The 52449-nt window shown below is 34.2% G+C and overlaps 7 protein-coding genes across 9 annotated transcripts; 1 reads left to right on the top strand and 6 right to left on the bottom strand.

The window, feature by feature from the left end:
- Nucleotides 1-702: 702 nt before the first annotated feature.
- LOC113781058 (cadmium-induced protein AS8) lies at nucleotides 703-4613 on the top strand. Of its 2 annotated transcripts, XM_027326896.1 has the most exons (5): nucleotides 703-834; nucleotides 1310-1556; nucleotides 2202-2477; nucleotides 3391-3424; nucleotides 4458-4613. In XM_027326896.1, the coding sequence occupies exons 2-4, from the start codon at nucleotides 1316-1318 to the stop codon at nucleotides 3402-3404; spliced, it is 531 nt and encodes a 176-aa protein (XP_027182697.1). In that variant the 5' UTR covers nucleotides 703-834; nucleotides 1310-1315; the 3' UTR covers nucleotides 3405-3424; nucleotides 4458-4613. The 2 variants fall into 2 exon arrangements, with proteins under 2 accessions (XP_027182697.1, XP_027182696.1); XM_027326895.1 differs by lacking the exon at nucleotides 4458-4613 and having other exon boundaries at nucleotides 705-834; nucleotides 3391-3693.
- On the bottom strand, nucleotides 4351-8225 carry LOC113781056 (growth-regulating factor 4-like). 2 transcript variants are annotated; one of them, XM_027326894.1, is made up of 4 exons: nucleotides 7967-8225; nucleotides 6688-7066; nucleotides 4724-5193; nucleotides 4351-4604 (listed from the first exon to the last, which is right to left on the bottom strand). In XM_027326894.1, exons 1-4 carry the CDS (start codon nucleotides 8223-8225, stop codon nucleotides 4597-4599), a joined length of 1116 nt encoding a protein of 371 aa, XP_027182695.1. In that variant the 3' UTR covers nucleotides 4351-4596. The 2 variants fall into 2 exon arrangements, with proteins under 2 accessions (XP_027182695.1, XP_027182694.1); XM_027326893.1 differs by having other exon boundaries at nucleotides 4351-5193.
- A 2975-nt stretch (nucleotides 8226-11200) lies between these two features.
- LOC113781382 (MOB kinase activator-like 1A) lies at nucleotides 11201-23041 on the bottom strand. The gene is made up of 7 exons (XM_027327300.1): nucleotides 22849-23041; nucleotides 15735-15783; nucleotides 15080-15188; nucleotides 14387-14480; nucleotides 12682-12815; nucleotides 12381-12544; nucleotides 11201-11396 (listed from the first exon to the last, which is right to left on the bottom strand). The coding sequence occupies exons 1-7, from the start codon at nucleotides 22869-22871 to the stop codon at nucleotides 11322-11324; spliced, it is 648 nt and encodes a 215-aa protein (XP_027183101.1). The 5' UTR covers nucleotides 22872-23041; the 3' UTR covers nucleotides 11201-11321.
- A 1990-nt stretch (nucleotides 23042-25031) lies between these two features.
- On the bottom strand, nucleotides 25032-25609 carry LOC113780089 (UDP-glycosyltransferase 13-like; the record flags this gene model as incomplete). The annotated part of the gene is made up of 1 exon (XM_027325908.1): nucleotides 25032-25609. A coding segment is annotated over one exon (555 nt), but the record flags the coding sequence as incomplete, so codon positions are not given.
- Nucleotides 25610-27434: 1825 nt separating this feature from the next.
- Nucleotides 27435-30173, bottom strand: LOC113781472 (cell division cycle 20.2, cofactor of APC complex-like). Its single transcript, XM_027327414.1, has 5 exons — nucleotides 30017-30173; nucleotides 29580-29858; nucleotides 29200-29469; nucleotides 27900-28493; nucleotides 27435-27742 (listed from the first exon to the last, which is right to left on the bottom strand). The coding sequence occupies exons 1-5, from the start codon at nucleotides 30104-30106 to the stop codon at nucleotides 27602-27604; spliced, it is 1374 nt and encodes a 457-aa protein (XP_027183215.1). The 5' UTR covers nucleotides 30107-30173; the 3' UTR covers nucleotides 27435-27601.
- A 1132-nt stretch (nucleotides 30174-31305) lies between these two features.
- On the bottom strand, nucleotides 31306-34461 carry LOC113781196 (transmembrane protein 45A-like). Its single transcript, XM_027327074.1, has 2 exons — nucleotides 33609-34461; nucleotides 31306-32050 (listed from the first exon to the last, which is right to left on the bottom strand). Exons 1-2 carry the CDS (start codon nucleotides 33953-33955, stop codon nucleotides 31573-31575), a joined length of 825 nt encoding a protein of 274 aa, XP_027182875.1. The 5' UTR covers nucleotides 33956-34461; the 3' UTR covers nucleotides 31306-31572.
- A 1786-nt stretch (nucleotides 34462-36247) lies between these two features.
- Nucleotides 36248-37410, bottom strand: LOC113781028 (cytosolic sulfotransferase 5-like). Its single transcript, XM_027326855.1, has one exon. The coding sequence runs from the start codon at nucleotides 37387-37389 to the stop codon at nucleotides 36436-36438; it is 954 nt and encodes a 317-aa protein (XP_027182656.1). The 5' UTR covers nucleotides 37390-37410; the 3' UTR covers nucleotides 36248-36435.
- Nucleotides 37411-52449: the final 15039 nt, after the last annotated feature.

The following is a 52449-nucleotide window of genomic DNA, read 5'->3' as shown; positions in this document are numbered from 1 at the left end:
CTCGAACAACTATGGAATTCAAAAGGATCTCCATCCCCTCTAAAATTGATGCATCATAGGCAAAAAATCAAAATATGTCAACTTTTACAACTTTCTTTTTTAATTTTTCCTTTTCTAGAAAATGATTTAGATAAAAAAAAAGTCGAAATGAGTAGACGTGAAGATAAAAATAATTAATCTTATATACTATTGCATTAGATGCATGTCACATAATTTCAATGTAAATTTAAATTTTATTTTTTATATATACAATATGCATGTAAGGGTGCTAATGTATACAATATTAGTATATAAATCAAATAAAATCATAAAAATTCACACTCGAAAGAGACTATGATGAATGGTATAAATGACGCATGTTCAGAAGTAATATTGATTCACTAAATAAAAAGATTTTATTATTAGCAAATACAACTATAATCTAATTACGAATGCATAGTATAGAATCATTCTATTTATAAAAAAATCAACAACAGTACCGTATTTCTAATTCCTCCCCCCTTTTCGCTTCTTAAATCCTACCCTTCATCTACTTAAAAAAAAAATTAGAAAAAAAACACATTTATTTCTCTCCCTCGTCCATTTTTTTTTTACTTTTCTTTTTTTCATTTATCTTCCAATTTTTCGATTAAAGTATTTTGTTGGAATTTTGAAGTGGGTCCAACACTATCCATCACAGATGAAGCTAAAGGCCGCCTCAAGCTGCGCCCCGGTTCCTCTCCTAATTTATCCCAGATTATTTTATCAATTTCAAAACTTCTCCCCAAGTCCCAACTTCCAACAGCTACTGGCTCCTGGCGCTTCTCCAACTTCTTCGGTCCCCACTCTTTAGCGGTAAATTTCAATTTATGCAAATATTTTCCATTCTTTGTTCAATTTTTGTTTTCTCAGTTCCACTAATGCTGTAAATTTCCTGCATTTTATGCTTCTTTAATTCAAGTTGAGCTAAAAGCAAATACTTGAACACTATTTGATTGAATTTGGAGATTCTGCAATGTCAAAATTTTTTCCTTAATCTGCAAAATGTGATGCAAACCCACATCTTTAAATAAGGTGAAAAGAAGGAGAAAGTGAAAAAGAAAAGATTTTAATTGTGGGTTCAGTGAAAAAGCAGTTAAAATCCCAATTCAAAAATTTGTTTTTTTTTTTAACTAGTCTATATTTTCTCGTCTTTTTGCATTGGGTTGTTGTTTAAGGTAATGTGATATTGCACTTATTTCTGAGAGTTTTCTGTTTTTTCTTGAAGAAAAAAAAGAATCTTTTTTACAGTATTTTTTCTTGGTGGTTCTTGATAAAGTTGTGATTGCAGGCGGAAATGATCATCAAGGGGTTGTTTAGAAGATATCAGCGGTGGAATCCAGTGCATCCAACATTAGGAGCCTTTTGGGGCATGGGATTAGGTATTGGTTGTGGTGTTGGATGGGGGCCTGGTTTTGGTCCTGAGGTGATCGGTTATGTTGGCGCTGGTTGTGGTGCTGGATTTTGTGTTGGGATTACTCTTGCCGGTATCGGCATTGGTCTTCCGGCTAATTATGTCTACACACTTCCTTACAACGGTACCTTAATCGATTTTTTTGATGAAAGTCATTTATATGTATCACTGGTGCAGTGCACTACTGTCCCTTGTGGGAATGCATTAGGTTTATGTTCTGCTAAAGTCTTTGCGGATATGCTTGGAACAATTGATTGATGCTTTTTGGATAGTTAGAAGCTGTTTAACGTGTTTTCTTTTGCAACTCAGCGCTGCATTTAGCTTAATTTACGGTGGAAAAACAAATTCTGTAAAGCTGCTAGAAAGTTGTTTCCCAAATCATCTTTCGTGCTCTTGAATACTATGAAAATTGAAAGAGCGTCTTCAATTTTATGAATGGCAGTTACAACAGTATGTTTGGAAAGAGCTGAAGCAGATGAAAATAGATCCTCGATACTATGAGTATGAGAGAGCACTTGTAACCCTATAATGGTTCCTGATGCTTCTCCATGGTAAATTGTATCAGCACTCTATATATATTTTATGTATTTGTATTACTATTTAAATTGATTGGTATAATACAACTGGACATTTCTAAGCTGATGCTCTATGGTTAGATGTCATTCTTCTCTGTTGGGTTGTGAGAAAATGATGCTTAATTGTTGTTTATGATAACGGACTTCAGACTTGTTGAATGCCATAGTTACCATCTGATTATTTGTTTCTGTAGCTTTGGTGGCCGCTAGAACTGGTGCTTTGGGGATTGCTGAATCAAATAGTGTACGTAGCATGAAAAATGTTGCAGGGGATGGTTGGTCTAACTTAAGAGGAACTATCCCTGGATTGCAACAGAAAGGAAGTCAAATGTTGCCAGGGTTTGGAATCAGAAATCCTTTAGAGAACATGTTGGACATTTCTAACGTGAAAAACGCAATTTTTTCCAGCTCAACACCTATGATGAACGAGCTACAAAGAATCAGGAGTCACTTCTTTCCTCCGCACAAAGGTGTGTTGTTCTTGTCAACTTGAGTTTTTGTATAACCTGTGATGACTGTGTATGTTACAGTTATATTCACTAACTAGAAAATCAACTTTTCACTTGAACCTTAGTAAATTGGTTTTATAACATGCACTTCTATTTTGACTAAAGGGATCATTATCTGTTGCTTCTGGTTTTAACTAAATTTCTACAATCCTCTTTCTTTTCATTTTTATTCAAGATTTTCTACGATTATACATGTTGTATCTCTTCCCCCTGTCCCCTTTTTTGGCATGGCATATAAGCTTAAGAATGAATGATATGCTGAATAACTCTAGTCAAGCAACTTTTGCTAGTAATGTGATGACTATTAAACCACCGACTTCTATAATTTTGAAACACTACTAAAACCCACAAACTTTTTTTTTCCTAAAATTTCCAATAAAAAGGCAATACTTGAGTAAATGACCCTCCCTTCCATAACGTGTTTATACCATGAGACAAAAGAAGATCATGGTTCACTGGGACGTGAGTAGACTTCTTTGGTTCCGAATGATCCTTCCTCCCACTGATATACTTGAAAGTCTCTGTAGCCTGACTGGATGAGTAGGCAGCGGGGACAATTAGACATAAACCTTCAGAAAATTTTATATATGTTACCATATTAAGATACTCCAATGGGGTCAGTGGGGCAATCGCCCCAACTGTAGCTCCACCCTGCACTCACCAGACACGAGACAAAGGCGCTCAAGCTATAGGTATTCGAAGGCCATTCTATTTTCCAGCATGTGGTAAACTACTAAAATGCTAATTCTGGACATGCTCCAGCAATGTCATGCAAATACTCTTACATGGCAAACTGCTCATTCACTACAGCTATTCAGATGTTTATTTTCTGTTAACAGATTCAGAATATTGAAAATCAATCCTAAACTTGCAGGTTCAAAAGAATGACAGAGACCCCAAAGAGTGTGGTATGTTTTGTATCATTGTCATTGCAGATTAGACGTTTTCATCCAAGCACACTTCTTGGCAGTTTTCATTTTTGATCTTTCATAACACTTTCAGTACTTATTTCACGACAAGTCTAAAAGTGCACTTGTGAACTTATGACACAGAGACACGAGGGCTCCATTTCTTGTCCCATGAGTCTCTAATTTACAAGAAGGGCTCAATGCAGGATCGATGAAATTTATCTATTATTTATTAGTACATTCTTCACAGTTACGGTTCTATCACAAAACATCATACTAGTTGTATAATTTGAGTGACTATTGTCTCCTGAATATCAAAAAGAACTCTATCAGTCTGCTGCACTAGTTATCTACTACTGCTCGTTAGGTTCATGAAAAAGACAGGAATTTTTTAAAGAAGTAGAGGGTATTGTTGGGAGGCAACTATATAAACGAAACACCTTGGTACATCAGGAGAAAAATAAAAAAAAATTGGGATATGCAACTTTCCTTCTAGTCGCATGATGAATAGTTCATGCTTGTTTTTTAAGTGACTATTTACTTGTAATGTTTATCTTTTTTTCGTTTTTTCCTCTCTCTCCCCGGCTTCTTCCATCTCCATCCATATCCCCCTTCTTTTCTTGGTACCGTAGCCTTGTGTACTCCACCCTTATGTTGGAAGACCATTGGTTTGGTAATCTTCAGTATCTTTGAAGAAGATAAAGAAGTGAAAAAATGCAAGTACTGAATGCTAGTAGCTGGGAAAGAATTTCACTGAAACTAGAAAAAATAAAATGAACGGTACATCAAGAAACACTGTACTAATCAAATTTAGCAGTTGCATGTTATGATTTGCTGCTCAAGACTGGACCTGACATTTCAAGATCAGTGCCAACACGTTTGGCTTTTTGCTAATAATTTTGGCAAATAACCAGCAAAACAGAAACTGAAGGAATGAAACACATTCTGGGAAAAAACTGCCATAAAATGCTTTTATTCTGGATCGAAAATTTGCATGTATTTCATTTTACAACAAACCTACTTTCCTTTTCAGAGAATGTCGGTAGCCAACCAAAAGGATGACATGAAGTCAACGCAAGACAAAGGTGTTGAACCTTAAACCAAGTAAATAGTACACAAAAAACATCATCATCATCATCAGTTGACTGGAGTTATTCTGAGAGACAGCTTCCTCAAGCATCTGCGAGCAACACAAATAAAGGGAGTTCTAAGAATTTGCATGATCAGAACGATACAAGACTTTAGTAAGGAATCATAGACGTGGCAGGTCATGTTTTGTCCAAGAAGAGAATTCCTCACCATCTGGGGAACGAGAATTCTTTGAAGAAAATTCAGCGTGAGCCATTGGAATGGATATAGATAGTTGGGTTGTAGAAAATGTATTCTTGTTTGATCCAGCATCATCGAGATTGGACCACGATTCTTTAGTCGTAGGCCACTCATCGAAGAAAGGACGCATAGAATGCGGCTCCTGCTTTCCTGGCCCAGGGGAACCAATCTCACTGCCAAAGAAGCAATGTTGCTGCCGCTGTTTCGACAGTCTAGCATCCATCATGGGATCAAAAGCATGAGCAATATGCAGATCGGAGGAGTGACCCAGTGTATGTGCATCACTTTTAGATTTCAGCATGGGGCTCGATGGAACTTGGGATGGAAGTAGACGCCAAGTATTACCTACATCAGATCCTACTCCAAGACTTCCCACACTTCCGGAAGCTTCTGGAGAGAAATTATGCTGATCTGCATCAGGAGTCAGTCCATGGATATACCTGCAACGGAACATCTCTCTAGTCATTCATCCTACTTCAGACAAAAGTTTGCTCAACTCAATTCAGTTGCAAGAGACAGGACCAACAAAAAGAATTAAACAGTTTTAAGTCAATTCTGCATAAAGACCCGAGATAAATTTACCAAAAGTACCCATCCATCCTTCCAAAGCATTCAAGGGAACTGTCCCCAAATCAATTCCTCTCAAATCTATCACTAGTAAACCTTTCTAGCATAGGCGTGCTATTGGGAGTATTTATTATCATATTCAAGTACCTCCCTTGCTGTACTTCTAACTGATTCCTGCGTCCCTTGTTGTACTCCTAACTGATACAAGGAACAAAAACATCTCTGTAAAAGTAGCACTTTGATCAAGCAACCTAATGAGACATCAATCCCACCGAATTATTTTTTCCACCAAATGTTGTTGCATGGACTATAAAGTTCAAGCGCATGATGTACAGCCAAAATCGGGAGCTTCACTTTTTACCAAAATCGTCTATATATCGAATTTGAACCATAAAAAAATTATAATAATAATAATAAAATAATAATAAAAAAAATTAAAACGTAGCCCTAGCAAAGGAAAAATGTAATCCACTCAAGTCATTCAAGGATCAGTGCACCTAGCAGGCTTTTTTAATCAAGTTTACCAATCACAAGCATAACTAAAAGATGCATGCAAATGTCTAAATGAGATGTTGCCCAACAATACAAAACTGTCTCCTTTGTTCTTTCAGTTAAATACCAGAAAACAATATGCTCCGCCAAAAGAGTAGCAAAATTTCTTTTGGTGATGGAGCCAAATGCATTGAATGCATCAATATAAGCCACTCTTCTCCTTTCCATTTCCTTATTCTTCTCCTTTCCTGCATTTTAAGTTATACATATCTTACAATAATTAGACCAAACTAACGAAAAACAACACTTAAAATTTTTTCCTGTTAAGACGATAAGTTGATATCCAATTACAGATTTTGATATACTTGGATCTTGCAGCTCAGTCATACGATGAAATGCGGTACTCTGCTGAAGTTTAGGATCTTGCAGCTTAGTGACAGGATGAAATGTAATACTGTGGTGAAGTTATGCAGTTAGGTTAAGGATATGTATCTTGAAATAAAATTTATCATCTTTCTCAGCCCATCTCAAAGGCTAGCTTCAATAGTTCTAAGAGAAAACTATCTAAGCAACATGTGAGATGGGACAACAAAACAATCCAGAGCAATTAAAGAGATTACCAAGTTCAATTATCCTGCGTCTCCTCTCCATCTCAACCCAGAAGAATCACCCCATATTGACGTATACATTTGTATATTATTTATATTGACAGCAAAACACAGCACAATAATAAGTTGCATTTCAGCAAACAAAGATCCTCATAGGTTCAGAAAGCAATGATTACTGCCATTTCCAGAGATTAACATACCAAAAGAATGGAGTAACCTATATAATAAAGACTATCATGAGTACAAAGCAATGCATCACCAAGTTACCTATATTCTTTATTATCACCCCCATATGACACAGGCTCAAGCTGAAACTTTGTTACATTGCTTCCGGAATACAGACCCTCCGAGTTAGCAACAGAATACAAGGGCATATTGTGGAAGCTTCCAGTTCCACTATTTTGGAAGATTCCACTGCTGCTGCTGCTGCCAGCAGCCATGTGTGGCATCGCAGTTGACAAGGACTGCGAAGCAGAATGAGATTCCACAGGCTTTCTTGAACGGTTGCGGCCTCGATGCATGTGCCGCTCACAATACTTGGAGTCCGGATAAGCATCTTTAGAACACCTCCATTTCTTCCCATCTGTCCTCCTGCACCTACCTGGCTCTGGGTCAAATTTCTTCCCATAGTAGGAGCAATAGCCCACTGCACATAACAATCTAAGATTAAGATTTGAAAGCAAATAGCAGAAAGGAATTGAAATTCTAACCTATAAGCAAGACCACATTAAAGTAGGCCAAGCGCCACTATCAAAAGCAATTCTGGGGAAGAAAGGGCATGCTTAGTTTAACAATTTTGCAGAATACACAAACATACAACCTGAACCCTGCATACCTGAAATCATCCCACTATATTAAAAAGATAAGAAAGAAAACATAAAACGAAGTGTGTGCTACCAAATTGCACCGCAATCAAAAAGATAATCTAGATGTTCATTCCAATAAGCCTAACCCAAAAAAAATCTCCACGATGGCAAACAAAATCAAAATAATCCCTGATTATGCACCCTACTCGTTTCAGATTATCCACAAACAAAATTCACGTCCAGTACAAATGAACTCATTCCTGATACCCAAACTCACAAAACTAAAGAAACAGAGGCATGTAAAGATTCGCAAAGATCTCATACTGTTCCCTCTCTCATACCATTCCTTCAAGAGAAAGAAGTGATATACAGCACATTGTTCAGGTTATGTCAAAACTTAAGCTTTTCACCCAACTAAAAGTTATAGGATACTTCATTCCACAAAGAAAAAAAAATTCATAAATTCAGTCACTACTACAAGAAAACCTTAAACATATTCAGTAAGTATACGAGAAGGAACAAAACTCCAACACCCAAAAACACATAAAAATAAAAAAGACCCCATTTCATTAATCCGCCTACAAATCAAGTTCAAACCCTTAGCATTAGATGCTGCAGCCACCGCCACCTCATCGCCGGAGCTAACTAGCTAGCTAGCTAGCTGCAAATATATACACACACTACCTCATGTACACGCACAAAAATATAGAGAAGTTGATGAACATGCAGTGTAAACATACAACTAGGATGATGGAAGAAGCGAGAAGAAAGGGCTTCAAAGCTGCGGCGGATAGGGACAACAAGCTCTGGAGGAACAGGTAAGCCAGCATTTAAATACTTGTATATCATAGCTTGATGCTCCAGCTCCTGCCACTGCACCGCCGTGAACGGTGGCCGATAATAACACCCTCCACCCGCACCAACCCCCAACCCCTCCCCCACCCCTCCCCCTCCTGCAGAAGCCACCGTCACCACCGACGTCGATGACGTCCCACTCATCCCCCCACCTCCCCCTACCCCCAAAAAACAAAAAAAGGCGAAAAAATGAAGACCCTTTTCTTCTTTTTGCTTTATTTAACTTCCCAAGTAAGAAAAAAAGCTACCTGCAATAAGAAAGATTAAAAAAAATAGTGAATAATTTACATATAAAGAGAGAGAAGGAGAAAGCAGCAGTGTGTGTCGATGAAGGTGTGGAAGTGTGTGTTGTGTGTGGCTGGGGGGTTACCTAGAAGGGGGACAGATCTAGGGTTTGGGCAAACATGGTGGGTACAGTAGATAGAGATTGAGAGAGAGGGGAAAACTGAAAAGCTGAGGGAAAACCCCAAAAAGTAAAGGAGAGGATTTTGCAAGACAGCAAGTGTCTCTCTCTCTCTCTCTCTCACAGCAGCAGAGCAGTGTGTTTGAGTGTTTGCAGTGTGTGCAGTATGTGTAGTGTGGGAAATGTGTGTGTGCGAGTACTGAGTAGGAGTGAGGGGAAAGGATTGTTGCTGGCTTTTGTTGTTTGTTAAGTACAATTTGAGCTGACATATTTGTTTAAGTTCTGTGGCAAGATTTCTCTTTTCTGTTGTAGTAACAGTGGTTTATTCTTTGTCTTTTGGCTTAATGATAAGTTTTGATTGTGTTTAGAGTCTCTACAGTTGTCTTTTTAACTCATAAGGAAGATGATACTGTTCAAAAGAAACTCTCACTCTCACTGGTTTTTTCTTCTGTTTTTTTTTTCTCTTTTAAGATATAACTTCATAATGAGGGGTTGAGTTTATTAAAAATGTTTAGAGGCACCTATTTCTTCCCCTTTAGTCTTAAAGCAATGAATAAAATTGTGGAGATTTTTTATTGTTAAAATTCAGACAAGAATTCACTTGTTTGAAAAACTAGTACAAGTACATTGAATAACAAGGTCAAAATAGTCCATTATCACAAACATAAATGCTAATTGACAAAGTAACCTAGAAAATTAAAAATAATTTGGTGATTCATTACTAGTTATTAAAAAATGAGGAAGCTTTTGCTTGTAATTCAACAGCAAAAGCATACGTACGACAGAGTTGAATAATAACTTAAAAAAAAAAAAAAAAAAGGACATATATATAGGAGGAGGGAAAGGGTAAGGTGTTGTCCATATGATCTTTTTCTCCTCCTTTTTTTTGTCAAATTGCTGAGTTTTGAAAAATGAATAAAATTATATAGTAGAAGAAAAGAGCAATTTTTGGAAGGAAAAAACAGGGAAAAGAAAAGGAATGGAAAGAGATTGAGGATGTTAATGAAAAAGGTTTAGGTATGCTAAGGATGTTGAGATTAGAGGGAGCAGTGGGTGATGTAAGAAAGTGGTCAGAGGTGGGGCAAAGGGGGTTGGCTTTGAGTGGTCAGAGGAGGCAGTACATTATGTCTTGTTGTGACCAAAGGCAAATGATGTTAGATACCTCATGTGACTGTATTATGGCAGCAGTGCAATGGCAAACTTTGGCATGAAGTTTATCCCTACAAATCTCCTTTTTCTTTTTAGCTATATATACCTCTGTCTTTTGCATGGTAAATTTTGAAGTGATACTTCTGTTTTTCTTTGATAAGGTAAAAGGGTGAAAAGGACAGATGATGCAGCAAAATTCCATCTACCCATCAGCTCATGAGTCATGACAATGAAAGTTCTCAATTCTCACATGTTGTCGAATTATTTTATCAGAAGAATGGCGGGGAAAATTCCATTCAGGAAAGATAAATCAAGATTCTTTAATGAACAAATGATGAGGGTCCTTTTTTTTTTTTCTCTTTTATGAAAGTTAATGAAAGGTATTAGAATTTATTACTCCTTTAGATCGAACATGAAAAAGACAACCAAATTGAAGGAATATAAAAGAGGAATTGTGACAGTAGGAGAAAATTGAGCTTAGATGCTAGACAGGCCCAAAACTCTTGCTTTTGCACTCATGCCTGCCTGCAATTTGAGTGGGATGGGCTTACTTGGTTGTTATTAATGTGCAATTTGGGCTAAGATCCAAGGTGAGAGTGTTACTCGTGCAGGTTTTATACACTTTACGCCTTACTGATTTGTTTTTATAGACTATAAACCTTGTGAATAAAAGAGAGAGACGGGGACTTGAAAATCGAATCACTAACCTTGTAAGTGAAAGAAAAAAGAGAGGACTTGAGAATCGAATCACTATGATAACCTCACGATCAACTGGCTAATATACCTACCAACGAAGTTAGATTTTGGGAACTGTTGTTGGTACACTTTTATCCTAGTTGGAAAGTTGATGGTATTTTCTTTACAGACTGTAAAGATAAGGCAGGGTAATAGTAGGATAGAACCTTGCATAGAAATGGTAAGGTTTGAGAATGTACAATTTAGACAAGATGGAAGAAGGTAACCAGTGTTGAGTGAAGCAAGAAAGGAACATGACAGATGGTATTTTGATGTTTAGCCAGCAAGGTATGACTCACTTCAAAGAGGAAAGTATAAATGGAAAATCCTCCAATTCTCTCAAAAAAAAACCCCATTTGGAGAGGATCCTAGTCACGATGTCATGAGTTTTCCTAATCGACCATGTAATAAACCATCAACTACTCATCTTTATACATCAATTCAGTTGTTATACATCTTGCTCAAACTGATTCAGGGAGAGTATCAAAGCAAGAACCATTCATTACCACATCCTTCATGAAAATGATTTCTAGATCAGAAAATGGAGTGTAAACTCACATGAGAAATGTGCAGGCAGCTGAGGTTTTGGATGTACAGGACAGACAATTGCAGAGATAAAATCTACTGCCCAACAGCCCCAATGACTTCTTCTAATTGCCCCTCTTCTAACAAATTTTAGGATAGAACTATTACACAACCATCCATTTTCTAGGGAAATTCATGAGACATTTGTGTATATTAATTAAGATAAAAGGACATCTAGTAGCTCTAAATCCCTCTTCACAATCCGAAAGAAAGAATTTGCATGGAAATAATCCGACAGAAATTAAAATGATACAGCAGATACCCAATTCTCATTATGTATTAAGACAACACTATTTCACATTCTCAACATAGAAGTATCACTGTTTCCATAAGCAAAGTCAGTTTAACAGACAAAATGTAAAAAATGTTCAGTAAGGGACAATAATGGACTCTATAAGCTCATGAAGAGGAGCCAGCTCCTTCTTGTCAATCAGCTGAAATTCCTGCATACCAGAGAAGACCTCATCAACAAAACCTTCTATTATAAATGTGCGACAATAGGATTAAGTGAATTGATGCAGGGAAAAACAAAACTTCGCTATTTGACAATCACTTAAATTAGAACAAACACTAAGATTCAGCCAAAAATGTAGAAAAAGGATATCTCAGAAAAAGTACGGATGCAATGGCATAGCTAGGTAACTACAACGTTTCAAGAATCTAAAACAATAATCAAGGAAATCCTGTTTCCACCATCTTTATCCCATAATAGGACTCTGTACGTTACTCCGAATCAAATGCCAATACGCTGCCTAAGTATTTATATCCAACTTCACCACTTGTTTGAAGCAAGAACTATACATATTGTACGCCCCAAGAGCTTGGAGACTTTTTTTCAGTAAGTTGCAACGAATTAAGCAGTTAAAAAGAAAAAGGACACAGAAGGAAGAAAATATCATCAGTAAAATAAATTTGATTATATAAAAAGTGACAATTAAAACAACCATCTGAACATAGTTTCTTAAGGATAGAGTCATAGACTGTCTCCAAGATTAACTTCAATCATAGATAGTCTCCCAGAGTAAACTCTTTGACAGCCAAAGGAAGTTCCATCTTCGTGCCCAGTTCAATTATTTCATCACAATAACTTAACCAGAGCTGACAGTTGTCTCATAACAGATATATAGATGCACGGATAGAGGCTTCATTATCAAAGTTCACTATATAGTTTGGGCAATGCATATGAAATCAAGGAGTGACAGCAAAATTTGAAACAATTTCATTAATCCGGATAGCAAAAGTAAAAATAAGATAGTGAAAAGCAAATAAACTCAAAGCCAAAGGAAAAAAGAAAGCAAGATGGCTAAAAAAGTACAAAATCGCGCAATGATGGACTAATGACACAATTTCTTAGGAGCTTTAAGAGAGGCACATTTTCCTCAATATCCATGGATTTGACTAAGATTCCAAGAGCAATATGTACTTACATGAGTAAAAAGAATGAAATGTTTGAAGCAAGTATTTAGATGCGCCTCCTCCTTAAGACTCACAATCTTCTGAAAATGAGAGTGATAAATATGTGCATATACACGGAACAGGCGTTTGAATATTGTCTTCACCACATCCTTGAAGTTGGCAGGAAATGGTGCACCTATAACATTAAAAAATAAAAAGTAATAAACCGAGGTCAGACAGATAATTATTGCACCTGACAAATAAAGAGTGGATACCTTCCCTATCTCAATTTTGAATTAGCATGAAGCTTTAAAACTAATGAGAAGTTACTACCAAGCTTTTGAGGAAATAGGGACTCATCATCCAACTGAGATTCAATCCAGTCCATGAGGTACTCAACATACTTTGGCGCTGAAACTTCAATAGGTTTCTTGATCTGTACACCATCAGCCCATCTATACTCATACCTGAAGGATTTTATCTGCTGGTCAGAAAGATAGTCATATGTCTAAAACATAGTACTCCTAAGAATTGGAAGAAATTCTGTTGCCACTAATGCAAAGAAGATCTATATACAGATAATGTCTTATTTACTTGTTTTCTAATCAACATCTCCTGAAAGAAGAATAGCAACTTTGCAATGTTTGTACATGATTGAAAGTACTTTTCAAGATAATGGAACTGTTAACCAAAAGATCTATTGTAAAAGTTATTTTTTCAACCATTAGCATCTTTGTTCCATACATAAAAAAATTGGAGATGTACTACCATCATACAACAATTACTAAACACATCAGAAACATCTGGAAATGTATCTGAACCTCCTTCAAGAGAATTATCGCAAGAAGTTCAGTAATTGACAAATCTTGCATCTTACATTATTAAAATGCTGCCAAGCTCTTAGTTCATTCAGCAAAGTGATAAGCGGATAAAGGATCTGCCAACGAGGTCAGACACTTGAACAAATGTCAGACAATATATGCTTGAAGAATCAAACCAGGATGACTCAGTTACACAACAAAATCTAGACAAAATACTAACTCAACGAGAAACCCCACTCCAAAGGTATGAAACTGAATCTCTTTTGTTCATACAATACATGAGACTTTTTGTGTGACAGCTGGTTAGAATTTCCAAAAGTGCATCACGATAATGGCATGCAAAGCCACCAATAAAATACAAACAAGTGAAGATGGACCACTGAGGCACCTCATACCAGAAAATCCGTCCATAAGTCTATGCTGATATGTACAGACACTCCATCAGAATGTAAACTTTAACCATGTTATATGTACTTCTCAATTCCCCCCATCATGAGAATTGAACTTGTGTACCAAGGTTATGAGAAATAGAGCATCTCCCAAGTCTTTTATTCAAATAACTAGGCAGGGCGGCTCTTAGAAGCTTAGATGATGGAATAAAAACAGTGTGAAAGCAGGCCAGCCACTTTATCTATCAGATAGATCTATTTTGTCTTGTAAAAGAAAACTAGGAACTCTGAAAAGATCTAAAAACCTGTTTCAACGATAACACGTGAAATAGACCTAATCCAAGAATTAGACCGCTTCAAGCAGATTATCAACACCCATCTCACAAAGTTTAATAGACCGCTTCAAGCAGATTATCACCACCCATCTCACAAAGTTTTCCAAGTTGAGTAGAGTATATTGTTCTCTGATGAGTAATGTAAAGTTCCAAAAGCTATAAATATCAAAATCTATATCAACCCTGAACACATGACCCCCAGGTAGGAACTTTGTACAACAGTGATAAGGCGTAAGAAGGAAAAGGTCAGGAAATTCATTATAAGTTCGGCCAAGAGTCATCAGATTGAAAATGAAAAGACATACTGATTAATTGATAAAGTCAAACTAGGCCAGATACTTTTAATGCATATATCTGCACAATGCAGTCTATAATAAATATTTCTGTAATTTGAAAGAGCCATAGTTTTTTTGGCACAGAGCACATGGCATCATACCTTGTAGACAATTATTTAGAGAAGCAACATCAACACAATTTGATAAGAAGAACGTACTTAGGGCCAGCGGTCATTGTTTGGCAATTCTCTGGCGTACAGAATTCTGTAAGAGTGCCATAAAGCAGATTCACCTGGTTGAAGAAATCTACAGCTGGAGATTAAGAAACCAAGTAACACCCACTCAGTTTCATTCCTAAAAAGAAAGTGATTGCAGGATAAATGTTATGCAAGAAACTTTCCACCAATGAAGTGGCAAAATGGAAAGTTTCAAAGAGTAGATTGATTAATAAATAGTAAACTGTTTCTGCAATATATACGGGAGAACACATCTTTTCACATTGTTTTGATGTGTAACTCATTCACATACTCGAAATCTTTAGCTTTATTTATAATTTTTATGTATATTGCAATAAGATCGTGCACTTGCACCAAATAAACAGTGATGGAAGAAACATTCCAAGTGAAAGTACTGAAGCCTATACGAAAGTAACAGAAATTTGTAGAGTGAGTTAATATTGTCTGGCTTCTTAAAGAAAAAGGTGAAATGAAGGAAGGCAAGGTATCTTGATGGCATTCAATGAAAAACAGCAACAACTGAAAAGTTAATTCTGCTTCTCAGCCAACTTCTTTCTCTAGAATTTATCATGTGATGCAGACAATTTTGACAATTATGTAAATGTGACATCTTCGCTAAATAATAGCAAGAACAAGTAGTGAAAGGGGAAAAAATATAAGAAAGTAAGAGAGTACTGTTAACAGCAAGCCATTCGTTAATATCTTCTCCTGGTGGCAACCTTACAGCTTCTCTCAGGTTTCCACTACCTAAAGTAGCATCAATGTGCTTTCTCAGCTGTGCCCCCTGCAACAGAAAATATAAGAAAAGAAGATGCATGAGAACTCATTTTGTGTATTGGCATGCAGCATAATTGAAATCACTATCAGACACCGAAAGTTGTCAATGATAACTTTGCTGTTCTGAACTTTATGTTCGTCACACAATTAAACCCTATATTTATGATCAAATTCAATACATCTATTGCATTTTAATACTTGCAACTCATCAAATTTACTTTGCATTACCCCACTGGAGTTACTGAGAAGCTATAAAAACTTAAGCATACAGGCATCATTTCATCATCTGCCATGACCATTTAAAAGTCCTCACAAGAATGGCAGGCTGAAACGAAAAGGTGGACAAAAGATTGATAAAAGTAGAAGGCAAAGCAAAGTCCACTAAAAAAGGGAAGAAAAAAAATACAAAGGATGCATGCCTGATCAAACTAACGATATTAAACAAGTGAGATAAGCTATATCCTGGACAAATGAAGTAATAACGGACAGGACCACTAGCACAATAACAAAGATCAAATAAGAAATATAGTGACAATACAAGAAAGAAAAGCACCTTACTTCCCGAGGGTGCACTTTTTTTGGGGCGGAACGTCCTCTGGTTCCTGCTCATCAAAATTAAGTTAGGCATCATGAAATTTATGCATCCAATGAGCAACCAGACATGTTAAATGGAGAAATATTAAGAATATGTTCAACTCTAAGGCCAATTATAGGTTTCAGAATCAAAGTGCCGCTGCCCTTCAATTCCAGCCTTGATATACAAGCAATCCTCTAGATTTTAAGCACACTTTATCAGGAAATGAAGAAGAACATAGTTTCAAGCCCAATTCTTTCAAAATTGTCAAACAGTTATTCTAAGGTTTTAAATCTTTACGTCTAAAATGATAGGATGAAATTTTATAAATTCCAAAATCCTCTCCTCTCACATCCTTTAGTGCTCAACATTCTCCTTTTTAACACATTAATCAAGTGAGCACCTTGTCAAAATTCATGAAATGGGCATCAAAGGGCTAAACCATCAACCCTGTCCACAATTACAAACACTTAAATTACCTTTTCCTTTGCATAGAATAGTTGCTGTCCAGAAAGTAATTTTATGACCTCTTGAAATTAATAATGATTGCTTACATCTTCCTTTAACTTATGAAACTACGCTAACCTCCCCTGTCAACATTTACAACATAAATGATACTTCCAAAATTGACCCTTTATAACAGCTATTCCTATCTACATAAACCACAACAGCAAAACAGACTGAACATGTCCGAGCTTCTGGAACCAATAATCATGTTCTCCGTATTTTCTCCTTCTAGAAGCACAAACCACCATGTTACAATAGTTAAGGAAATTGCTAGATAGGCTAAATTGGAATAGCCTTTAAAACTGTATGTGACATCAACAGGCATATCCCCAAAAGCGCCAACGTTTTAGATATTGTAAATGAAAAACGACAAATCTTCACTTTCCATACTAAAGAAATATTATTTTTAGGTTAAAATCTTTGACACAATTTATATAAATCTACACAAAGATACATTTTCTTCATTTATTGTTGGAGTCCAAATAAAGATTGAATAGCTCTCTTAAAATCCCTTGTTCTCCACTAAAAACCACTGCCCTTATTCTCACGTAAAGCAAAACATTTTTATACTTTAATATCTAATGCCTATGCCAAATCTGGCATATGATTAGCAGATTGAAAGTTTCCTTAGAGGTAAAAGCTTCTTATTAGAAAAGAAACAAATTTCTCCATCTAGAAGCTTGTAAACTTTCAATTGGACTAAAAATCACTACTAGAACTATTTGATTTTCTGTCAAATTGTTGATAAGAAATGGCAGTGTTCAACAACCTTTTAAGACCTGCATATGTAAGTGGGCCATATAGGAATCAGGGTGGAATAACCTGAATGCAAATGTGCTCAATTTGCCATATTTGGAGCCCTTTGTAAAGAGAGCACATTCGCATCCATGTTGTTCCAACTTGACTTTTATATAGCCCACTTACATGAATGCCAATGGTTGTTTCATCATGTTGTAAAGAGAGCAGCAATACGACACAAATTCGACCTACTTCCAAAACTTAAATATCATGTACCAATCTGCTTTAGTGAAAAGACAACATGTCCATCAGCCAACCCCATTTGCACACATGTATGGTCATGAACAGTGTTTTTTGTATAGAACCTGAATGGATGCCAGCACTAGCAACAGATACACTTAAAACAAGCTACTTAAATATATCAAGCACCAACAACCTAGTACCAACAGTGACAAATAATCAACTTCAACCCAGTATCCTCTTTTTTGGAATATTGGAAATGAGTAACGACAAATCTTCACTTTTCATACTAAAGAAAAATTATTGTTAGTTTAGGATCCTTGACACAATTTATGTAAAACTACATAAAGATACATTTTCTTCATTTATTGTTGAAGTCCAAATAAAGATTAAATGGCACTCTTAAAATCCCTTGTTCTTCACTAAAACCACTACTCTTCACTCTCTTAAAGCAAAACATTTTTATACTTTAATATCTAATCCCTATACCAAATTTGTGATATGATTAGCAGATTGAAAGTTTCCTTAAGAGGTAAAAGCTTCTTGTTATAATTAGGAAAAAAAACAAATTTCTCCATTACAAGCTTGTAAACTTTCATTTGTACTAAAAACCACAGCTTCTTAAACTATTTGATTTTCTGTCAAATGGTTGATAAGACATGGCTGTGACGAATAAGACCTTCTACATATGTAAGTAAGCCATATAAGAGTCGGAATGGAACAACCTGAAATCAAATGTACCCAATTTGCCCTATTTGGAACAGAGCGCATTTGAATTCATGCGGTTCCATCCTGACTCCTATATAACCCACTTACATTAATGCCAATGGTTGTTATATCATGTTGTAAATAGAGCAATAGTACAGCACAAATTCAACCTACTTCCAAAAATTAAATATTAAGAACCAATTCATTTTAGACAAAAGATAACATGTCCATTAGCCAATCCCATTTGCACACATGTATGATCATGAATAGTGCTTTTTGTATAGAACCTAAATGGATGCCAGCACTAGCAACAGATGTACTTAAATCAAGCTGCTTACATATACCAAGCACCAACAACCTAGCACCTACAATGACAAATAATCAACTTCACTCTAGCTCCCTCCATTTCATCGCTCTAGTACCTTCCGTTTTAGGATATTACAAATGAGAAACAATGAATCTTCATTTTGCATAAAAGAAAATTTATTTTTAGGTTAGGATCTTTGACACAATTTATGTAAATCTAGATAAAGATACATTTTCTTCATTTATTGTTAGAGTCCAAATAAAGACTAAATAGCTCTCTCAAAAACCCTTGTTCTTCACTAAAAATCGCTACTCTTCATTCTCTCTTGAAGCAAAACATTTTTATACTTTAATATCTAATGGCTAATGAAAAAAATGATTAGCAAATTGAAAGTTTCCTTAGAGGTAAAAGCTTCTTGTTAAAATTAGGAAAGAAACAAATTTCTCCATTTGGAAGCTTGTAAACTTTCAATTGTACTAGAAATCACAGCTTCTCAAACTATTTGATTTTCTATCAAATTGTTGACAAGACATGGCTGTGTTGGGACAACCTTTAAGAGCTTCTGCATATGTCAGTGGACCATATAGGTATCAGGGTAGCATAACCTAAATACCAATGCGCTTAATTTGCATATTTGGAGCAATTTGTAAAGAGAGCACATTGGCATTCATGTTGTTCTAACCTGACTCCTATATAGCCAACTTACATGAATGCCAATGGTTGTTCCATCATGTTGTAAAGAAAGCAACAGTACGACACAAATTCTATCTACTTCCAAAACTTAAATATTATCAACCTATTTGGTTTAGCGAAAAGATAGCATGTCCATTAGCCAAACCCCATTTGCACACATGTATGGTCATGAACAGTGTGTTTTGTATAGAACCTGAATGGATGCCAACACTAGTAATAGATACACTAAAAACAAGCAGCTTACATATATCAAGCACCAACATCCTAGTACCTATAGTGACAAATAATCAACTTGACTCTATCCTCCATTTTAGGATATTGCAAATGAGAAACGACAAATCTTCACTTTTCATACTAAAGAAAAATTATTTTTAGGTTAGGATCCTTGACAAATTTATGTGAATCTACATAAAGATACATTTTCTTCATTTATTGTTGGAGTCCAAATAAAGATTAAATAACTCTCTTAAAATCCATTGTTCTTCACTAAAAACTGCTGCTCTTCATTCTCTCGTAAAGCAAAACATTTGTATACTTTAATATCTAATGCCATCCCAAATCTGTGATACGATTAGCAAATTGAAAGTTTCCTTGGAGGTAAAAGCTTCTTGTTAAAATCAGGAAAGAAACTAATTTCTCTATCTAGAAGCTTGTAAACTTTCAATTGTACTAAAAATCATAACTTCTTAAACTATTTGATTTTCTATCAAATTGTTGATAAGATATGGCTGTGTTGGAACAACCTTTTAACACCTTCTGCATATGTAAGTGGACCCGTATAGGTATCAGGGTGAAATAATCTGAATACCAATGTGCTTGCCATATGTGGAGTAGTTTGTCAAGAGAGTGCATTGGCATTCATGTTGTTCCAACCTGACTTCTGTATAGCACACTTACAAGAATGCCAATGGTTGTTCCATCATGTTGCAATCCAAAACTTAAACACTATGAACCAAACTAGTTTAGGAAAAAGATAATATGTCTATCAGCCAGCCCCATTTGCACACATGTACGGTCAAGAATGGAGTTTTTTGTATACAACCTGCATGAATGCCAACAATAGCAACAGATGCACTTAAAACATGTTGCTTAGATATATCAAGCACCAACAACCAAGTACCTATAGTGACAAACAATCAACTTCACTCTGGTATCCTCCGCTTTGGGATATTGTAAATGAGAAACAATAAATCTTCACTTTTCATACTAAAGAAAAATTATTTTTGGGTTCGGATCTCTGACACAATTTATGTAAATCTACATAAAGAAATATTTTCTTCATATATTGTTGGAGTCCAAAAAAAGATTAAATAGCTCTCTTAAATCCCTTGTTCTTCACTCAAACTGCTACTTTTCATTCTCTCTTAAAGCAAAACATTTTTATACTTTAATATCTAATGCCTATACCAAATTGTGATATGATTAGCAAATTGAAAGTTTCCTTAAGAGGTAAAAGCTTCTTGTTATAATTAGGAAAAAAAAAATTTCTCCATGTAGAAGCTTGTAAACTTTCATTTGTACTAAAAACCACAACTTCTTAAACTATTTGATTTTCTGTCAAATGGCTGATAAGACATGGCTGTGACGAACAACCTTTTAAGACCTTCTGCATATGTAAGTAAGCCATATAAGAGTCGGAATGGAACAGCCTGAAATCAAATGTACTCAATTTGCCATATTTGGAACAGAGCGCATTTGAATTCATGTTGTTCCATCCTGAATCCTATATAACCCACTTACACTAATGCCAATGATTGTTCCAAAAGAGCAATTGTACGACACAAATTCAACCTACTTCCAAAACTTAAATATTATGAACCAATCCGTTTTAGGGAAAAGATAACATGCCCCTTAGCCAACCCCAATAGCACACATGTATTTTCATGAACAGTGTTTTTTGTATAGAACCTGAACGGATGCCAGCACTAGCAACAGATGTACTTAAATCAAGTCGCATACGTATACAAAGCACCAACAACCTAGTACCTCCAGTGACAAATAATCAACTTCACTCTAGTACCCTCCATTTCTTCACTCTAGTACCCTTCGTTTTAGGATCTTATAAATGAGAAATATGACATATCTTCACTTTTCATACTAAAGAAAAATTATTTTTACGTTAGGATCTTTGACACAATTTATGTAAATCTACATAAAGATACATTTTCTTCATTTATTGTTGGAGTCCAAATAAAGATTAAATAGTTCTTTTAAAATCCCTTGTTCTTCACTAAAAACCACTGCTCTTCATTCTCTCTTAAAGCAATACATTTTTATACTTTAATATCTAATGCCTATCCTAAATCTGTGATATGATCAGCAGATTGAAAGTTTCCTTAGAGGTAAAAGCTTTCAATCAATACACAGACTTGTTAAAATCAGGAAAAAAACAAATTTCTCCATCTAGGAGCTTGTAAACTTTCAATTGTGAGTGAATAGAATTTATTAGCATGTTTAGCTTTTCTATATAAGGATTTCTCACCATCAAATTTTGTGACTGCTTTTGTTTCTCACCATAACGATTTTTTCTTTATCCAACAAAATAAGAAGTGACAATCATATGTTGACAGGAAAGCATGTCTGCCATTGTGCAGTATCTAACAGTTGTCAACTAACAACACTATGACACAAATTCAACCTACTTCCCAAAACTTAAATATTACGAACCAATCTGGTTTAGGGAAAAGATAACATGTCCATTAACCAACCCAATTTGCACAGGTGTATGGTCATGAATGGTGTTTTTCGTATAGAAACTGAATGGATGCCAGCATTAGCAACAGATGCACTCCTTACATACATTAAGCACCGACAACCTAGTACCTACAATGACAAATAATCAACTTCACTCTAGTACCCCTCCATTTCTTGAGAGCAACAAACTCATTGCTGCTTCTTCTAAACCCGACGCTTCAACTTCCAAAGCAGTCACCAGAAGAACCACTAAATTTTCCACTTTCCTTTTTCTTTTTCCCTCAGAGGTTGGGAATGGGGGGTAAGAAGGCAGATGGAGCGACCCCAGCATCCAAGTTCAAGACTTTAAAGTAGTCCTACCATCAACTGAAATTGGTTCCTTGTACAAAATTGATAAGCATACTTCATATCTTCTTTTTTATGCAGAATTGCACTACTTGGGTACACCTGTTTCCATGGTTAGTTCAGCATTCCAGTTACAAGGAATCATAGGGACTTATCATCTTCATCACACTACAGTCAAATGCTTCAACATTACTCTATAGCCGATTTTAAGCCACCAGTTTTGGAGTATAAAATTGTAAACTTAATTCTAGTTAAGAAATTTTTTCACTGTAGTCAATCAAAAATTTACATTAAGAATGCTATCAGAAGCACCCCCTATAGGATCTTTTTGAAATCCTGGCACAACCACTACTCCACTTATGCAAATGTACATGCATGTGTTATTTATGCAAAAACATTTTGTGTATTTTCCATAACTTATAGACATGCTTTAGAAATACAGTTCCTCTCAAATAGCATTTTCAACTCATCTTTAACATTCACAGCTGAAACAGTCAAATTTAGATATAATTATTTATGCAAAAGCATTTTATATCGAAATACAGTTCCTCTTAATTAGTTTGTTCGGCTCTTCTTCAACATTCAGAGCTGAGACAGCCAAATTAAGAAACTTTGTCATCATCCTGATATTACAATGCAAAACCACAATCATCAATCAAAATGCATAAAACCCAGATAACATAGCTCAAAACCCATCTCAACAAATTTAACAAATCCCAAATCAATAGATCTGATCATCAAGAATCATATACCAAAAACACACACAAAAGAAAACACATAATGATCAATTTCGAAACAAAAACAATTCGACAGAATTGAAAATAACAAACAAATATTTATACACTTCTTTTTCATGCTTACCTGCCAAGCCCAAAGAGACTCATAGCTGGGAAATAAAGGGAAAAAGAAAGAGAGAAAGAAGAAAGATTTTCTGGTTTGATCGTTCAAGGAAGTGTGAAGGAAGGGGGCGGGCAGAAAGAAAGAACTGACCGGGAATGGAGGGGAAATTGGGTATTTATAGTGTTGAAAGGGAAATAATAGCGGGCAGGGGTGGGCAGCGGTACACGGGGCCTGTGATGATGGCAGAAATGATGTGTACTGTACATGTGTTGGACTACAATCATAAAAGAGTCAGAAAAAGCTGGCATGCACTCACTTTAGCATCCAACAACACCACTGTTAACCGTAGTATCAGAGAAAATCGGATGTTGTTTAATTATGCTTCCTGGAAAATACAAGGCATTTTTTAAAAACAAGTATTTTAAATACGATGTTACAATAATACATCAATAAAAATAATTTTAAAAATATTTTATTTATATAATATCAAATATTTTAAAAAATATTTATAATAAAAATTTTTCATATACACTACTATAATAAAAATTTTTAAAAATATTCCCAAAAACAGAGATTTGTTTGGATAGAGTATTATTTAAAATATTATTTGAAATAATTACTGTAACATTTTTTATGATGTGATATATGTGAGATAAAAAAATAATTAAAAATATAAAAAGTTGAGTTAGAAAATATGTTTATAATGCAAGCGAAATATTATTTGAAATAATATGGTATCCAAACAAATGTTTTTTTTTTGTTTTTTAGTTTGCTCCTTATATTGTTCAATTAGATCAATTTTCCCACCAGCTTTTTTATTTTTTATTTTTTATTTTTAACAAATATATCGACGGTAAACTAACTGAATCGAGTTGAATTTGGCTTAATTGAGTTGAGCTGAACAAATTTACTTGAGCCAGAATTAGGGGTGGTTATCAATCGGTAATCGAGAATTCAATTTAAAAAATTCAATTTTTTTTATTTTTTTTCCTCCAAAGCCAACATGCGATCATTGTCCAAACTTCTATTTGAAAGTTTGAATTTCGGTAATTAAATTTTGGCCGGAAAACAATTAATTCGATAAAATATCTGAATTTTTCAATCAAACACATCCTGTACGTAAGAATTCTTGGAAATATTATGTAACTATATTAGTCATCCTTGTACATCCTAATTCATCAGTCATCACGGTCAATAAGTACAAAAAATGATCAAACTGATGCTAAAAACAGACCAACCAATACAATGACTAAAACTTCTGCATTATTGCCTTGAATCTTATTTATTAGACAACTCAACAAATATTAAGTACTAAGTCTGTAATTATAAATAAAAGGGCAAATTATCCAATTGGCCCTTAAACTCTTTGTCTAAGTAAAAATAAGCCCCTCATCTATTTTTTGCTGACTTTAAACCCTCGAACTTGTAAAATTGGACACCCGTGACCCTTTTTGCCAGTTTCTCCGGTTTTGCAACCGGAAAGTGAATTCACACGAATGCCAGTATGCTTTTAAGAAGGGCATTTTTGTCAAGCAAAAAAGGAACAACTCCTCTCTCCTCTCTCCTCATTGACTTCTCCACCGATGCCGTCTCCCTCTCCTCTCCTCTCTCCCGCAACCTCTCCCTCTCCCTCCCATTCGTCTCCTCCCCCATGGACACCATCAATGCCGACGTTTCCCAGAAGCCCTCCAATCCTTCCAAAATACCTATTCGACCTCAAAAAATCCGAAAGCTGTCATCTAACCCTACTTCAACCATTGCCACCACCCCCGTTGTTCTCACCGCCGTTAACTCCTCCTTCATGCCCACCTTGCAGACTTCCGAGGCCAAAGCCCAACAAATTACTGATTCTTCCTCCTCCCCTTCTGCCATACCTATTCCGACCACTGCTTCCTCCTCCTCTACCACCACCACTACCATCACCTCCACCTTCGCATTGACTAGCACTGCTGTTACTTCCACCACAGTTTCCACACCCACGGCATCTATGCCTAAGAATCGGAGGCGTAGTGCTGTCCAATCAGCTAGGGTTCTGCCCTAGATCATCAAACCCCTGTCGGCCGAGGGTGAAATCAATGCCGCTCTCCACCACCTCCGCGTTGTTGACCCTTTACTTGCTACCCTGATCGATACCCACCAGCCTCCGGCATTTGAGTCTTACCACTCCCCATTCCTTGCCCTCACCAAGAGCATTCTCTATCAGCAACTCGCCTACAAAGCAGACACCTCAATCTACAATCGCTTTGTAGCGCTCTGCGGTGGCGAGACTGCCAAAAATGCCGATGGCTTGCTTTGCTTCCTCCTTCTTTGCCTGGGCTGTTTCCCTGATCACCTTTCCTTCCTCCGAATCCATCAACCCCCTAACTCGCTTCTCGATTTTAGCCGCTTTCACGAACCCACCTTCCGTACTTTCATCCATTGGTAAGGCCAACTTCATCTCCTCAACTAAGAACAGCCTATTCAGCCTCTGCTCAGCATAAAGCGGCCACCCCACCATAGGCACACCCGCACAGACTGCTTCCAACACTGAGTTCCACCCACAGTGGGTCACAAACCCACCCACCGACCCATGATTCAACACATCCACCTGCGGTGCCCAAGAACTCACCACGAAACCCCTACCCTTTGTCCGGTCCAAAAACCCGTGAGGAAGCAACAAATCCAGATCTGGGGCGGGTGGAGTTTGAAAGCGGCTGGTTTTGTCCTCAGAAGGCGGACTGCGCACCACCCACAGGAACTTTTGCTCGCTCCTCTCCAACCCGATGGCTATCTCTTTCAGTTTTTACGCGAGTTTTGAATCTTTTGACAAAAATGCCCTTCTTAAAAGCGTACTGGCATTCGTGTGAATTCACTTTCCGGTTGCAAAACCGGAGAAACTGGCAAAAAGGGTCACGGGTGTCCAATTTTACAAGTTCGAGGGCTTAAAGTCAACAAAAAATAGATGAGGGGCTTTATTTTACTTAAACAAAAAGTTTAAGGGCCAATTGGATAATTTGCCCTAAATAAAATATTATTATTAGTAGTTTGGGAATTCGACCGGTAATCGAGAGGAATTCAATTTTAGAGTCCATTCCCAAACTGTTTTACTGAATATAAAGTTTGGATATCAATTGGTTTTCCTGAAATCCAAATTATTGAATTCTGAAATCTAATTTAGATTGGTTCGGCTGTTTTTTTTTTTTCCAAAGTATAAACACTCTTACTTAGAGGCCCTGTTTGATAATCCAATTTAGCACTTAAATTTAATGGATTCAAATCTTAACATGTTCAGATGCGTTTGATAACAAAAAATTGAACATCTAAATTAATTAAATGACACTGAATCTCCTAGACAAAACTTGCTCCCAAAAAAAATTGATAAGTTATTTACTTATCACTGAATGTGATATACTCAAATGTATTAGATTTAATATTTAACAATTCAATAACTTAATGGATTCATACTTCATATTTCAAATTTAAGATTTCAGTTTTCAGACTTCATTTTTATCAAACGCATTCTTAAATTTAATGGAATATCTGAATTAATTAAATAGCACTAAATCTCCTAGGCAAAACTTGTTTTGAAAAATAAGTGATAAACTATTCACGTATCACTAAATGTGATATACTCAAATGCATTAGATTTGCAACTTAACAATTCAATAATTTAATGAATTCAAGACTTCAGATTTCAGATTTCAGATTTTAGTTTCATCAAACGCACCCTCAATCTATCTACAAGCTGAAGTTTGACTTTAGCCAATCTCGAATTTTAAGCCTAATCGAGCTCAAATAAAAATTTTTAATGATAAAATAGACTTTTACTTTAATGAATAATATAAAAAATAAATTACATAAATATATATTACTAGGCTTAGCTAATCTATAAGTCGAGTATCTTTTAATTCACATGACTATAAAAGTTAACCAGAGATATTTATGTCTGACTAGGTGTTGACCGAGTCTAAACCAAACATTCAATGAGCAATTTCTTTACACCCCTCAATCTCATAAAATTACCTCAATAATGCCAAGTTGAATCCGGTTGGAAATGTGAGATGCATAATGTTCTAATAAATGAATAACAAATGTGCCTAAAATGAATCAAAAAAGGGTGGATTAGATTTACCCTAAATTGCATTTTTTTTTTCTTTATTAGAGGTGGTCAACATATGCTATTTGGACGAATCATTGTTTTCATTAACAGTATATGAGTGCATTCAATACAATAACTTTCATCCCAAATCTTGTTATTAAATTTAATTTGGAATGTTTGGGTCTTTGATCTAATTTAACAATGAGGGGGAGATTTGAGATATGTATATGTTTAGTTTCTTTAAAAGAAAACTTTTCACCTAAAAAATAAAAGAGAGGCAAACAAAAATTTGCTTCTTTAATCAGATATACTACAGTTAAAAAGAGTGTTGATAAAATATGAATCTTGCAAAAGATACAGGGGTGAGAAAAATAAATATGGTAACAAAATCATTTGAACTGATAATGGCTAATAGTAGTAGAATATACATACATATGTATCTGTGTGTGTGTGTGTGTGTTAGCCAAATGGTTTCTCCAAAGTAAACCATCCACAGCAAGTTTGAGTAAGAAAGAACCCATAACTTGAATAGAATTGGAGACAATTCTCCTTGTTGCTTCAATGGAACTTTCCCTACCCATTCAAAATCCAATATTACAACGTTTAGCAGGTCTTTTATCTTATGCAGGCAAGGTGACAGGAAATTGCCTATACAAAATTGTTCTATACAAATTCCACCGTATATAGCAACTAGAACTATCTGATGCGCGGAATGTCAGGAAATGGCTCTGTCGTTGCCTCACGTTTAGGCTTAGCCACTTCAGGAGATCCAAATACATTCCAGAATCGTAGTGTTTCGTCTGCAGCTGCACTTGCAACAGTGTATCCGTCTGGACTCTGAATCATGTGAAACAAACAATGATCAGTAAGATGCATAGACGAAAAAAGGACAATGAAATTTAATTTTGTGTGGAAAACATTATAAAGTACAGATGATAATCAATCGCTTGTATAAGAAACAAACTTTAGATTGATTCTGCAAAACCATGAATACCTGAGCCATAGAGAGCACTCTAGATGTATGACCCTGAAGCTCAGCAATCCTAGTCATGGAAGGATACTTCCACAGAGTGAGTTGGTTATCATTCATCCCATGAGAGCTCAAAATCTCGCGTTCATGTCTGTTCCAAAGCAAACAAGTGACCTGTGAACCTGCATTCACTGAGTTCAAGCATGCTCCAGTGTTGAAATTCCAGAACTTTATGGAGTGATCGCCCATGCCGCCACCAGATGCTAGCAGGTTACTTTGAAACGGACACCAGGCAAGGGCCTTTACTGCAGCTGTATGGTCTTCAAAGCGGTGGATCCATGGATTTCGAGAACCAGAAGATGAAGAAGGAGAAGCCATTGATATGCTCCATATATGGAGCAAATTATCATTCCCCCCACTTGCTAATTGCTGTCCTGAAGAAGACCATTTCAACCCACAAACCTCTTGAGTATGCCCCCTGTAAGTCCCAATAATATGGGATCTAATTCTGACATCATTGTTTATGATCATACTGTCCATGCCTCCTGTTGTCAAAACATAATTATTCCAATCGAGTGAACAAACCCTTGCTCTGTGTCCTTCTCGCAATATCCTCACCTGTACCCAAGAGGAAACACAGAAGAATACACATGAGGAACCAAATATGAAGAAAGATTGAGCCTAACAATTCAACAAAGGATGCTTAATGCAAAAAAATTTGACACAAGGACCGAAAAAGAACTTCGCATTCTGATGATTTTGCTTTCCATATTTAGAAGCATGACTACCTAGTTCAGCGGTAAAATTAACTAGCACTGCCACAAAATGCTTCCATAGAATCGTATAGATGATGTTACTTCTTTGTTTTCCTTTTTTCTCTATCATAGGGAATGCAAAGTAAATCTAGGACAAAGAAACTAAAGCAAAATCCGTCCACACAAAGCACACACAAAAACTCGAATCTATAAAGCTGCATGCACATCATATATGACCCTCATATAGTACTATGTGAAGTTTACACACTAATGGTTGAATCAAGAAAAAGGAAAAAAGTATGGAAATTGTACAAAACCATAGTATTGGGCTTCTGACTCGTACAGCTTTTATGTGACAGGAATACAACTGCTTAGTCCAGGTCAAACCATCAATCAAAAGATTAAACCTTGAAACAAAGGGTTAAAATTTTATATTCAGTCTAAAATCTAATCACGTACATACTTGTGCAAAAAGAAAAAACAACTTAAGTTTAACATTTTGCCAAGCAGTTCACCCAAAAACAGAAACTTTAAGATTGCAGTAAAATTGCCGCAAAAAAGACACTTACCAAGCGGGAAGACTCAGAGTCCCATATTTGAATCTGTGAATTGTTCAAGCCAACAGCAAGATGCTTCCCATCTGGTGCCCAGCTAACACTGGTCACTGGTCCCAAGTCTTCCTCATTCTCCACAAGATGAATAGCAGATCCAGTATCTACATCCCATAAATAGATAGAATTCCCAAGACCGACAGCAATCACGTTGCTGGTGCTCCAATCCAACAAATTCAGATAATAATCATCAGTAATATCAGGAGCATCCAAGGTCCTTTCTGCTACCTGCATCATAATCAAACACAAAAAACAAAAACAGCCCATTACAAATTAGACAAAGTTTTCAATAACCAACATACCAAATCCACCATTAAAAAAAAAAAAAAAAAACTCACCTGAGGGATCCTCCTCCTCTTGACTGGTTTTTTGGATAAAAAAGCTGGTTCTTCAAAGCTTTTCTCCACAGAAGATGGGGGCTTATTGCTGAAAGCAAGAATCCTTGTCCTGTTCATGTTAAAGATATCTGCAAGGTGCTTCCGATAAGCTTCTTTTGATGGAGAACAACATGGCGAATTTGTACTACTATCAGTTTCCCTCGTAACCTTTCCTCCATTCAGCATATAATGCGCAAAATCAAAGTCCATAGCAGAGCGATTAGGAATGAATCTATCCAACTGCAATTTCAAGAAAACAAAAAAATCAAAGCCCTCCTGAATCCTACTGATTAAAACCATAAACAGAAAAAAACCCAAAAGTCCAAATCTCCAAGAATTACTTGTAATTCAGTAATAAGGCACTCAAGGGTCAAAGAATTAAGAGTCAATTGGCTTACGTTTTCATCACAACGGCTTCTTTTGCGCTGAAATGCTTCATTCTTTGTAGTACGAAATCTTAAATGATCGTCCTTTTTCTCTGCATCCATATTTGAAATTCTCACATCGAGGGACAACAGATGCTAACGATCAAAATTAACGTATGAAAATTTTCCAATTCTTGATTCACTCGAATGAGAATGAGAAAGACTGAAAGAGAGAAAAGGAAAGAGCGTTGTTAGTAGAGTAGGTTATGGAAAGTGAGTGTAACGGCTACATTTATAGCTTTGGTTTCGGTTTGCGGTGGAACGAGAAAGTCATGTGAAATTACCATATTGACCCTTTGGGGATGAACAGCCAAGGGATTTTTTGTTTTTTCAAAAAAAGTTTTTTTTTCACACACTATACAATATAAATACCAAAGTTTACACGTATTAACAATTTTTTGTTAGCATTCTCGATTTAATTAAAGAATGCCATAGTGAAGGATGTTTTTGAAATACAAGTTGAATCTTTTTCAATTTCCCATACAATTCTACTTGAGCTCATTTAACAATGAATAAGATTAAAATGCATGTTATCACGGATTTTGGGACGTGGAAAAGGGTTTCTGCTTCTCATTTTCCATTTTTATTACATATTTGTTGACAAATAATTATTAACAACTTCAATTCTTTTGCTTTTAAAGAGAGAATGGAATGTTATAGACTCTTCTAAGAGTACCAATATTAATAATATCTACCTATTGGGTAGAAATATATATTTTTTAAAAATCTCAAACATGTTTTTTCCTATTGCCTTTTTATCTTAGAACGCATACATTAATCAAGTTTCTACATTAAATTTTTAAAAAAGAATCTAAAAATACTCTTGTTTCTATAAAAGACTATCAAAAAATACTCAAACACTTTTGGTTTTCTCTTTTCATGCTAAAATATGAGTTTTGAGTTTTTTTTTCCCCTTTTTACAGTTTCAATGGGGTTTTGTTTTCGTCTTCTTATTTGCTTGTCATCCTAAAACACAGAAAACGCTTACACATGCTTTCAAAAATTGAGGTCCTAAATGCAAATACCTTCACAGGGTTTTGTTTTTCATGTACCTATTTGTTTTTCATCCTAACAAAACAGAAAAAGGCTTTGAAAAACCCCTTTGACTCATCTATAAATCTTAATTGTGAAAAGAGAACAGGATTTCACTTTCAATAAGGCAAAGCTTTATGAACCTTATTTGTCCCCTAACTGACTGAAATAAGAAAAATGATCAGTAAAAAAGGCCATGGGAAAAGAAATGTCACAGTATTTCTTTCACACATATGATAAGGATGTTCAAATCGCAGATAACAAATTGCTTCAACCTTTTTACACATTCTTGTAATTCATGAAAGTCAAGACTAATTCTATTTGTACCTACAGACACCTAGCTCTAAAGATCAGGACAGTTAAGGGTATATATGTGTGTATATATATACATACACACACACACACACACACACCCCTATCTCTATATGCCTTCCTTTGTAACAGAGTCCGCAAAAATGGAGTAGAATCCAAAATTGATTTACAGTTTGAATGCCATCTTATCCATCCTCAGGTGTTTGTGAACTCCTAAGATCAGTGTGACTATTTACTGAATGTGCAAAACAGTAAGCTCCTATGGTGGCAACCAGGACTCCAAGAACTTGAGAAAATAGCTGGAAATTAGCAAGCAGCTCGCCCCGGATCTCACTCTCCTTTGAACGGCATGCTATTTGGTCTGCCTTGAGCCAGCAGCCGTTTGGCATCATCGGACCATACAAAGTGAACGCCGTTTGGTAGAACCAGAGGCCTTGAAGAGTTATGACAATGCCATTAAACAAATCCACAGGGAAGCTAGTTGGCATTAGGGCTCCGGCGACCGTAGAGAAAATGCAGAGGCATATGAGGATAACGAGTATGAGGTGGTAATACCCCTCAAGGCCCTGATGGGTAGTTGAATGAAAGTAGAACAAGAAGTACTCGGCACAAAATGCACTGGAAGCAATCAAGCACAAAGCTCCATCTGGCAAGGGAAGATAGCTGAAGGAATAGACAACATATTAGCTATTTCAACATGAAAAAAGGAAAAAAAAAAAGACAGAAACTAGAAAAGAGATCTCAACATCTTAAAGACAAGCATTAGGTTGTAGGAGAGGATACTTGGTTTGTCAAATTCTTGGCCACAAAGACCATATTGCAAATATAAATGGACCTTCTTTACATACAAGTGGGATTTAGTACCAACAGGGATTACGTTGAGAATAACGGAAACATGTGTAACAATCATCAAAAACAGACACAGAGAGAGAGCCAGAGCAATACTTGGTCTACATTCTCGAGTAGGCATTCTAGGTTACAAACTGGAAAACAAAATTTCATGTTACTTTATAATGGAGAATAGAGTAGCAAAGAGTTCAGTCAACTCTTTGAAGTATTCTCAATTTGAATATCTTGTTGCCCATAAAGGAAAACAGATAAAAGACACATTGTGCATACATACATTCTATAAGTGAAGATATGCATACAACTTAGATGTGCTTTAGCAAATTAAAGCCCCAAGAAGTTATCAGAACACGCTTTGTATGTCACAATCTGAAACTCCATAACGTGGCTTCTTTAAATATATGAACCTATCAGATAAATGATTTGCTTTCCAAGAAAAATCAATAAGAACAAAAGGGACACCCTTAACACAAGGTATGTTCCACTGATTAGCTCCGAAAACTTTTTACTTCAAGCACATCTCCTTCATAACTTCCAAGATACAACCACAGAGAACACCCATGTCACTAATAAGTAACCCAATGCCTGAAATGCCATATGGTCCCACAAGAATATGAACTTTATATTCTCCTTAATGCATGTCGTAATCGGTTGAACATCTTTTCTATTTTACAATTATATAGCAACAAAGTCCAAAATTACAAACTCATCATCCTTAGCCTTCTGGATGAGTAAAAGATCCTTTTCTGTGTACAAGATGATTTCAACCAGATGGGTTAGGTTAAACAATAGCAGTGTCCTTTTAAAATAGTATATTGTAACTTCTATTCTAATTAAGTGTGTGTTAATCATTTGTAAGACTGACAATGTGAGTATTTAAACAATAATCACAAGTTAGCCTCCAGAAAACTAAAATTATTAATCAGCAAACTTCAAAAAATAAAGCAGCAATTACCATCCACACGAGTGTGGAAGAGAGCACATGCAAAAGCAAACATGGGTCAGGCTATAAGCTATTCAGTTTCATCTCCTTCAGCATGCTTCCTCTTGTTCACCACACAAAGCATATCATTCTGGAAAGTTTACTTTCCCCTACTTATCAGCCCCCAAAAAAGTTATCCTATTCAATGTCTTTTACAAATTCCTCATCTCTCAGAAGAAAAAATAACATATTACAAAAATTCAAATCCTAAGTTCTCCTTAAATTGGCTGATGAAAAGTCAATAATTCACCATGGCAGACCAAGAGTGAATTTGATCCAGGCACCCAGCAACAAAAAGAAAAGATGCCGACAAATGTAAATACTAAAACATGAAACACACGCTGATAAAAAATATGTGACTAAAGGCGGAGAATGCTGCAAAGAATGACTTACCTTGTCTTCTCAGAAAGCAATGCGATCAAGCCGAAGATGAAAAACATGAGAAGCATTCCACCATGCTCAAAATTATTCATGTGTCCGGGATTCAGCATTCCATTGACAAACCACTTAAGATGGGTAGAATAAAGCAGCTCTATACACATATCAATAAAAGATCCAATTGTTATAACATACAGCTCCAAATACTTGAGCTTCCCATCAAAACCGGGAATAGGATTCCATACCCTGACACGAAAAGATTTCGGATTCGATACGTATCGTTCTATAGAACACCATGTATGCCATATTCCAACAAGAAGAAATAACGTTCCTGGAAGAACATGACCAGGAAATGATCCCATCTTCCAAAAACACAACCAAATGATTAACGGTCTTTTCCTTTTAAATTTAAAAGAAGATTACCCTTTTCTAATAACTATTCTCACTCCTGGGAAAAGACTGCAAGTTCTCAAAAGCAAGAACGATGCTGTATCTGCTCTATTTCGTAACCGAAATTAACTTCCAAAATTGACCCCATGTTTATGAAGGTTTCAATATCTTCAGCATAATCTTTCCAAACCAGAATCAATCTCTTTCTGATCACCCCTGTCCTCTCCCTTCTTTTTCTATAAGAATCGTACTACTTTCCAATTATTCCCGCAGAATCAGAGACAGCTAATAACAACCCAAACGGGTCATCCCCATATCTTCTATTCTCAAAGACAGACAAAATAAACTGCAAAAGATTCTTCTTGATGCTATACTTCACTTATCTCTTTCCTTCTTGGAAACAACCAACTTCCTATTCCAACAAACAAGAGTTTCATTACTTCCATTAAGTACTTCTTGAAAAGAATTGCAGGGCTCAAATATAGCAGATTTTTTTTTATTTGCATATTTGAGAATCTACAACAAATAGTCAATAATGGGTTGTTATCAAACTTCTTCTAGTGCCGCTCTAAAAGTCAAAAGTCTCGATACTACCAATACAGTCACTAGTGGATGCTAAAGAACGAGAAAACAACCTCCACCCACCATTAAAAAAGTGGTCAAGATTAAGAAATAAACACAGCCCAGATCCATTTCCTTCATCAAAATTTGAAACAAATCATAAAAACACCAAAAACCCATCAAACTAAGTATAGACTAACAGACCCAAAAAAAATGGACAAAAAGGCGCTTTTTTTCGGGTTTAAATATTCTTTTAGGCCATTTTTACATGTAACCGTAGAAATAAAGAGAACGGGGACGATTTACTTACAGTAATAATATGATATTGACTATTTGCATGTCATGGATGTGGTGATGGTTGGATGATCATACAAAATCCAAGTCCGAAAAAGCAAGCGAAAAAAGTAGGCTTTTTTGGAGGGCCACCAGAGCCTTTTGCCAAAGAAGGTCCGAAGGGTAAATTTTTTTTTTTAATTTTGTTTTTTGTATGGGATAGGAGTTTTGATGAAAAAGAAGTGGAAGTCGGCGAAAAGATTGATGATGATGATAGGGATCGAAAATGGAAAAAAAGGTGAAAAAATGGCAGAATAAAAACTGGAAAAAAAAATGATGGCAACTATAAAAGCATGATTGGATCTTTGTGTGTCCGTCTCACACGTGCTCTTTCACGTGCACGTGGAACTGTGTGTGTTTATACGTGTTTGTATGTGAAGTTTTTGACAGCATTGAGGCTCGTTTGAAAGATGAGTTTTTTGGATTGTCTAGAACTTTATTATAGTTTATTGTAGAAATTTTTAAAATATATTTTTTTAAATATTTTGAAATGTATAATTTAAAAATTTTGAGAAGTTTTTGAAATTACTGTAACTAAAGTTTTTAAAAAACTTGTAACACACAAACGTGCAAACAAGTCCACCTGAATCGAGTAGCTTACCAGCAGGTTCATTCAAAGCTCAAGTTCAAATTGCGATGATCAAGTTCAAGCAGTTCAAAATACCTAACGAACTCCAAGCCTAATATGTAAAACTCGAAAACTCGACGATTGCAATTGATTTTCATATGTATATATATTTGTATAAAATGTCTAATTTATTTCTTGTTTAAAATTATATAAAATATAAATTTATATTTCTTAAACTCGATTAAATTCAATCTCGAGCAAAAAATTTTAAACTTGAATCGAGTTCGATTCGAGTCATTTGAATCAATTGCATCCCCTACTTTTGACCAAATGAGAATGTGTGTGTGTGCCCGTGTTTGAGTGTTTAGTACTCACTTTGGATGTGCTAGTATATGTACTTGTTCCGTTGATATGCACATACAAAAGGGATAATTTCAGAAACCTCCCTTCAGGTTTTTCATAACTAGAAACCAAAATTACTTAGCTCTTAAAATAACTAAAACATACTAAAAATTAATCAATAAAACACACTAAAAATATGCAAATTTAACACTTATCTCGACTAACTTAGAGCTAGAAATACAGCCCCAAATCTTATTTTCAGCGTGAAAATGCCCGTCAACAAGATACACAAACTATGGTACCGTTAGATTTTTAGTAGGCCAACAAATCAAAAGTACCTTTCTCATAATTGGGGGACAGAAAGTTTAGAAATCATTTATTTGAGGATCAAAGTGAGCACACTTTCTGAATTGCAGCTTTGAGATGGATGAAGACTCAATTTACTCAATAGAACGCTAGTACTTTTTAATATCAATAACAAGTATTAATTTTTGATGATATTTGTAATTTACAGTACAAGACATGTGATAACAACAACACACACATGTAAATTTGGAACAACACAACCATGCTTGGATTAAGGAATACCAATACCTAGAGACTCAATCCAGATCCAAACGAATGGGTTTTTGAATCTTTTACACAATCCTATAGACTCAATCCAGATCCGAAGAACTTTTGGGCAGTGATATGATCAATGCGTTCTTCCATCTCACCTGTCAAATAATTTTTCCAATCTCCAACGTTTCCTTTCCGAAAAAACATTTCATTTCTAACAGGCCAGGAGGTCCCGCTCTTGTTCACCTCCAAATTGCTCAAGTTATCAAAGCTACAAAGCCCCAAAACCTCATCAACAAAACCACATGTCTCTTCCTCGGGTGAAATCGGACACCCCATGAACTCAGCTAAAAGTTTCAGATGAAAACTTGGCTTTTCCTGCAGGGCTTCATACTTCAAAAACAGGACCTTTTCAGGCTTCTCCAAGCTTTCTCTCCAGTAGCTTAAAACATGATCCCAAACTGGTCCAGAAAGGCTCACTCCCTCACAAAACATGTCGAAAAACTCTTCGAGTGAAGCTTCAGCCCCTAACTTCTTAGAGAAATGCCAATATGAGACGAAAGTATCCTTAATATTTCTGCATAGGTAGACAATCTTGCAACCTGATTTCAGCACCGACTCGGGTAGTAGGGCAAGTGGACAGTGACTCGAATATGGTCTTCCCAATGGACAAGATAAGTCAGGGTTCATTTTTTCTGGTGAGAAAAAAAATTCCATGAATGGCATCAGAGAGTGAGGATTTTGCTTGAGCAAAGGATGGTTTTGGTTGATTGGATAAATCTTTCGGTTGGCTAAGGTGAACGTAAGGGCCTTCAGCCATGTGGTGCCTGATTTGGGAGTGCTAACTAGTAGGACATCAGTGTCTTGAGCTTGGAAGTTGTTTTGGCATGCAATGAGCCCCGGCAACAATTTAGTACTGAGCCAAAAGCCATTGTACTTGTACAGATAAGAAGAACCAAACCATCTCTCTTTGGGGAGGGTTGACAACAGGTTCTTGCAGTATTCTTGCATTAGTTCCTCTTGATTTTGATCTTTTGTGGACATATTGGCGCTCTTAGAATTTTAACGAATCTACTTGCTCCAAGTCTCATGTCCGTCGGTGCTTTTGTCGACTATTATTTAGCTTCACGGACTAGTGAACCATGAATGCTGCTCTTTCAACATCTATATTGGTAACTACATCTATATTACCACATGCGAAGCACGTTGCAATATTAGCTGTAATGCACAAAAACAGGGCTGTCTCCTACTGACTTCAAGAAAACTCACTTTAATAAACAACTCGACAATAAAAAATGGACAACTAATAAAACAAGCTCTCAGATGTACAAATCTGAGAGCAGGTCTCTGCCTTCTGCCTCAGCTCATGGCCTAGCTGACTCCAGCTATTGAGAATCTTTTGCAGAAAAAACCGAATATGCGGTTGTTGAAAAATGAAACAAGTAATACATGATAACAGAAAAATTTAGGAATCCATAAAAAATTAGGCCATCTAAAGTTCTAAACTGCGATGCATTCCTTTCACGAAAAAAAAGGATAAAATAAACTAAAAGGAGTGGAATGCTTTCTTTATGTGTTTATAAAGCATGATAACAATTATAATAATAGGGATGGCAATGCATAGGTTGAAGTCCGATATCCGTGGGTATTAGATGGTTAATTCGATTAGACAATCGATGGATTGTTCGTCACGCTTTGATATTGACAAAGAGTTACCAACAAGTAGCCTAATAGGGTTTGATAAGAGATCCTTAAAAACTCAATGTCCAATACCCAACACCTCGTATGTGTGTGTATATATATGTATGAATATGTATGTATGTACGTGTGTCTACATATATATAGATATATATGTTTGTGTGTATGTCTTCTTAGGTTCCAATTTACTAGTCCGATAACACGTTTCTTAATTTTATGACCTAGTAATATATAACTCTAACCCGATATAAGAATATTGATTTAATCTTTCATTAAATGTTGGATTTTTCCAATGCAAGTTTAAGAACTGTCATTTACAAATAAAAACCTCAATGTAATGTTTTTTTTTGGTTGCCTACCACGGTATCCAGGGCTCTGCCCTGACTAATCCGTTGGTCGACCCGGGTCGCACACCTGGCTGTGGTGGGTGAGTCTCCCAACAAGGGTAGCTGCATACGCCAGGTTTCGAACCCGAGACCTGCTTAAGCGGAACCAAGCTGCTTACCACTTGGCCCAACCCCAGTAATGTGCCACTTGGCCCAACCTCAATGTAATGTGCCAATTTTGTATGATGTATGTATTCATTTTAGTTTGATAAAATTTAATTTTTCTGTTTCGAAGTATTCGACATAGTGGGTAGATAAAACTTTTAGAATTACCTCATATAGGATTTGGTAAACTACTTAAATACTAAAATTTTAAATGCTCAATTATTTACTAATTTTAAAAACATTTATTTGTTGTGAATTTATACAAATACCAATAATTTAAATATAAAAATTACAATAGTTCTACATGTTCATTCATATTAATTTTAAAAAATTAATGTATATTAAAAGTTCAATTATTTACTAATTTTTAAAAATTTATTTACATACTTTTACTATAATATGATAGTATACATCAAATAATGCACCCCATTTAAAAAACTTGGTAGATATTCTTTTTTTTTATAAATATTCTTTTATATAATTTAAATTTTTATAATGATCATAAATTTAGAATTATATATTCATATTTAATTAAGTAGAAAAAGATCTAGCAGTCTATTTTCCTTTATCAATAAATATTCAGTTTTAAATAATATTGATAAATCTATCAGTGTAACAGTTAATTCTTTTTTTACACTAATTTAATTCAACATTAAGAGAAAAGATAATGAATAATTTGAATACTAATCAATGATATAGTAGTGAGAGGAAGTAATTTATGAAATATATAAGATTTCAATAATTGTGATTTAAAAGGTATTACTATACTTGTACGTAATAATTTGGTAGAAAGCCGATATCATTAAGATAAGATTAGTTATTTTTTAAAGCTATTTTAAAATTAAAGATAATTTTTAAACATATAATATAATCATTGTAATAATTTGATAGAAAGCAGATATCATTAAGATAATATTAGTTAAGATTACCTGTTTTTTAAAGTTATTTTAAAATTAGAGATAATTTTTAAACGATAAATATAATCCAAATAGGATTAGTATGGGTAAACCCAAATGAACCATAATCCATTAATTCTTTTCAATTAGTCATAACACATAGGAGTGAGAAACACTGTGATTAAAATAGTTATATATATAGATGCGGATTAAGATTTGGTAGAGATTTTTGAAGGTAACAGGCTGCCATCCCTATAGACTGGCTTCGAATCCTCTATCTCCAAAATAGTCTCTATCCTCTCTGTCCCTTATTTGTACAGCTGTCACGTGTCTCTAGCCTTTTGTTAACCCAAACTCAAATAAATCAATAATAATCGTTTACAAATTTACTCAAAATTAATTTAAAACAGATAATTCAAAATTTTTATTTTCTTTTTAACAAAAAGTCTTGTTAATTTGGGGTAAAAAATAAAGAAGAGTTTTAGTTGATTTCTATGTTTATGATCAACAAAACTCTTTTTTGTTAAAAAGAAAATAAAAAAAAGTTTTGAGTTATCTGTTTTAATTGATTTTAAGTAAACTTGTAAATCGATTATTATCGGTTTATTTGAGTTTGGGTTAACAAAAGGCTAGAGACACGTGGCAACTGTACAAATAAGGGACAGAGGGGACAAATGCTACTTTGGGGACAGAGGGGACAAATGCTACTTTGGGGACAGAGGATTCGAAGCCCTATAGACTACCCTTTTGCTCGTTGCCTTCCTTGAATCTCGTAAAACGAGTATAATTCACCCGAAAGTTATTGAAATCAATAACATGAAAAGAAGGGATTAACGATTTACACGTGAGGTTAATGTGGGGGTTTAAAAGATTATTTCAAGATGTGAAGGACAATTTTGGTCCTTTTTCCCCTATGTATATCCTGTCCAATTTTAATTTGTGTTTTATTCATAAAATCTTGTTGGAAATTTTTTACTCAAGATATATACCCTTTTAAGATGATTTCAAATAAAATAATTTGTTTCACAAATTTCAATCACCTTTTTATCTCACACATATCACATCACAAAAAGTACTACACAAATTATCTCAAATAAATCATCTAAATAAACTCTTGTCCAAACAAACCCAGTGTTTCTATAATTTGCAATGTGTGATTTGTTAGAAACTTCCGCATAATTGAGCCAAATGTATTTTTCCGAATGGTAATAGACGGCGTAACTGCAAAACCGAGTATTACTGATCTTAATCGCTTGGGTTCAGACTCTTAAATTTATTTATACTAGTATTTTGACCCGTGCTATGCACGGGGTTATATTTCAAATCAAAATAATATTTTATATATTTATATATTGTGGTACAAAAGAATAAATATATATATAGACTAAAAATTTTAAAGAAGTGTATGCTTAATATTTTGAAAAAAAAATTTAATCTATAATGATTTACATGATAAAAGAATTGTTAACGCATTTAAGGAGAGGGTTAAGTTGGGTGGTAAGGTGAGAAGAGTTTTCTAAAAAAAAAGTCAATTTATCAATATCCGACAAAACATATTATATTATACCCATATATCAAAACTTATAATATAAAAAAAAAACCAATTTATTTTCTTCCATTTTTAGAAAAAAAATCTTTCTCCTATCTTGTGCCCCTAAAATTGTTGACTGCATTTAGATTAGCATTTTTCATAAACTTTAATGAATATTTTTAAAAAAATTCTCCGTAATATGTGTTTTTAGAGTTCTTAAAATTATTAAAAATCACCATCATTTCCCTCTTCTCTTATACGCCAGTTAGTCATCAAATGCCTCATACGATTTTTATATCTTTTATCATGGTACCATCTTCTCTATTTTTATTTTTTTTTGTCATCTCTGTCATATCCCTGCAATCCCCTTTCTTCTTTTCTCCCTTCTCCGCTCATCCTTGTAACCCATATTTCTTCTTCAACCTTTCTTGCTACTTTTCAACATCTCACCATTTTCTTCCCTCGCTCCTCCCCCTATACCTAACCTCTAAATTCATATCCCTGCGACCCAATATATTTAACTTTACCTATCATAATGAAAATATAAAATTGAAAATTAATTACAATGGTTGCAATTATTAGTATTTAAAAATGGAAATGAAAAACTGATAATATCTACAATATATTTTCTTTTTATTTACCCTCCCATTAATAAATTTCAAACCAAATTCCTATATAAGCGGAGCCACTACTTTTTTTAAATTAGAAAGGCATGGGAGCCACTTCTTACTTAAGAAAATGTTATTTGCACTCAATTTTTTATTATTTTGCAATTCCACCATTTGTTTTATCATATAGTCTAATTAATGAAAATTATATGATCAAAATGATTATTGAAGTGTGAATAACAAAAATGAAGTGTAAATAATCTTACTTATTTAAATTAATAAGAAAGCATAAAAGGATGTTATATTTGTTATCTCTTCTTATGGTTTAATAGAAATTTTAATTGTTGTAGAATTATAAATAACGCAAGGCAATCGGAAACGTGATGGGTTGAAGTTCAAATAGGATAACATGCACATTAACCAACAATTTCAAATGTGAAGAGTAGATGTGGAAGTTGAGAGAAATATATTTTATAAATTAAATTAAATGTGAAATGCTAGAAAAATGGAATTGGTAGTGGGAAGATGCATGGAGGTTTGTTGTTAAAAATCCCTTCTCAAATTCATATAGATATAGATATCACTTAGTTTTTCTAAAATTTTTAAAATCTTACTTACTTCCCCTATTAGCTTGACAAGGCCAAAATGTCCCTATCAATGGTTCAAATTGACAACATTGTCCTTGCACTCTTAATAACTATTTAACCAAAAGGCAAAACAAAAAGAGAATTTTTAAACCAAAAAGTATAGATTAAAAAAAAAAAACCAGATCGCTATCCAATATTGGTCTATATTTCTCTCTGTTGAGATGGTAAATGGAATAGCAAAAGATGTGGATAATTTAAATTTAGTCAAAGTCAACCAGTTAAAAGGATTTTGATAGCTAATTAAGACCTTGAAAATTTTTGGTGGGACAGTTACAAGGAAGTCAAGAAATTTTTTAGGAAATATGTTTTAATACATATGTAATTTAAGTTGTCCTAAAAATTAAAATAATCTCTTCATATGTGTAATTTGTAATATACATCCTACTTATAGAAAAAAAAATTTATAAATAAGTCAAAATTTAAAAAATTATTCAAAAAATGATCGAATGACTAAATATATATCTAGGAATATAGTATGCTTTCCAAAACATCACTGGTTATACTAGGTAATAGTTGTTGTATACCTAAAAAATTACTCATTATTGCATTTATAACCACTAATGTTTTCATCTTTTTTTTTAAGCTTATTTTATTTTTTATTGTTGTTGTAAGCATCATATGTAGGAGCACATAAGGGTGGTATTGGAATAAAAATTTTCTCCTTCTTGCATTTCCTCTAAAGGGAGCTAAAGTGTTACAAAAAATCTCATTCTAAAGGAGGTATGTGAGATTTTGAAAATTTAAAGGGTGCTAAGTGATATTGTGAGAAACATCAAGGGAGGTATCTAAAATTATCCCCATACAAAAATATATAGTGATAACAAGCACAATACACAATAAGTTTTGATGTATTGCATCAATAATTAGAAAGTAAAATTAAATGCTGTCTAATGTTGAACTCAAAGTTCGATATTGAGAGAGAAAATCCATTCTCACGAGTTGTTGTTGTGTTACCTATGTAGATTATCTACTTTTTGATGCATTTAAATTGTTACTTTTTCTCTTTAAAATGAAATATCCATATCTATTAAAGTTGCCTCAGGCAAACTTTAATAGATAAAAAGATGACAATGTGGGTTAAGGATTTAAAATAGATTATTCTCGAGTTCATGAGCTCCAAGTTCATGTTTGCCTTAATTATCTATACTATATAAAGTCATAGTTGTGGTAGTAATTGGTATAAATATGTTTTGTCATTTTTTGAACTTTAAATTTTATTTTTATAAAAAACTGTTTTTTATCCTAATCAGCTAATCATAATTTGTCAAGATACCTACTTATAACCACCATAAATATTGTAATTATCAAATTACTATAACCATATAAATCAAAACTCTTTAATAAAAAAAAACATTGAATGTGTCCTTATTATAACCATACAATATTTACATGAAATTAATTCATTTTAAATATTTCTAAATTGCACACACATTGAATGTGCCCTTAACACATTGTTAGTGTAATTAACAAACCCCTATGCTCTACTTGATACGTACCATAATAGATAGCATGTATTAGCCAAACAAAAACGTCATGCTATCAAAAAGTTCCTTAGCATTATAGATAAAGAAAGCCAGCCAAATAGAAGATACAGAAATCAGGAGGGACTAGAACAAACTCTTCCGGACTAAACAATAAGTTGGCTGTCTAATCCCATTATCTATAACAAGTCGTTTATTAGAAACAAATTTAGAGTTAATTTGATAATATATTTGTCTTTTTCACTAATATATAGACATTTTCTGATATTCGGACACTATCTCCATATACTGCTTCAGTTGTGCAGTCTAACATCAGGCAGCTGGCAGAACCTGTATAGTTGAGAATATGATCATAAAAGTATAGGTAATAGAAACCAGTTGCTTATAAAGGTTAGCTATGTTTGAAGCAACTTCTTTCGTTTTTTCATTGGAGGAATTAAATACAAAAAGAAAAAAAAAAAAAAAAAAGGAAGTGTAGGTAGAATGAATCAGTTTCTTTTTGTCGTGAAAAAGGGTCTAATATTCAAAAACACCATATAAACCTAACAATTTAGAATTAATCTTTCTTAAATTGACAGTCTATATATACACTAGCGAACTAGATAAATGTCACAACATCTTGATTAAATGAAACTCCAAATTTTGCATATATAAGATGTATCAAGACTCGCTAATATATGCACTATTTAAAGCATGAAAGTTTAGGAAAATTATTTAACCTATTTTGAGTGTCATACCTTCAATTTAAATTTATTGTTGGACAGTTAAATAGCTATTTCACACCCTTAAATTATAACAAGTTCAATCATTTAAAGTTTGAACAACTGTTTGAAGTTGAAGGAATGCTTCCAAAAAGAATGATAAATTAATTTCCCGAAAGTTTCATCCCAACTTTTACTGTTGTGCCTTTTGCTGCCCAGAGCAGGAAGTTTGTTCCTGCTCAATGGAAGTTAATTGACAAGGCATAGCAACAAGAATTGATTCAATTGAATTAATCATACTAGTAGTTCACGACAGATGAGAATCAATCGATAAAATGACATAACAACTAGGGGTGTAGATGAGGTTAATCAAGTCGAATGCCCTAATGTTCAAACTTGGTTGATTATTTAAATGAATTTAAAATTTTGTTTAAGTTTGGTTTGTTTATTTGATGAATTGAGGTTAAACGAATTTCTAATCGAAATTGAAATTTATCTAATATAAAATGTTGTTCAAATTTGACTTATCTAGTTGGCAAACTAAATTCGAATAAATTCTTATAAATCGAATTCAGATTCGAAAATTGGAATATCAAGTATTTTAATTCATCTTTCAACCCTAATAATAACCAGACAAAGTTGTAAGCCTACCCATATGATTTAACCCTTGTATCGTGTAGATATGGACTCTCTCCTGTTTTTTATGGATCATGGCAAGCCCAATTCAGCAATTGCCCAAGTCACTTTTGGCAACAAGGCAGTCTAAGCATAATCTAAATCTGCGAATGGGAAAACAACTTCTTCCAAATTCAACAAATATGGTCAAACCGCGTTTAAGTGAAAATCTAATGGGTATAATTATGTAGAATTATGTAAATTTGACTTTTGACCTCCAACTGAACTAAAGAAAATAGTTTGTGGACCCAAATATCCAGTCTAACCGGTAGAATTAAGGAGGTAATTGCCGGTCAAATCTTACATTTTTTTTCTTTTCTTTGAGTCTGCAAGGTTTAAAATCACTTTTGAACCATAAAAAGAAAAACGCTTTTGAACCAAAAGAGGGGGGAAATGGTATAAGAAACACCACCAATGATAAATCTATAGCCACAATATTCTCTTTCTAGCTTTTGGGGTTCTTTTCTTTTGGTTGGGTTAATTAGAATGCACAAACTCCTTTCACAGTTTGGGATTACAAGAATTTTTTTTTAGAAGAAAATTTTACTTATGTAATGTTATTTATACAGTAATAGATAAATGGTTTCATGGCTAAATTCTTTTCAATAGGAGGTTTAACTATCAAACAATTTGACAAATGACTTGATTTTACGAAAGATGAACTATTAAAATTGCAAATATGGTTGTTTTTCTTGAGAATAATTCATGCATAATGTTTAGAACGTCAAATTCAACGACTCAAAAAAATTTTGAAAGTTTGTTGTTTTATTTCATATTCTTGAATTTTTGTTGTTGATGCATCAGATATTTTACTTGTGAGAAAATCAAATTTAGAAATAAAAGGGTCAAATTTTCATCCATAATATCTCTAGTCGGCTAGTGGCTTAGTTAGAAGAAGAAAGAATGTTCCATAGCATCCGGTGAGGTGACGAGGGCTTCCGTGGTTTGGTGCCTAACGTGTTCAAGTGGTGAATGACTGAAAGCGTTGTTTTTCCTTGTTTATTATGGCTAATCTCTTCACGCCATTTAATGCACAAGTGTCAAGCGTCTGCTTTAATATTTTGCATTTATCTCTTCGCCTTCGTTTTATTTTTCTTGGACCTCTCAAAAAAATTAAGGGGATAATTTCAGAAACCTCCCTAGTGGTTTCTAACAATTTCACTTATCTCCCTTCAGGTTTAAATAATGACACTAACCTCCCTTCGTGTGGTAAAATGACTATAACACCCTTCACTTATAGATAATTCCTAAAAACAAAAAAAAATCCTACAACTATAACTAATCTTTCATTCTAAAGTAATGGTCGCCGTACAAAACAAACTCTTATTATCTCTACGACTCTCTCTCTCTCGTATATCTCATAATCCACTCTTTTTTCACAACTGCCATCTATATAACTATCTAATATATCTGAATTCTCATTATTATGGCAATAGATCCTCTCTCTTTTTTTGTTTTCCTTTTTTTTAAGTATTATTGAATTGGAATTGCCAAATGACAAGTTATCGAAACAGATTTGTTGTCAAACTAAATGAAGATAAAAAGGATGGCAGTGGTACAGAGTACAAACAAGAAAATAAAAGTAATGGCTAAAAACAGAATACAGATGCGAATATTTTTTCATTTTCCCATTTACTAACTCATAATCAAATCTTGGTAACTAACTATTTGCACTGTTATGCCAACTGTGCAAAAAAAAAAAATTGGAATATAAAAAACTACAATCAAATTTGCCTAGAGACAATGGGATGTCATCTCTAGTGTTGCTTTTGGTTGTTTCGTGTCGATATTCTTAGTGGGTTAGACTCTTTTAGCATCAACAAGTTTGTAGCCATTTGAATTGACTTTAGATAGTGACATTGGTCAATTCAAACACTGAATTTAGACAAAAAAAAAAATTTTGTGGCTAAAGATTAGGCTGAATGCAAACTTTAATTGTCATAGTTGATTCTCATGGAAAGCTTTGGAGCAACAAAGGTGGCCTATCAAAATTGCGAGAATATGGGAATTAAATTGAAGTGGCTTATTAAATTCATTAGGGTGATGGTTATACTATTTGCAATAGTTGCAACGTGAAAGAAATTCATAAGTGGGATTTTTCCCCATTGTAACCAATAAAGGGGTATTTTAGGATTTTTAAGGACCAATTGAGCATATTGGGTCTATATTGTTACTAAAATGCTAATAGTAGGGGAGGTATGTGTAATTTTTTAAACTAGAAGGGAGATACCTGCAATAATTAGAAACCTCATGGGAGGTTTCTGAAATTATCCCAAAATTAAGAGAAGAAAGGTGCATTCCTCTAAGAAGAAAAACATGAAATATTGGTTATTATGAGTTTTATTTATTTTTTTTTTTAAGGGAACTTGATTGGTTCAAACCTCAAAGTTTGACTAACAATTGATGAATATGGCGGTCTCGCTCGTTTATTGACTCATCTCTTTTGTTGTTGAATTCAAAAAAATTTTCATATATCGGGCGTGCCTATTAAGAAGAAGTAGTATCAAGAAAATGCAGTAAAGATTGCATTGAAAGCTGACTAGTTCAAACATCCATCATATTCTGACTACAATGAAAACCCATCTCAACTCTTGAGTCAGTTTCCTCAGTGAATCCAACATTAGCTGCAAAAGCTGCTAACTATTTTGCCCAACTCATCTCTGAGGAGACCACATCCATTTTTTCTTTTTTTGGGCAAAGAAGTTTATGCGGGCAATGATTTGTTTGCATCAAAAGACTCTCAATTTATACGGTTGTAATGGAGATGAAGAATATGGTTTTTATTTTTTGAGGAATTTTTTCTGTGGTCTAAGAGTACAAGATAAATGGTGAGTCCATTGTCATTTTTTCTATCGAAAATGCAATTTTTTTTTTTTTTTTGCACAAGTGTACGTAAATATTTTAACCTATGGCAGAACTATGTAAATTTGCTTTGGCATCCAACTGAACTAATGAAAATAGTTAATAGATCCAAATATTCATTCTAGCAACCAGGACTGAGGAGGTAATTGAGAGGTCAAATCTTACATCTTTCTTTTTTTTTTTTTTTTTTTTTACTTTGCAAGGTTTAAAGTCTCTTTTGAACCAACAGAGGGAAGAAACAAAAAATGGTACAGGAGACATCACCAATGACAAATGCATAGCAACAATATTCTCTTTCTAGCTTTTGGGGTTCTAGCTTATGGCTAAATTCTTTTCATTAGGAAGATTAACTATCCAACAATTTGACAAACGATTTGATTTTGAAGAATATGAAACGTTAAAACTATAAACATGGTTATTTTTCTTGGGGATAATATCAGAAACCTCTCTTGAGGTTTCTCCTAATATCACTTGGCATTTATTAGATCTTAAAGATATCACTTACCTCCCCTAATAATTGTGAAAAAACTATATTAAATCTCATTTGATACATAATTCACATATTAAATAAATGGAGTTCAAAAAATTAAAAAAAAATGAAACCAAAGTCACTTTCTTCTCTTTTTCTTTTCTTTAATGTTCTCTCTTACTCTTTTTTTTTTTTGGATGGCTATGTGATTTTTTATTTTTAAATTATAGTAAATTGAATTTTATTTATCTTTTAACTTTTTGTGATTGTGATAAAGTAAAGTATGATATCTTTGTTTATTTTGAGTTGATTTTTCTAATGATTAGTAAAACTTACAGGCTTGGGCCATGGGTCGAGACAAAATTAGGAAAAATATATAAGATTCATAAGAAATCGATTTTGAACATACAGAGTTAAGTTGGTGTTAGTGTATTTATTTACAATATCTTTTTTTTTCAAATATATACTTTTATGGTCTTTAGATGTGTGATGTAATGGTACTACTGGAGATGTTTTTTAGATGGTGATTTTTTTTTTTGGAATAAACAAAGTGGTTTAGGAGTATTTTTATTTAGCAAAATAAACAAAATGGTAGTTTAGGGTTTTTTAAAATTTTATTACACAATAACATATGTAAAGGGTAATTGATATTTTTAAAACTTTAAAAGTGCTAGGTGGCATTAAGAGAAATCTCATGCAAGGCTTCGGATATTATCCCTTTCTAGGGAAGAATTCCTGCATAATGTTTGGAAGGCCAAATTAAAATACCTCAAACCAAAATTTTGAAATTTTATTGTTTTATTTCATATTCTTGAATTTTTCTCGTTGATGCATCTGATCTTTTAATTGTGAGAACAATCAAATTTAGAAAAAAAAAAATGTCAATTTTTCTTCCATGTGCATTATCACGAGTGGGCTGGTGGATTAGTTAGAAGAAAGAAGGTCCCATGGCATCGGGTGAGCTGCCGGGGTTTCCGTGGTTTGGCGCCTAACGTGTTCAAGTGGTGAATTACTGGAAGCGTCGGTCTATCCTTCTTTATTATGGCTGATCGATACACGCTATTTAGTGCACAAGCGTCACACGTTTCCATTGATATCAAGGCCGGTTTGATAATGCAATTCATTATTTAAATTTAATAGATTCAAATATTAATATATTCAGAAGTATTTGATAATAAAAAATTGAACATCTGAAGTAATTAAATGACATTAAATTTCCTAGATAAAACTTATTTTCAAAAATAAGTTATAAACTATTTTCTTATCACTTAATATGATATACTTTCAAATTTAGTATTTAACAATTCAATAACTTAATGAATTTAGATTTCAGATTTCAGTTTTATCAACTACACCCCTAGTGTTTTTCTTCTTGCCTCTCATTTTTCTTTTTCGCGGACCCCTCAAACAATTAAAAGAAGAAAGCCGCATTTCTCTAAGAACAAAAACATGAAATATTTGGTTCTTAAAACTTTTATTTATATATATATATATATATATATATATAGAGTAAATCTTATATACACTGTCAGTGTATACACTATCACGGTTGGATGAATGACACATGAGCAAAATTTGAATTTCAAATTCAAAATTTACACATGTGTCATATATCTAACGATGATAGTATATACACTGACAGTGTATACGAGGGTACGTCATATATATATTTTAATTTTTAAGGGAACTTGGTTGGTTCAAGTTTGAATAACAATTAATTAATATGGTGGTCTAGCTCGTTTATTGACTCCTCCCTTCTGTTGTTGAATTCAACTACTTATTTTACTATCCATTAATTCGAGTAACTGACAAAGCAAACTACCCAAAAAAAAAAGCCATAACTTTATAAATTGTTTAATTTCTATAAGGTCGTACTATGTAAAGAATTTAAGCGTTAAAAATGCAGCAAAGATTTGCATTGAAAGCTGACTAGCTCAAACAACCATATTGTGACTGGATGAAGACGCATTTAAACTCTTCTTTTTTCCCAAACTTGAAAGGTCTTGAATGGTTGGGAACTTTGGATTAATGATCTTTCTCTGAGAAAGTTTGGTTAGGGATTACCTCATAATAAGTATTCATTAAATCGAGGTCCCGACATAGCTCATAATTAATTAGGTAGAAGACAAAGTATAATTGGTCATACTCTCAATCTAGACTGTCTTAATCAAGATAAAGAATTCGATTTTTTGTTTTGGAGCTTTCTATTCTGTGATCTTTTTTTTTGCACTACACCAAATACTTCCAATGTAGATTGTTCTAATCGAGATAAATGATTTGATTTTGAATGGTATTTTCTATCCCTTTTTAAGGATTGTTTTGTGTGCATTAAGAGCATTTGATAAAATGTGAGTCCAATATTTGTCTAAAGGTTAAGGCCCTTTAATTACAACTTACAACCAATTATGCAAGGCGTAAATTTATCTTTGCTAGGTGATTTGCACTAGGCTGTTCACGAATCGAGCCGCTCGCGAGCCGATCACGAGCGGCTCGAATACAAGCTTGACTCGAGTTCAATTAATATCGAGTTCGAATTCAAAAACATTAAACTCTGCTCGCGAGCTCGGTTATATATATATATTTATTATTTTAATAGTAAAATTACATATATATCTCTAATATTTTATTATTTGTTAAAAAAATTATTATTTTATTCTTTTTAAAAATAAAAATAATTTTTTTTAAAAAATAAAATAATTATATAATTTTTTTTTTATTTTTAAGCTCGAACTTGACATTTTGAGCTCGTCGAGCTTCATAAAATTAACTGGAGGCTCGGCTCGATTAGACCAAAACTCGACTCGGCTTGAAAAGTTGGAATTTTTAAAAAAAATTTATGTAAATTTAAACTTTTGTCCTCGTAAAAAATTATAAATATTCAAGTTATATATCTAAATTTTAGTTGAATTAGAGTTTGTCCCCTCAAAGGAAATTTTTTGGTTCCACCTATAGTTGGAAGGGCTTTCCAATTTGCAGCTCTCTACAAGATGAATTCCCACTTTTAAGTCTGTTTCCACAATGAATTTGATGTAGCAGAAGTCCCAAGATAGCATGAGTCCTACCAGATATTTGCTGCACTGTTGCTTCTATGTTTGCTGCAAAACTTGCTGACCATTTTGCCCAACTCATCTCTTTAGGAGACCACATGCACCTACAACCAGAGTAAATTTGCTTCTTTTTTTTTTTTTTGTTTGTTGGCCGAAAAATCAATGCCGACAATAATTTATTTGCATCAAAAGACTCTCAATTTATACGGTTGTAATGAAGATCAAGAATTTGGTTTTATTTTTTTAAAGAATATTTTCTATGACGTTAGAGTACAAGATAAATAGTGAACCCCAACCTAGTACGTGGAAGAGTTTCAAAAGAGCTCTCCGTGGCCACTGGACCCAAACCCAATGGTTGGTGTGCTTCCTTTTTCTAATGTGCCTAGCATGTCTCCTAAATCATGGAGTCAACATCAACTGCCAAACCAATATGCCTCTTGGTGGAGTCAAACTCCACTATCACCAGAAAATGGAAAACGATATAACATTCGAGTGATTGCAATTTTTTGGAGTTGATATATATATGGAGTAAAAAAGTAATTGAAAAATGTGTTCACGAAAAATGTAGAGATTTTTTTTGGTGAAAAATCCCTTTCTAAACAAGCCCTAAATTATCAACACCCTTTTTTTCGTATTTTTTAGATTTATTGACAATTTTTCAGATCTATATCTGTTAAATTGCGGATATGTAATTTCTAGTGTATGTTTAGCCTATCATTAAGACAATGATATAAATCAAATCGTGTTGGACGATTTCTAAAAATCCACTAATGAAATTTTTATATATAAAATAAAAGCAAATTAAGTGATAAAAATAAAGAAAAAAATGCACCATTTCATAACCGCCTCTCATTTTTCCTCTCTTCCGGGGACAAAACTAAGTCTAGCAAGCACCCACCCATTGACGTTTCACTTTCACTAGTACTGTTAGAAAGTTAGATACACGAAAACAAGAAGTCACCTGGATTCGAAAATCCAACTTTGGGAGGGTTAGGGCC

Source organism: Coffea eugenioides, chromosome 8, assembly GCF_003713205.1.
Source record: "Coffea eugenioides isolate CCC68of chromosome 8, Ceug_1.0, whole genome shotgun sequence".
In the NCBI taxonomy this organism is placed as follows: Eukaryota; Viridiplantae; Streptophyta; class Magnoliopsida; order Gentianales; family Rubiaceae; genus Coffea; species Coffea eugenioides.
The sequence above is the reverse complement of the archived record's forward strand: the minus strand, read 5'-3'. Positions and strand labels throughout refer to the sequence as shown.

Coding starts and splice junctions, on each gene's coding strand:
- LOC113781058 (XM_027326896.1), top strand. CDS start 1,316: ATGATCATCAAGGGGTTGTTTAGAAGATATCAGCGGTGGAATCCAGTG. Junction 1,557..2,201: donor CTACACACTTCCTTACAACG/GTACCTTAATCG, acceptor TTGTTTCTGTAG/CTTTGGTGGCCGCTAGAACT.
- LOC113781056 (XM_027326893.1), bottom strand. CDS start 8,225: ATGAGTGGGACGTCATCGACGTCGGTGGTGACGGTGGCTTCTGCAGGA. Junction 7,067..7,966: donor CTTCTTCCATCATCCTAGTT/GTATGTTTACAC, acceptor TGTTATGTGCAG/TGGGCTATTGCTCCTACTAT. Junction 5,194..6,687: donor GGTGATAATAAAGAATATAG/GTAACTTGGTGA, acceptor GTTCCGTTGCAG/GTATATCCATGGACTGACTC.
- LOC113781382 (XM_027327300.1), bottom strand. CDS start 22,871: ATGAGTCTCTTTGGGCTTGGCAG. Junction 14,481..15,079: donor CGAATGGCTTGCTGTTAACA/GTACTCTCTTAC, acceptor CTTAATCTCCAG/CTGTAGATTTCTTCAACCAG. Junction 12,545..12,681: donor CCTATTTCCTCAAAAGCTTG/GTAGTAACTTCT, acceptor TTAATGTTATAG/GTGCACCATTTCCTGCCAAC.
- LOC113781472 (XM_027327414.1), bottom strand. CDS start 30,106: ATGGATGCAGAGAAAAAGGACGATCATTTAAGATTTCGTACTACAAAG. Junction 29,470..29,579: donor AGAGGAGGAGGATCCCTCAG/GTGAGTTTTTTT, acceptor ATTATGATGCAG/GTAGCAGAAAGGACCTTGGA. Junction 27,743..27,899: donor GAGTGCTCTCTATGGCTCAG/GTATTCATGGTT, acceptor CACATGATTCAG/AGTCCAGACGGATACACTGT.
- LOC113781196 (XM_027327074.1), bottom strand. CDS start 33,955: ATGGGATCATTTCCTGGTCATGTTCTTCCAGGAACGTTATTTCTTCTT. Junction 32,051..33,608: donor TTGCTTTCTGAGAAGACAAG/GTAAGTCATTCT, acceptor CTATTCCTTCAG/CTATCTTCCCTTGCCAGATG.
- LOC113781028 (XM_027326855.1), bottom strand. CDS start 37,389: ATGTCCACAAAAGATCAAAATCAAGAGGAACTAATGCAAGAATACTGC.